Below are 72,089 nucleotides of genomic sequence, written 5' to 3' on the forward strand. Positions count from 1 at the left end.
CCGTCCCGACTGCCGTCGAGCTCCATCTCGCGCCCGACATCCCACCGTCGGCCTGTGGTTCACTGAGGTGAGCCCCCTCTCTTTCCTCCCCTTCTATCTCTCTCCCCCGGCCAGACCGGTCCGCCTGTGTGGTAGCCACGTGCGGCACGCCCCGACGCGGTTCCGCGCCCTGCCCGGTGTACTCGGTGTGGCCTTGTGCCCTAGCATGGCAGCTGATGCAGCGCGCGGCAGCGGCCCACAGTGGTGGCTCATCCGGCACGGTGGCGTGCGGCTAGCGCAGGGGATAGCCCGGTGCGGTGCTCGACCGTCCCTGTAGCCTAGCATGGCACGACCCCTGCTCGGCTAGCTCTGGCACGGCGGCCCATGCGGCCGAGCCCCCCCTCCCGGTTAGCTCGGCTGGGAGAGAAGGACTCATTATCTTAGTTTTAACTTTTATTTTATTTTAGGCTTGCAAAAAGGAACCCCGATGAACCACGTAAATAATTTAGGATGGTTCTGAGCCTTGGCAATCTCATTTGCTAGTCCCCATAGTCTACGTCCGTTAATTACATACTTCTTTCTACGTCATTAACCTGTTTCAGTCTGCTCCCATCGCGATAGGTTAATGATAAACTGGTAATATCATTCACATACTAGTAATATTAGATTATCGCCGCGCATGCTTTCGCTAATTATTTAATTAATTTTTGATCCAATAATTATTAAAATAGCGATCTAGCGAAACTAGTTTACAATTCTGAGCTACGCTTGGTGAGCATATGTGAGTGTAACTAGGCCATATCGAGTGTTTATATTTAAAATTTGTTAGATATAAATGTGTCATCAAGCTAGTAGTTCTTGCGAGTCGCACATGTTGTTTCACACGTCATCATGTGCCGTTTCGTGAACGATAGTTTCGCGTGATCGTAAGCGCGAGCTTTATGTCATGTGCATGTTTAACTGATTTGTTTCCTTATATGGTGTACTATTCCTTTTCTGATTTAATATGTGAATGTATGTTTGCACTCGCAAAGAGAACGGCTCGTTTGCGGAGTTCGTAGAGATCGCAGGAGAAGACCATGAGCAGCAGCTGGTTGGTCAAGGCAAGTGTCCCTTGACCCATTTATGTCCTATACATTTTATAATTCACCTTCCCGCATTTATACAATTTATACCTAAGGATTGACTAGCATTTTGTTTATCCTGTCCTTGTTCACCTATGTGGGTTGGATCATTTTGGTTTAGCTCTATGCTAGCGCTTTACTCAAATCAACAAACATGATGAGATTATTTATGATACCAAATTTATCGTTTGATTATGATAATGACTTTGTGACATTTAAGGGAGCTCGAGTGGTTTCTCGAGTGCCTCTCTGTATGGACTGGTTCGTTGGATGACCACCCAAGAAAACAGTATAGCCATGAGGGTGGTATGGGACGCCCTTAGTTGAATAATTAGAGGAACTGAGGTGTAGTTTGCTTCGCCGTCGTGCCGTCAATGGGGCTCGGTGTATGCGGCTCGCTCTGCCGAGGGTGGTTTTCCCCTTGGGGAGGAGTGCGGTACATTTAGGAAACCTAACGGGCGGTTATAGCCTCTGGGAATCTTTGTAAAGGCTACATAGTGAAACCTTGCCTATTCACCTTGGTAGTGTTTAAGGGTTTGATCGGCCCGAGGCAAAAAGGAATCATGGCTCGTGGGTAAACTGTGAAACCTCTACAGAGTGTTATGAAATTGATATATCAACCGTGCTCACGGTTATAAGCGGCCTTGGGAGCTCCATTGATTAGAGACACTTTGACCAAAGATACTATGTTTGCAGATGCTGATGAGAATGATTATGGTTTTGATAATGATGATTATGGTTATGATTTCTGGTATTCTTTCCATTTGGAAAGAGTACTTTTGGGTTAACAACTTGGGTTTAATGCTAAAACATGACTCTCTACTAGTAATAATTATCTAACCAACTAAAAGCAACTGCTTGATCTTAACCCCACATAAACTAGTCCACTACAGTCAAATGGGACAATTGTTGAGTATGTTGATGTGTACTCACCCTTGCTTTACACACCAAACCCCCTAGGTTGTCCACATTGCAACCACTGCTCAGGAGAAGATGAAGTCATGGCGGAGGATTTCCAGGAGTTCCAAGAGTACAATGTGGCACCTCAAAATCTTGTCTTGGGAATTTAGTAAAACTCTCCAACGGTTTCGAGTATATCCTTTAGAGAAGTTTCTAACCCTTAAAGTTATATCCTCTAAAATAAATAGTGTTTTAGAATAGAAGGTTTAATAAAACAATCCTTGTAGAACTTGATGAATTATGTGTTTGAACATATTCTTTAAAAGAATTAAGTTAAAAGACCTCTTGATAAAGGTTTTTAATAAAAGGTATTTCCCTATAAATAAGTGATAAAATATTGAATTTTTGAACACAATATATTCCCTTCAAATACAAATTGTTGTGTGTGCATTGCATAGTTGAAACATTTATTTGAATGAATAATAAAAAACTTTACATAAATGCCGGTACTCTATATTTGTTGAATGTGAATTGTTAAGCTCAGATTTAAAATTTAATTCAAATATTCAAATCAAGAAATAAAATAGGAAAAAAACAGAAAAAGAAAAGAAACAGGGTACCCTCGACTGGGTCGATTCTTCCCCCTCGGCCCACTACCTCACGCGCACTCGACCCACTCCACCTTGCGTCGTGGGAGTTCACTGGCGGGTGGACCCGCTTGGCCGTTCCCACCGCATCTCCACCGCGCGTACGCACTGTGTCACCGACCGTGGACCCAGCCACCAGCCCCTCATCCTGCCAACTCTCGCACGCGCGAACTCGTGATCGCTCAGTGACGCAGGGGCCCCAGTAGTCAGACCTTCCTCCCTCCCTTCGTAAGCTCACGCACATCAAGCCATAACCACCTTCGTTTCTTCGGGATTCTACTGCAACAAACCTGGGCACGATCACCGACCTCTTCCACCTGCCCGTATCTTCTCCATGTCTACATATATGGTGTCGGTGCGACCCCCCCCTTGAACGATTGTGAGCGCTACCGCTCGCATGATGATCGGAGTTGGGGGTTCGGAGCCGCCACTACCACTGTTGGCATGTGCCGATGGAGGGGCCCCATGGCATGAACCGGGGGAACCCTCAAGGTGCCCAGTTCAGGTATAGGGTGGTCTTCGGGCTTGGGTGGCTGGGGTGGTGCGGCGATTTCTCGCCGGTGTGGAGCCTCCACCGCCGAGTCGCCATGCTCCATCACGTTAAGCCTCGGCTACATAATCGTCGGTATATAGTTGTCTATTGTCTTCACCGTTCTTCCAGCCTTGCGTGGGGCCTTACGGTGTTATGATCGGGCCACCGGGGCGCTGGAACGGTCGCCTTCGACGGGGCCTCCGCCGTAGGTCTGGGTGGCGCCGCTGGGCTCAGACGACGTGATGTAGGGGACCAGCTTGCGCCGTTGGATCCTAAGCAGGCATGTGAGATCTGGGGCAATTACACCGTTTCGGCTCATTAAAATAGGACCACCAGATTGGAATCCAAGGGCATAGGTTAGATCGCGCGGGGGCGGCGTCGATCTTTGATTGCGCGGTCAGTATGGCATACCGGTTCGATGTGGGGAAGATTTAATCAGGGTCGTAGATAGAGGATCGGGTGGATAGGATCACCTGATAACCCTTCGTTGTGGTAGATTTATAAAAGAGACCTTGGGATACAGGAGATTCAGCCCGCAGTACGTGTTTGGGTATAAAACGTTACAGGTGGGTCCTGAAATTTATACAGGGCACCCTGAACTTCTCTTAAATGGTGCCCCAGCCCAGAATTTCGGATAAAAGCAGAACTAAATATAGGAGATGATTTATAACATAAAAATAAATCCAGAAACTTAGAAAATTCATAGCTAATCCATTTTAACCATGTTTTAGTCTGTTTCAGTTGCGTTAGCTTTGTAATAAAATTTACTACTTAGTAACAACATTAATTATACGATATCACATACTTTTATAATTAGATAACTAAGGTGATTAATTCGTGGTTGTTGGACTAGTTTTTGTTCTAATTTAACCAATATAATGTTCTATAATTATAATTTGACTTAGATATGAGCTCCAATCAAGTGATAACTTAGATTTGAAGTTGAACACAGTTAGTTATATATTATATTACATGACTTGCTTTAATAAAATATAGTTTTGTTGTTTAATCACCTATAACTTTAGAAAACCATAACTCCTTAACCATAGCTTCCAATTTTGTGGTTCTCGAACCCACGATCTCGTTATGATGTGTAGAATATCATTAGGCAGTTTGAGCTTATGTTTTGTGTGATGTTAATTTTTCCTATACCATGTTTGTTTGTATTGCTACGAATATCAGTGAGGTCATGAGAATCTGAAGATCATCCTGATACCTGGAATCTCGAGTCCCAGACAAGTTGTGCCCTTGATCACTACTTTTTTACCTAATATTGTTCCTATTAATCACTGTGACATGCTCAAGTTAATTTGATGGGACCCAATAGGTTTCCCTAGCATTGTTTTTCCTCACCTTGCAAACAGATGAATTATTGGGTAGTTTTGCTATTGCTCTACTTGGTTTTGGGAAACTAATGTTTTATAATGATCATGTTCCAATTATGTTGTTGTTTAATTATTGTTCATGATAAGATCATATTGTTAATTAGAACATGGAGCGACCACCCGAGAAAACAGTGCTACCACAATGGTGGTAAGGGACGACCTTGGCTAACTAATTAGGAAAGCTAGTGGAGGACTACCTTACCCGAAAGGGGCAAGGGTAGTAGGGGAGTGGTCGGTATAGGGAGGTTCTCGGGCTGATTTTGCTGTGATGGTTTTTCAGACAGGGGATTCCTATACTGCACTTCCTAGAAACTATAGCAGGTTTTTTGAAGCTAGTGGAACTTTGTAAAGGCCTCGTAATGGTACCCTATCTCACTTCCTTGGTAGAGATGTATGGGGTCTGATCAACTCCATGGCAAATGGTTTCACGATTTGTGGGTAAAGATGCGCAACCTCTGCAGAGTGTAAAACTGGTATACCAGCCGTGCTCACGATCATGAGCGGCTCGGACCCTCACATGTATAATTTATGGAATTAAACTCAATTTGTCATTTGCATTGCATTGTCACTACAAATACGCCCCTATTGCAACACATTTATGTGTTGCTAGAAGTTGAAATAAGTGTTGCTAAGGCTTATACCAACGCATAATTATGTGTTGCCTATGCTACCATTGCTAGGGTCTACTGCAACACTTATATATGTGTTGGTAAGCCATGGCTATAAGCGTTGCTACGCGACAACAGATATTCATTCCCTACTGCAACGCTTACATGTGTTTGTACAGGCAAAGACGAGTTGACCCGTATTGGATTTATGGCAATTCATTTATGTGTTGCAATGTTGTTGAACCGTATAATAATGGAAATATTTAGATTGGATTTGTGGGAGCACATATACATGTTGCAAGAAATAAACCATTTATTCAACAAAATGAATATACAACAACATTTGCCATTAGTAAAATGAGAAATTCCAATTCATCACAGGCATAAACATAATTGCAATGGACAAACCATTTCTCATTGAAATAAAATAGTCAATATATAGAGTACCACAACTTAAAATAATCACCACCACTTGATACATGTACAAATATTTTTGGAGACACAAAAATATAAACATATGACTCATCCTAAACAATACTGAACTTCATCTTAGGTAAATTAGGAAGCTTTTTTTTGGTAGCATAGTCTTCCAATTTTGTAGAAATCTTGCAGCTCTGAAACAGAAGAGAAAATATAATCAAGTGTGGATTCATCGTGCAGCTCTGAAACTGAAATCTGGCGGCTCTAAAAAATAAATCTGGCAACTCTAAAACTGAAATCAGCTGGCAGCTCTTAAACTTCATCCTAGGTACTAAAAGTAATTGACAACAAGAAAGCATTTCAGAAAAATAATTGTGGTGGATTAATCATGTTGATGCACAAATAAGTGATAACCGTGTGTGGTAGTATCATATATACAAACATGGGTATACTTCTTTGGGGTCTAAGGGTTCAAAATAACATACCCCAAAGAGGGGATTACAATGAACTTACATCATCATCCTAGACTTAATTGAATCAAATTGCCCTTGATTTTGAAATGAGCATATGATCTATAGACTATAGTCCTCTTCAATCCGCATGGATAATCACAATACTTAAATTGATAGTAGTAGCTTGGAGTAGTAATGACTAGTTAATCAAGAGGGTAGTTCATACACAACTCGAAGGCCATGCTATAAGATTGTCACAAAATAGTATTATTTTATTCAAAACATCAGTGACTGCCATAAAATTGAGAAAACCTTTCGTGAATCATACATGTAATTTAGACCTTTTTGATGTATTATCTGGAAAAAAAAACTTGCACCTAGCTTGATGAACCGTATAATGCCATGTCAAAGGTTATAGAGTGTAATCATGAGACAGCACAGAAAAAACAACTCAATGCATGGAGAAGATATTCATTTACAAACCAGATAATATCTGGCCTAAATCCTAATAAGCCATTACAAATCAGATCCACACCTAAAATGGGTTAAAGCCACAACATACAAATCTAAACAGACACTCCATATATCATCAGACTTTAAACCGACAGAAAGTAACTGTAATATCACTTTAGCAATTCCAATCAAAACATACAAATTTGTATTCGAAACAAAAACAGGTGAAGGGTGAAAAGGATGAAGATTCCCCAAACAGGATCCTACTAAAGTAACAAGTGATCATATGATAACTGACCAAAAGCACCCTAATTAACCAAAAGAAGACCCTTGTGCATAAATAGTTTGCTGGATAGACTGGCAGGAGACTACGAAGACAAGGCAATGTATTCCAGCAGTTGGCTTTGGGTTTTCATAGCTGACAATTTCATTTCCTATGATAAAATTTATCTAACCATGCCATAGTGAGGTAATATGGACATTATTCTCATCCGTGTAAATACTATGAGATGAACAGTCGTTGTTGTAAATTTATATTATCATTTTTCAAGAAAATGCATTTAGTATGACATCAAAACTATAATAGTGCAATTCCATATTTATAAAAATGAAGCTTGTTCATACTTGCTCGATCAGAAGAATGCACATCAGAAAATACGACCAAAATAAGGCCAGTCATGCAAACTCAAATGCCAATGAACTTTCTCAACCCATACTTTGTTTTTAGTAAGATCCAAGTGAGCACAATGACACATGGAATTAACCAGCAATCTAGGAGCATCACACTGGTCTAGGATGTGTAATGATAAGCCTTCACAATTGTGTTAATAAAAGACAAGAAAACTTAGTATATAGAAAAAAAGAAAACAAAACTACAATTATGATATACAATTCCCAAATTGATTGTAGTGAAACTACGAAGACTATAGTTCAGTTCTAGTCACAGGTCAGTGCTTCATTGGTAGAGAATGAGGCTCAAAGAAATGCTCATTTTATCTGAGAACCAGACCTGCAGACGGGGACATTGTTCCAAGACCAAGAATTCCAATGTTTTCTCTAGAGGACATTATGTTGTATTTGGGATGCTTTGTTAAGGAAAATTTTCTAGGTGAGCTGACATAGTTAAAAATGGCCAACACTACTTTTTAATCACCCTGGTTAGCTGGTAGCACAGAACAAAAAATCAAATAGTGCAGATAAATTATACTTCAAGATTACTTAGTAAAGGCTGAATAGCATACTAAATAAATTATACTTCAAGGTTACTTAGTAATGGCTGAATAGCAAATGTCACCTGGTCAAGAAAACCATCATCTGGGCACATCGACTAAGGAATATCCTTCAAAGCTTCTAGAGATGTATCTAATCTCATGAGATCAAATAAAATACTAAATAAATTCATGGCCAACAACCAAAAACATTTGCCACTGCACTCACACAAAAAACAGAGTGTCTTAAAGAAGGACAAATATGTATATCATATCCATGAAATTATATTTTTCAATAATCATAACTAATCAGTATTGCCACAACACTTACAAATATACAAAATTAGTAATGACATAACAGAGAGCAGATAAAACTAGATTTGCCTCCAAAACGGCTTCATTTGGAAGATGGACAACATGAAAGTCAGAAAATGCCAGAGTTTGCTAAACCTTCAAAACTGATGCTCACGTCGTTGCAGTTCATGGCGTGGTCAGTAAATGTAAACTTAAAAGCTTTCACTCAGATGAAACTACCAAGAGTTCCTCTGGGCAAAACCACCAGCTACACCTAATGTGGCAGAACCACCCGAATTATTCCAGCTTAAGTGCCCATGTCACGCCTCAGGGGCCGTAACACCCTTAAATCGGAATAACCCGTCAGTCCTTCAGATCTAGTCTGATAGAGCCACTTAACCAGGATCAAATTCCACATTCTCACTCGAAGGTGAGTTACAGAAGAAATACAATAAAACAGGAAACCTCAAATTAAGTACGGAGTTATTACATAAATCGGAGTTTTTTGCGTAGTAAATAAAGTTCACAAAATAAAGTGCAGCGGATAATCGATGTCGTCGGTATCGAGGAATCGGGCAAGGCCTAGCCCACTACTCCTCGTGCTCCTCTCCTGTCGGAGCAACATCCCACTCGACCGTCCAACCCGGTGGCAGGGTGGTAGGCCAAGTCACACCATCAACCATTTCCTGAATGGTACCTGCAAAAATTGTGCCACAAGCAAGGCTGAGTATACTAATACTCATCTAGACTTAACCGGTGTGAGGAGTCTACTCCTCTACCTCTAGACTATGCAGCTGTTTGGCTGAGGGGTTTGGTTTGCCAAAAGCACTAGCTGTTTCTAAAAGCAAATTTTAGCTTTTCAAATTCTATCATCATTAACTTAGCTAGATTTGCTCCTTCTAAGCATTCATGGTAACAATCAATTAGTTCAATCAACAAGTTATCTCATGTAACCACATTTCACTTCTTACTCGATGCAGTACAAGGGATCAAGCAGTCTCATTAGCTGCGAGAAGCAGACGATTCGAATCGAGTTTTAACCTTGCAAGGTAAACCTAAACACACGGCATGTCAGGGTACTCCGACCCCACACATGACAACCGTCCCCATCGATTCCCCGTTCGCGTCCAGGCCTCACCGCCTTGGCATACAATGCTCCACTGACCCTGGCTGCCGCCGTGCAGTAACCGCACTTGTACCCACCATAGCTAGCATGGGAGACCCAGTCTCAGGTCGCATGAGGGATAAAGTCCGCGCCCGGCTTTAATCAGGTACTAGGTTTACCGGTTACCATTTTTCCCGGCATGTGCTTAGTACGTTCAAAAGCTTGACTCAGGTATCCACACATTAATCCTTAATTCCTTTTCTCGTCTCATGGACAAGGCATCCTCCCTGGATCCAAGTCCATAGACCAAGATAGTTCTCGTTATCAAGACGAATACAATCAATTCCTGACCTCGCGCGTGTGCTAGAAAAATCACTCGACTTCTACCGAGATCCTGATTAGCAAGCAACTACTCGACCTAGCATACTAGTATTCATCTCAAAAAGGAATCCTAAGTTCATGCAACTAGAGGTTTCAAGCAACTCCTACACTTAAGTGCACATTGCCATCCTACAGGCATTAAGTGTAGTAAAATAGCATAATTAACAGGTTATGCATAAAACCGGGGCTTGCCTTCAATTGCTGGGACTGCGGGGAGATCCTCAATAGCAGCCTCTGAAGCCTGCTCCTGGTCCTCCTCTTGGACAGGTCCTTGCTCGGGGATGAGCACGTACTCTCCGTCGGCAAGATTACAATCTAATGAATGCAATGCGTAAGATATATGCATGATATGATATGTGCTTTTAGAAATCACAACTTCAAAGGTGTATGATCTTTCTTGAGTTAAACAAGGTTAACTTTACTTATGTAAGACCCTTTAGTGGTATACTTGGTAATTCGGGTTAAACTTAGCTAAGGTAAGTGGTAGATTAAATTTTTGGGGTTCCACTGAATTCCTTTTAAGTCCTAGGGAGAATTGACAAGTTCTCAAGTTAGACTTATTGGGGTGAGGTTTATTTCTTCTTCCCTTTTCTTTTATTCTCTTTAATGTTTTGGAGTAGGTTTGAACTACAAGTTGCTTTTATAAAATTCTAAAAATTCTGCAAAAATTACAGTGGCTGGGTACTGGCGTATGATTCTCTGTCTCAAAATTTGGGGATCAGAAAGTGAATAGTTTTCTCTGGACAAAATTACCAAATTTTAGGGCAGAAGGGGTGCTTTGAACTACAACTATTATTTAACAGTAGGTAATTCTCTAAAACTCATTTTTGCTGGCTTTTAGGTGTTATATCATGACTTGATACAAATTTCTAGTCATTAATACCTTTTAATTATTTTTCTATGGTTTTCCCAAGTTTCTAGCCAAATGGGTGCTTTCTACTACCACTATATTTGAAAACATCAAACAACAGAGTTCTTATTTTTCTTGGTTATTATTTTGTGCAAGAGCAATCATTCTGAAGTTTGGCATCTTTTTGCTTAATGGAAGGGGTGGTATGCATTATTTGAATTAAGTGGCCTTTCTCATAAATCTCTAGCAATAGGTGTGAATTTGCTTCTTTTTCATGGGTTTGCATTTTTCTCTGGTAGTTTATCTCATCATGGACTTAGCTAATTTTTGGTTGCCCATTATCACATTAATAGGGGTTGTTCATGATTTATTTGGAAAATGCCTTATTATCACTTTGTATTTATTTTCCTTACTTAAAAAGTTGGGCTGAGGTGCTCTTTATTTTTGTAGTGGGGCTCTGGGGGTTGTAAGTCCACTGGATTTTTATTATTCATTTTGGTTATAGTTTTGCTACTCTAATAATTGATTTTCAGTCCCAATAATGCTGAATAAAACATTTTAATTTAAAACTGGTCCAAATTAATGGTCTCTGTATTTTTCCTAGGTTCTCTGTTACATAAGCAAACTAGGAAAAATAACTTTACTCATTGTTCATTACTTTCTAATGCCTTTCTGATTTTCTCTAAGTTTTGGGCAAAATAGCTTTAAATGAATAACTACATCATAATTTCTAATGCTGGGGTCCCTACTATTTTTAAACAGTGTCTAAATGAGGTTTCATCATCTACAAATTTTCTTAAGTTCAGCACAGAAGAAAAACTAATTTTCCTTAATTAAACTAGGTTTGGTGGGTTTCTGTTTTTAATTGTAAACTTTAAAATTTAGAACAGAAAGCATAGGGTTTACCATTTTTAAATGATAGTTCATAATATTCATGAGCTAGCAAAATTAGTTTGACAACTTTTTATGAAGAATTGATCAAGTTATGGGTTTTCTAAGTTCTCTGGTCATTTTAAAAAGAATAACAGAATTGGTTTAATGGAAAATCCACTTTGCACTGGGGTCCCTGGCGGGTTTTTAAGTTTTCCTCGCGAATCAGTCCTTAAGCTACTATTCACATGAGTCACTGACGTTACAGAAAACCCCTCGGGTTCTACAAATCCTAACCCGAGGTCCTTCTTCTATCTTAAACAGTAACCGCGGCGGAAGAAAGGGCGGAGGGGCTTACCGGCGGCGAGATTGCTCCGGTGAAGTGGTCGAGGACGTAGGGGAGGTCTTGGGGATCACAACGGTGTGCAGGTCGCCGTCGGAGATGGTCGGAGTCGGTCGGTCCACGCGCGCAGGCGGGGATGCTCGTCGGCGGCGAGGAGTCTGGCCTGGTCACGGCGAGATAGAGCAATTGGATGGGTCAGAGAGGTTCACGGGATGCCAGAGAAGATATGGGTGCAAGGAATTGGTCGGAGACTCACTGGATAGCTCGGTCCACGCGCGGCGGCGGAAGACCGAAGTCCGGTGAGGTCGATCTGGGGCCTCCGGTGAAGTCCGGCCGGGACCGAGGGCTTGGCAAGCTTCACGGGCCACTGGCGGAGCTAGCCGAAGCACTGGCTCGACACAGGGTGGCTGGAGTGGGCTGGCCACGGTGGCCGATGCTCTGGCGGCAATGGCGGGCGGAATTAAGCTCGCCAGAGCTAAGGGAAAGTGGCTGGCCGGTGAGGGTGAGCGCGGGGCGAAGTGGGGCGCGCCTGGGAAGGCTTTATAGGCACGGCGCGGTGCACGGGCGGTCGTGGACCGGCGAGCGCGCGCGGGCGTGCACTGGGAGGCGCGGTGCGCGAACGGGCGTGAATCGGGGGTGTCAGCCACGGTCGAACACGTGTTCCCGTTGCCTCTGCCCATGTTCAAGCGCCGATTGGGTGCAAATCTTCGCGAATTTGGGCAAGATCGCTGTGAAGGATTTGTTCACCTGACCAAGATTTGTCTTTTGTGTATGGACGTCACGCGGTTTTAGGCTAGGGACAGGGAGTTGTAGCGTCACCAAGGTGCCAGTGTCAGAATGCCTGGTCCCGAGGTCAAACTGCGCCAAAACCGTGTCAAATGAATTTGGTTTGAGTTCAAACTTTTCCAGGATGTGTTCAAGGGAATTTGGCACAACTTTGATATTTGGATCTCCTGGCTTTGAGTTTCGAAAAACAGAGAACGCAGATTATCTTTGGGAAGAGGTCTGAAATTCAGAAATTCAGAAATCTGAATTTCTCCAAGGGTTCATAGTTCAAGGGCTGATTTGGGGATTTATTTGAGTTGTTTTGGCTAAGCTTTCTCAACATTTCTTGCTGCTTATTAAACATACTTCAATTTTTATAATTGGCTCAAGTCATAATTTTAAATTTTTCTTACCCTTTTCCTTATTTTCTGGAATTTTGCTCATAGGGCTCACTTAGGGTTTTTATTAGGGTTGCACATTCTTACCCTTTTTAAAAGACTCAATTGTTTGATCATGATACTTTTGAGTATATACTTGGTGAATTCTTTATTACTTAAGTTAATTTGATGCTCATGCTTACTTTGGTTCACATGAAATAATGGTTCTTGGTTTGGCATTTGAGAGAAACCCTAGGTGACACTGGGGTGTCACAACCTTCCCCCCTTAAAGGAATCTCGTCCCGAGATTCGGGCCAGAGTCCTCCCAGGGTGAAGCGAAGGGTGAGACTTATAAGAAATGGGTGAGTGTTGCTATTATTAGGGTAAAACTGCTCTTCGAATGTCATTCTCTTTGCAACTTCAGAAGGAAGTCCTTTTAAGTTTTACTTCACAGTTACTTCATTCTGAATTAAGATCATATTTTTGGAAATTAGATTCGAAGGGCAGGAGGAGGGGTTGGGGGTGATTACGTACCAGCTTCCTTAGGTAGGCAATCGGGGAAGTTGGATCTCAAGAATTCCTCGGTTTCCTAAGTAGCTTCCTCCTCTGAGTTATTACTCCACTGGACCTTGTACATCTTGATCGATTTAGCCCGAGTTGATCTTTCTTTGCAATCCAGAATCTTGGAGGGGTACTCTTGGTACAATAGATCTGGCTCTATCTCCAATTCTGGCTCTGCTATGATCTCGGTCGGCAATCGAACACACTTCTTCAGCTGAGATACATGGAATACACTGTGAATGGCAGACATCTTTGAAGGTAACTTCAGCTTGTATGCCACGGGTCCACATGCTTCTATGATCTCATAAGGTCCGATGTAACGAGGGGCTAGCTTGCCTTTGATCCCAAACCTCTGCACTCCCTTGGTGGGTGATACCTTAAGGTATACAAAACTTCCCACCTCGAACTGGAGAGGTTTCCTTCTTTTATCATGATAGCTCTTCTGCCTGGCCTGAGCAGCTTCTAGATTCTTTCTGATTAGTTTGACCTTCCTTTCGGCTTCAGTCACTAAGTCAGGTCCAAAAACTTCTCTTTCACCAGGTTGAGACCAATTGAGTGGTGTCCTGCACCTTCTTCCATAGAGAGCATCAAAAGGTGCCATCTTTAGGCTGGATTGATAACTATTGTTATAAGCAAACTCTGCCAAGGAGAGGTGCTTATCCCAGTTCTTGCCACAATCGATCGCACAAGCTCTCAGCATATCCTCCAGAATTTGGTTTACCCTTTCCGTCTGACCATCAGTCTGTGGGTGGTAAGCTGAAATCCTGATTAGCTTGGTTCCTAGAGACCCTTGCATATGTTCCCAAAATCTGGCAACAAATTGGGCTCCTCGGTCAGAAACAATGGTCCGAGGTAATCCGTGCAAACACACGATCCGGTCAATATACAATTCTGCATATTTCTGAGCCTTATTAGTGGTGTGCACAGGAAGAAAATGTGCCACTTTCGTCAATCGGTCCACAATAACCCAAATTGAATCATAATGACGAGAGGTGCTGGGTAGACCCACAATGAAATCCATGCTGATGTCATCCCACTTCCACGAAGGTACGGACAGTGGTTGCAAAGCTCCAGCTGACTTCAAGTGGCTTGCCTTTATCCTCTGACAGGTGTCACATTCTGATACATACTGGGCTATCTCCCTCTTCATTCTGGTCCACCAGTACAAAGGCTTCAGATCATGGTACATCTTGGTGCTTCCCGGATGCATAGAGAATTTGGAGAGATGAGCCTCATCCAAAATTTTCCTCTTGAGGTCCTGATCCTTAGGAATCACCAATCTGCTTTTGAACCATAGCACACCTTTCTCAACCTGGCGGAAACAACTATACTTCTCAACCTTCTGATGGAAATTCTTCTTGATAATCTGCACTCCCTTGTCACTGAGCTGGGCCATGATAATCTGGTCTTGCAAAGCTGGCTCAACAGAAATGTGAGACAAAGAACCAGAAGGAATCACTTCAATTTGCATCTTGCTCAACTCATCACACAAGGTGTTAATGCGAGAATCCATCAGAATACAATTGCATTGCAACTTCCGACTCAAGGCATCTGCTACCACATTAGCTTTTCCTGGGTGATAATGTACCTCCAGGTCATAATCCTTTATCAGCTCTAGCCATCTTCTTTGCCTCATGTTGAGATCAGCCTGAGTAAAAATGTACTTAAGGCTCTTATGATCAGTGAAGATGTTGCAGTGGGTTCCCATTAGATAGTGCCTCCACATCTTCAATGCATGAACCACTGCTGCTAACTCGAGGTCATGAGTGGGATAGTTTTGCTCATGAGGCCTGAGTGCTCTTGAGGCATAAGCAATGACTCGGTTGTCTTGCATCAAGACACAACCTAGCCCGGTGCCAGAGGCATCGCAGTATACATCAAAAGGCTTGCTGCTGTCGGGTTGCGCCAATACCGGTGCTGTGGTCAGATGCTGCCTTAATGCATGGAAGGCATCTTCGCACTTCTGACTCCACACAAATTAAACTTGACTTCTTTCTTTAGCAACTCAGTAATAGGCTTCGCAATTCGAGAGAAGTCCGGAATAAATCTTCGGTAATAACCGGCTAATCCCAGAAAACTCCGAATCTGGCGAACAGTTGTTGGTGGCCTCCAGTTCATCACCTCTTGCACTTTATCAGGGTCAACAGCTATTCCAGCCTGAGAGATAGTGACCCAAGAATTTGATTTCCTTTAGCCAAAAATCACACTTGGATAACTTGGCATAAAGGTGGTGCTCTCGCAGACGTTGAAGCACTACATGCAAATGCCCGGCATGTTCTTCTTCGTTCTTTGAGTACACCAAAATGTCATCAATGAAAACCACCACGAACTTGTCCAATTCCGGCATGAAAACAGAATTCATCAGATACATGAAATATGCTGGTGCATTTGTCAGCCCGAATGACATCACCAAGAATTCATATAGCCCATATCTGGTTGAGAATGTCGTCTTCGGAATATCACTTGCTCGTATTTTGATCTGATGGTAGCCAGAGCGAAGGTCTATCTTGGAAAATACCTTGGCCCCGACCAACTGGTCAAAAAGAACATCAATACGAGGCAAAGGATACTTGTTCTTGATAGTTACCGCATTAAGAGGGCGGTAATCTATACACAGCCTCAAGCTTTCATCCTTCTTCTTCACAAATAGTGCTGGACACCCCCAAGGCGAAGTGCTAGGGCGAATAAATCCCTTATCCAGCAACTCTTGCAATTGCTTCTTCAATTCTGCCAACTCGGCGGGTGGCATTCGGTAGGGCCTCTTGGAAATTGGGGTCATTCCCGGTTGCAACTCGATGGCGAATTCAATATCCCGGTCTGGTGGCATTCCTGGAAATCACATGACTGAGAAAGCACTGGCATTCCTGGAAATTCCCGGTCTGGTGGCATACCTCTTGGAAATCAGGGAAGACATCTGCATACTCACAGACCACTGGGATCTTCTTCAGAGGTAACTCCGTCATAGAGAAAGCACATGACTGAGAAGAACCCTGACTAGGCAGAATTAAAGTGAAATTCCCACAGAATGGAGAATTAACTTCCATGGTACGGCTGGCTACATCAAGCACAACTTGGTGCAAGGTCATCCAATTTGCTCCTAGAATAATGTCCACATTTTCCAATCCCAACACAAGAAGAATGGTTTTGACAATGTGGCTTCCCAGTTGAATAGGCACACTTTGGTTTAATTGATTAGTTGAAATTTTACCCCCAGGTGTGACTATCATGAATGACCCTTTTGAGTGAGAGAATGGCAGTTTGCATTTAGCACTGAACTTTTGGCTAATGAAACTATGAGATGCACCAGAATCAAACAGAATTAAAGCAGGTTGATTATAAACTGAAAAGGTACCGGTCATGATAGGAGCTCCTTCAGGTACTTCCTCCAGAGTAGTGAAGTTGAGCTTCCCTTGCCTGACTTGCACCTTCTGCTTTCTTCCCTTGTCTTGATTTGGTGCTGGCATCTGCCTCTGCTGGTTCCTGTGACAATTCTTGGCATAGTGGCCCACATTGCCACAAGTGAAGCACTTGTTCCCATTGCCCTGGCGGAACTGCTGCTGCTGCGGAGGCTGATTGTTCCTTGGGGCGGGAGCTGGGTAGCGATTGGGTGCCTGCTGCTGCTGCTGAGGTGGCCTGATCACCCATCTGCCTGCCTGCTGTTGAAAACCCCTGCTCTGATTGTGAGAAACAATCCGGAACCTCTGAGCCTGAGCGGATGGTGCTGCCATTGGTGCCTTCTTCTTCTTCTCTGCCCGGTGAGCAACAACGCAATCCTCCTGGGAGATGGCCATGTTGACCAACTCATTGAAGCTATCATCCCGGACAGTGTTGAGTCGTTCCCGCAGCTTGGTATTGAGACCCCTGCGGAAGCGATCCCTCTTCTTTTCATCAGAATCGGCATGATACCCTGCATACTGGCATAAGTTGTTGAAGGCTTGCGCATACTGCAGTACCGTGCGGGTTCCTTGATTAAGGGCCAGAAATTCATTCAACTTCCGATCAAGAATGCCAGCTGGGATGTGGTGTCCTCTGAAGGCAGTCTTGAATTCCTCCCAAGATACCTCACGATCAGCGGGGAGCATAGCACGGAAGTGGTCCCACCAAGTCCGAGCAGGGCCACGAAGCTGCTGTGCGGCGAAGCGAGCCTTGGCTTCATCAGGGCAGTCTCCCGTGAGGAGGGGAAACTTGGACTCGACGACGCGAAGCCATACGTCGGCGTCCAACAGATCCTCTGCCTTGGTGAACAAGGGCGGCTGCGTGCTCAGAAACTCCTGGTAAGTTGCCATAGCCGGAGGTCGCTGGTGCTGGCCTCCACCATGCTGCTGAGGGTGGGGCTGGCGCTGCAAGAGCTATCGCAGAATCTCATTCTGCTGGGCCATCAGCTCCTGCACTGTGGGAGCTGGAGGAGGTGGCGAGGGAACCTGCTCGTTCTGCCCGCGACGCTGCCTAGCTGCCATCTGAAAACAGAGATTGCCGCCATTGTTATCCCAACTCACAGTTTCGAACGACGAGATATCATCTCATATGGAAGGAAAAATGCCATAATCATAATATTAGGTTCAAAATGAAGATAACATGGTGACAAATATCCCACAGATTTCAAAAGTTTACAGGGTTACATCAATCAGGGGAAAGTACCATAAGCCTAGTCCAAAATGTGATTTTTCTAAGCTCGCATAGGTTTCTATCCGCCTAAAAGTGTCAAAGTGACTACTTAACCCTGAGTTGTGGAAGCGACACTGGATACGGGTGAAGGAGGCATCGCGGAGGTAGTCCCATTGGCACCAGGGGCTGGTCCTAGCTCCTTGGGAGCCTCTTCTCCCTCGCTTCCGGCTTCATTGGCCTCCATCTCCAGGTGGTGCATGTCCAAGTGGTCGTTCGCTTCTTCGAGTTCCCTCTGCACATCGTGAAGCTGGTTCTCCAAGACATCAATAGTGTTGTCTCGGATCTCCACTTGCTGCTCCAGGGTGGCAATGCGCTGGCTCATCCTCTCCACCTGCAGATCCTTCTCCACCAACTCTGTGGATAGGTCGACCACAAAATCATCCTGACTATCGAGAGTGAGCTTGGCAGTTTGAGCGGTGTTAGCAAGAAGTGCCATAGCATCGCTCTGAAGGGCCTGAAGGCGGTACAGCGCACTCATGCACTGAACAGTGACCCTCCCAACCAAGTCAGGATACATCGCCCACACATCCTTTACATGGCTCACGCGGTTACACCACATGGGATCATCCTTCTTCTCAGCAGGGAAGAGTCCCAAGGGGTGCATCACCATCTCCAGGGGATGGTAGCCACAAAAAGTCGTCAGAGTCTTCATGGCTGCTGCCTCAACGGTGTCGTCCGTCCTGAGTCCAATCGTCTCAGAATCAAGAGAACGCCAACCCGGCTGAAGAGGATGAGCCTCCAAAGTCAGCCAGACCCGACAACGAAGTACCCGATGCTCCTCATACAACTGCACCGTGTACAAAGGGGGCGTAGGGTAACCGGCGGAGTTAAGCACTTCCCACAATATGGAAGGAAAGCCATCGCGAGAAAGGAAGTCAGAACTGAAACGAGAGTCTCCTCCACTGGCGGGGGTGGGTGAATTCATCTGCGGAAGGGAATCAAAGATAAAGATTATGGTGGAAGGAAAAAGAAAAAGAGAGCCCAGATGGTTTTAAAGAAAGGGGGTTAGCTCAAAATTTTAATTCCTCTTTATGTTTTATAATGCATGCATGCTGGAAGAAACGTTGCCTCTCAAAAGAAAATAGGGTGCTTTTTAGGGCATCCTTAAAAATATAAGTACTGGCCCACGAGGCCTAATTAATTAGCCACCTATTTCTCCCTCTATGCCTAAGGCCTTTCGTCCTAGGTCTAGCGGTCTAGTCCTGACGATCCATAGCAGTTTCTAGGCAAGTTTTAGATTTTGAAAATTGGTATTCATGGTTTATTGTCCTCATCTGTGGTGGAATTTGCTCCGATACCAGCTGTGGCAGAACCACCCGAATTATTCCAGCTTAAGTGCCCATGTCACGCCTCAGGGGCCGTAACACCCTTAAATCGGAATAACCCGTCAGTCCTTCAGATCTAGTCTGATAGAGCCACTTAACCAGGATCAAATTCCACATTCTCACTCGAAGGTGAGTCACAGAAGAAATACAATAAAACAGGAAACCTCAAATTAAGTACGGAGTTATTACATAAATCGGAGTTTTTTGCGTAGTAAATAAAGTTCACAAAATAAAGTGCAGCGGATAATCGATGTCGTCGGTATCGAGGAATCGGGCAAGGCTTAGCCCACTACTCCTCGTGCTCCTCTCCTGCCGGAGCAACATCCCACTCGACCGTCCAACCCGGTGGCAGGGTGGTAGGCCAAGTCACACCATCAACCATTTCCTGAATGGTACCTGCAAAAATTGTGCCACAAGCAAGGCTGAGTATACTAATACTCAGCTAGACTTAACCGGTGTGAGGAGTCTACTCCTCTACCTCTAGACTATGCAGCTGTTTGGCTGAGGGGTTTGGTTTGACAAAAGCACTAGCTGTTTCTAAAAGCAAATTTTAGCTTTTCAAATTCTATCATCATTAACTTAGCTAGATTTTCTCCTTCTAAGCATTCATGGTAACAATCAATTAGTTCAATCAACAAGTTATTTCATGTAACCACATTTCACTTCTTACTCGATGCAGTACAAGGGATCAAGCAGTCTCATTAGCTGCGAGAAGCAGACGATTCGAATCGAGTTTTAACCTTGCAAGGTAAACCTAAACACACGACATGTCAGGGTACTCCGTGTTGGATTACGGGGAGGCTACACTAGTGCAAAACAAAATTTTCAACCCCATAATACCAAGAACTACTGCGGTTATAGGTCATGGAGTTACCACTAGACGCGCAGAGCAGCGGAAGACGTCTCGATGTAGACGAACGCGTCGAGCAGTGCCGTGCAGTCGTCGGCGTCCTTCACGTCCTCGCACGGTTCGTCCCAGTGCTCCAAATGCAGCACCTCCGAGGTATCCACACGTACAGGGAGGAAGCGCCGCGTACCGAACTGCTAGGTTCGCGACGGCGGCTTGGCGAGGGCGAGAGGCGAGCGGCGACTGCTGGTTTGCAGGTGGCGAATTAGGTTATCTCTTAACCGCGCCCCCGCCCCTCATTATATAGGCGTTATGGTGGGCTTCTGACGCCGAGGCCCATCATTAACCCTAAAGCCCAGTCTAATCTCGGATCTAATCTGAATTAGGCTTCCTTCCCCTTAAGTGTGTGACCCTATAGGTTCACATACAAATAGACATAGCCCGAGTACTCTTACTTGGCCCAATAATTGATAGCGGCCTCTAGCAAGACATGTCAACTCCTATGTGCACGTAAAGATCATATCAGACGAACCATTGCGACATTACGTACATGCTGTTCCCTTTGTCTCACGATATTTGGTCTGGCTCTAAGCTGACCTCTCTTTCTCGATACTGTGAATTAGAATCCTTTCAATGGTTAACTCTTAACCCTAGCACGGCCATGCATTTCTTGATCCAATCACTCGAGGGGCCCAGAGATATCTCTCTCACAAAGAGAGGGACAAATTCCATCTTGACTGACCATGCCTCACAGCATGCTTCCTGACAAACCCAAAACTACCTTTATAACTACCCAGTTACGAGATAGCATTTGATAGTCCCTAAGTAAGTCAATTCACATCTTGAGAACATGCGACAATCTCAGGTCTAAGGATACAGTATTCATGTTGCAAGAAGAGAACTATATTACAATATCTCACGTTGGGTCGGTCCAGCCTCATGTCATACATGCGCCCACATTATTAGTTTAACATCTCCATGTTCATGACTTGTGAAATGTAGTCATCAACTAATACATGTGCTAGTCATCGACTCTGACTAGGGACATCATTTAGAATAACCATATAAGTAAAGAATCTCACAAACAATTCACATAATTGCTAATCAATACAAGGTGCCTTCCATGGATATTCAATTAAGCAATATATATATCATGGATACAAAGAAATATGCTCATCTCTATGATTATCTCTAGGGCATATTTCTAACAGTCTCCCACTTGCACTAGAGTTAATCTAGAAGATATCTAATACCCATAGATCTCACGTGTGCCTCATGCTTAGGTTGTGGAAGAGGTTTTTTCAAAGGATCAGCAACATTCAAATCCGTATGTATTTTGCATATCTTTATCTCACCCCGCCTAATGAATTCCCGTATGAGGTGAAACTTCCGCAGTACGTGTTTGTTTTTCTGGTGGTTCCTTGGCTCCTTAGCTTGCGCAATAGCCCCATTGTTGTCACAGTAGAGGTTCAATGGGCTAGATGCATTAGGAAACACACCAAGCTCGATGAGGAACTTTCTTATCCAAACACCTTCCTTCACAGATTCAGAAGCTGCAATGTACTCGGCTTCTGTTGTAGAATCAGTCACAGTCTCCTGTTTGGAACTCTTCCAACTAACAGCACCACCATTTATTGTGAACACAAAACCTGATTGCGATTTTAACTCGTCTGGGTCAGTTTGGAAGCTAGCATCGGTGTAACCAGTTACAACGAGCTCCTCCTTACCCCCATATACCAGGAACATATCTTTAGTCCTTCTTAAGTACTTAAGAATGCCTTTTACCGCTGTCCAGTGATCCTCACCTGGATCAGCCTGGTACCTACTCGTAGCACTTATAGCGTATGAAACATCTGGGCGTGTACTTATCATGGCATACATGATTGATCCAATCGCTGAGGCGTATGGTACCTTACTCATGCGCTCCCGCTCATTAGCCGTCGCAGGACATTGCATCTGGCTAAGGTGTTTACCATGTGACATAGGTATGAAACCTTTCTTGGACTGTTCCATGTTGAACCGTTTCAAAACCTTGTCAATGCACGTATCTTGACTTAATCCTATAAGCCTCTTCGACCTATCTCTATAGATCCTTATGCCCAAAATATATGCTGCTTCCCCTAAGTCCTTCATAGAAAAACTCTTTTTCAGTGAAGCCTTGACGGACTCCAGCATAGGAATGTCATTCCCAATCAATAATATGTCATCCACATACAAGATCAGAAATACAACAGCGCTCCCACTTTACTTCTTGTAAACACAAGCTTCTTCTTCATTCTGATGAAAACCAAGCCCTTTGATCACTTCATCAAAACGAATGTTCGAACTCCGAGATGCTTGCTTCAACCCATAAATGGATTTCTGAAGTTTGCATATCTTTCCAGCATTGATCGGATCGACAAAACCCTCGGGTTGTATCATATACACGTCCTCATCTAGGTTTCCATTAAGGAAAGCTGTTTTGACATCCATCTGCCAAATCTCATAATCGAAATATGCGGCAATAGCTAGAATGATCCGAATAGATTTAAGCATCGCTACTGGCGAGAATGTCTCGTCATAGTCAACTCCTTGAACTTGTCGAAAACCCTTTGCAACAAGTCGAGCCTTATAGATGTGAACATTTCCATCCATGTCTTTCTTCTTCTTATAGATCCATTTACATTCTATAGGTCTAACACCATCAGGCGGGTCAACCAAGTTCCAAACTTGATTTTCTCCCATGGAATCTATCTCGGATCTCATGGCGACATGCCATTTCTCGGAATCTGGGTCCATCATCGCTTCTGAATATGTTGCAGGTTCGTCGTTGTCTAACAACAACACTTCCCCATTGCCCAACAATAGCACTTCTCCTCGTGCCTCGCGAAGCCTTGCTGACCTTCGTGGTTGTGGTGGTGATTCTCTTGCCATAGATGTCTCAACTTGTTCTGCTACATTAGCATCACTTGTTGAATCTTGTCCCACTGGCTCATCCTGAACTTCTTCAAGATACACCTTTTGTTTACTTTTCTCTCTTTTGAGAAACTCTTTCTCTAAGAACACACCGTTCCAGGCGACAAACACTTTTCCCTCTGACAGGTGGTAAAAGTAATATCCTAAAGTTTCCTTTGGATATCCCACGAACATGCACTTGTCCGATTTTGGAGTGAGTTTATCCGACTGTAGTCGCTTGACGTAAACCTCACAACCCCAAATCTTCAGAAAAGTCAAACTGGGAGTCTTCCCAGTCCACATCTCATATGGTGTCTTAACTACGGACTTAGACGGTACCCTATTTAGTGTGAAAGCTGCTGTTTCTAGAGCGTATCCCCAAAACGACAAAGGTAGGTCCGACTGGCTCATCATTGATCGAACCATATCCAATAAAGTCCGATTACGTCGCTCAGACACGCCATTCCTCTGAGGCATTCCAGGCGGCGTAAGCTGTGGAACAATTCCACAACTCTTTAGATGATTGGTAAACTCATGACTCAAATATTCACCACCACGATCTGATCGCAGTGCTTTAATTTTCTTGCCACGCTGATTTTCTACTTCATTCTGAAACTCTTTGAACTTTTCTAAGGATTCAGACTTGTGTTTCATTAAGTAGACATACCCATATCTACTAAAATCATCAGTGAAGGTTATGAAGTATTGGAATCCTCCCCTAGCTGTCGTACTCATTGGTCCGCACACATCAGTATGTATGAGTTCCAATAAATCTAATGTCCTCTCCGGTAAACCCGTGAAAGGCGCCTTGGTCATCTTACCAAGTAAGCAAGCTTCACATGTCTCATATGATTCAAAATCAAACGAAGTTAAAAGCCCATCAGAATGAAGCTTCTTCATGCGATTCTCACTTATATGACCCAAACGACAGTGCCACATGTAGGTAGGACTTAAATCATTAGGCCGAGGCCTTTTAGCACTAATATTACAGATAGGTGCATCATCAAGATTTAAAATGAATAACCCATTCATAATGGATGCAAAAGCCACAAACATGCCATTCTTAGAGATCACACAACCATTGTTTTCACTCGCAAATGAATAACCATCCTTCATCAAACATGAAGGAGACATAATGTTTCGACTCATACTAGGAACTAGATAACAATTATTTAACTCCAAAATAAATCCTGATGGGAGGTGGAGTTGCATCGTCCCGACGGTCAATGCAGCAACTCTTGCATTATTGCCTACCCGGAAATCAACTTCTCCTCTTTTCACGCTTCTACTTCTTATCATTCCCTGCATCGAATTGCAAATATGGGCAACCGATCCGGTATCAAATACCCAAGAATTAATATAAGAATCAGCAAGAAAAATTTCTGTAATGTGAATAGCAAGTGTACCTGCTGCGGCTGTACCCTTACCGCCGCGACCCTTAATAGAGGCCAAGTACTGCTTGCAATTCCTTTTCCAGTGACCAAGTTCTTTGCAATAAAAGCACTCTGCATCTGCAGCTGGTCTAGCCTTGGGCTTTTGATTTGGCTTGGATACTGTATCCTTTGCCTTGCCCTTCTTCTTTTGAGTTTTACCCTTCTTCTTAAAGTTGGGTTTGTTTTGGACCGCCATCACATGGCCGCTGCTGCCAGCGCTTTTCTTTATGTCCCCCGCTACAGTTTTCAGCATGCCACATAGTTCATTGAGGCCCCTCTCCGCCCCATGCATATGGTAGTTCGTGATGAAGTTTCCATAGCTGGGCGGAAGAGATGCCAAAATGAAATCAGTGGCCAACTCTTGGCTTATTGGGAAGCCTAGCTTCTCCAACCTCTGACTGTAACCAACCATTTTGATTACGTGTGGCCCAACTGCTGCGCCTTCTGCTAGCTTGCATTCCAGAAAGGCTTTGGACACATTGAACCTTTCAGTCCTAGCCTGAGTCTGGAACATATCCTTGAGCGCCACGATCATATCGTGCACCTCATGGTTTGTCTCAAACTGCATCTGCAGCTCAGGCTCCATGCAAGCAAGCATTAGGCAACTCACTTCAAGATTAGTATCCATTGCTTTCTTGTAAGCGGTTTTAGCTGCAGCAGTTGCATTTTCACCAGGATCCTCTGGTAGTGGGGTGTCTAGAACGTCTTCCTTTTTTCAGCCCTGAGAACAATTCTCAGGTTACGGATCCAATCCGTATAGTTTGTTCCATTTAACTTATCCTTTTCAAGAATTGATCGCAAAGTAAACGTTGGTGTGCTAGGTGCCATTTATCTACAACAAAATAATGCAAAATACTAAGACAAAAATATCCATGACAGAGTAAATCATATTAAACATTTAATAGTCTACTCCCACTAAAATCAATATCCCTCTATTGATACTTAGTGATTCAGAACCCACAACTAACAAGTCTACTAGTGAGCTTTAGCATCACCGCTAGAAGACAAGGTAGATCGGTAAGCAACTCCTTGCTAATCATATCATATATATGACTCCTGTTGTTGGGTGACATCTCTATGTCTCGGCTCCCAACCTTATGCCTCAAAGTCCTTAACCATTAAGCTGACTTTGTTTAAGTTAACCAACCCTTTCTGCAGTTCGTATCCGATACAAACCTATCTAGTCAAGGAAAACTGGTGGCACCCTAATTTCATAGACCCACCACCAATTGTACAAGACTTATGATAGTGCAAGGTTTGAAGAGGCATTAAAGCTTAAACATTTATGAGGGATCGTCCTACTTATAACATCGCACGCAAGGACATATATGCAATATAAACAAGTAGAACAATAAGAATGGCATTCACACAACAGTTGTGATTCGGTATGGCTTGCTGTCACATGGTGATCCCCATCTCCAATAATCTGTCCATCACGATGATCTCCATCTCCATGATGTAGGTATGCCATCCTCCAGGTGATGAGTCCTTCAAGACCTATCTAACGTATGCTGGTAAACAAATTACATATACGCTTTGGATCATCACATGTTGACACGCAGGTCATTACATTAAATTTGGACAATACATGTGGCTCCAGCCGTATTGCCCTGGTCACGACACGCAGGTCATGAATAATTTATTAACATGCATCATATACACAATAGCCATACCGATCACAAGATGTCCTGCAAAAACAGGTTAGACAAACACGTTTCTATACGTTCGCCACTTCAGCAGAGAAGGACGAACTGATCTCTCTAGTCATATCCGATGTAATCTACTTCAACCCTTTACTACCAATTGATCTAATCAAACCGTGCATCAAGTAGATCCATCTCATGAACCTAGATCCAGACCTAAAACTACGCAGAACCTGGCTCTGATACCACTGTTGGATTACGGGGAGGCTACACTAGCGCAAAACAAAATTTTCAACCCCATAATACCAAGAACTACTGCGGTTATAGGTCATGGAGTTACCACTAGACGCGCAGAGCAGCGGAAGACGTCTCGATGTAGACGAACGCGTCGAGCAGTGCCGTGCAGTCGTCGGCGTCCTTTACGTCCTCGCACGGTTCGTCCCAGTGCTCCAAATGCAGCACCTCCGAGGTATCCACACGTACAGGGAGGAAGCGCCGCGTACCGAACTGCTAGGTTCGCGACGGCGGCTTGGCGAGGGTGAGAGGCGAGCGGCGGCTGCTGGTTTCCAGGTGGCGAATTAGGTTATCTCTTAATCGCGCCCCCGTCCCTCATTATATAGGCGTTATGGTGGGCTTCTGACGTCGAGGCCCATCATTAACCCTAAAGCCCAGTCTAATCTCGGATCTAATCCGAATTAGGCTTCCTTCCCCTTAAGTGTGTGACCCTATAGGTTCACGTACAAATAGACATAGCCCGAGTACTCTTACTTGGCCCAATAATTGACAGCGGCCTCTAGCAAGACATGTCAACTCCTATGTGCACGTAAAGATCATATCAGACGAACCATTGCGACATTACGTACATGCTGTTCCCTTTGTCTCACGATATTTGGTCTGGCTCTAAGCTGACCTCTCTTTCTCGATACTGTGAACTGGAATCCTTTCAATGGTTAACTCTTAACCCTAGCACGGCCATGCATTTCTTGATCCAATCACTCGAGGGGCCCAGAGATATCTCTCTCACAAAGAGAGGGACAAATTCCATCTTGACTGACCATGCCTCACAGCATGCTTCCTGACAAACCCAAAACTACCTTTATAACTACCCAGTTACGAGATAGCGTTTGATAGTCCCTAAGTAATTCAATTCACATCTTGAGAACATGCGACAATCTCAGGTCTAAGGATACAGTATTCATGTTGCAAGAAGAGAACTATATTACAATATCTCACGTTGGGTCGGTCCAGCCTCATGTCATACATGCGCCCACATTATTAGTTTAACATCTCCATGTTCATGACTTGTGAAATGTAGTCATCAACTAATACATGTGCTAGTCATCGACTCTGACTAGGGACATCATTTAGAATAACCATATAAGTAAAGAATCTCACAAACAATTCACATAATTGCTAATCAATACAAGGTGCCTTCCATGGATATTCAATTAAGCAATATATATATCATGGATACAAAGAAATATGCTCATCTCTATGATTATCTCTAGGGCATATTTCTAACACTCCGACCCCACACATGACAACCGTCCCCATCGATTCCCCGTTCGCGTCCAGGCCTCACCGCCTTGGCATACAATGCTCCACTGACCCCGGCTGCCGCCGTGCAGTGACCGCACTTGTACCCACCATAGCTAGCATGGGAGACCCAGTCTCAGGTCGCATGAGGGATAAAGTCTGCGCCCGGCTTCAATCAGGTACTAGGTTTACCGGTTACCATTTTTCCCGGCATGTGCTTAGTACGTTCAAAAGCTTGACTCAGGTATCCACACATTAATCCTTAATTCCTTTTCCCGTCTCATGGACAAGGCATCCTCCCTGGATCCAAGTCCATAGACCAACATAGATCCCGTTATCAAGATGAATACAATCAATTCCTGACCTCGCGCGAGTGCTAGAAAAATCACTCGACTTCTACCGAGATCCTGATTAGCAAGCAGCTACTCGACCTAGCATACTAGTATTCATCTCAAAAAGGAATCCTAAGTTCATGCAACTAGAGGTTTCAAGCAACTCCTACACTTAAGTGCACATTGCAATCCTACAGGCATTAAGTGTAGTAAAATAGCATAATTAACAGGTTATGCATAAAACCGGGGCTTGCCTTCAATTGCTGGGGCTGCGGGGAGATCCTCAATAGCAGCCTCTGAAGCCTGCTCCTGGTCCTCCTCTTGGACAGGTCCTTGCTCGGGGATGAGCACGTACTCTCCGTCGGCAAGATTACAATCTAATGAATGCAATGCGTAAGATATATGCATGATATGATATGTGCTTTTAGAAATCACAACTTTAAAGGTGTATGATCTTTCTTGAGTTAAACAAGGTTAACTTTACTTATGTAAGACCCTTTAGTGGTATACTTGGTAATTCAGGTTAAACTTAGCTAAGGTAAGTGGTAGATTAAATTTTTGGGGTTCCACTGAATTCCTTTTAAGTCCTAGGGAGAATTGATAAGTTCTCAAGTTAGACTTATTGGGGTGAGGTTTATTTCTTCTTCCCTTTTCTTTTATTCTCTTTAATGTTTTGGAGTAGGTTTGAACTACAAGTTGCTTTTATAAAATTCTAAAAATTCTGCAAAAATTACATTGGCTGGGTACTGGTGTATGATTCTCTGTCTCAAAATTTGGGGATCCGAAAGTGAATAGTTTTCGCTGGACAAAATTACCAAATTTTAGGGCAGAAGGGGTGCTTTGAACTACAACTATTATTTAACAGTGGGTAATTCTCTAAAACTCATTTTTTCTGGCTTTTATGTGTTATAACATGACTTGATACAAATTTCTAGTCATTAATACTTTTAATTATTTTTCTATGGTTTTCCCAAGTTTCTAGCCAAATGGGTGCTTTCTACTACCACTATATTTGAAAAACATCAAACAACAGAGTTCTTATTTTTCTTGGTTATTATTTTGTGCAAGAGCAATCATTCTGAAGTTTGGCATCTTTTTGCTTAATGGAAGGGGTGGTATGCATTATTTGAATTAAGTGGCCTTTCTCATAAATCTCTAGCAATAGGTGTGAATTTGCTTCTTTTTCATGGGTTTGCATTTTTCTCTGGTAGTTTATCTCATCATGAACTTAGCTAATTTTTGGTTGCCCATTATCACATTAATAGGGGTTGTTCATGATTTATTTGGAAAATGCCTTATTATCACTTTGTATTTATTTTCCTTACTTAAAAAGTTGGGCTGAGGTGCTCTTTATTTTTGTAGTGGGGCTCTGGGGGTTGTAAGTCCACTGGATTTTTATTATTCATTTTGGTTATAGTTTTGCTACTCTAATAATTGATTTTCAGTCCCAATAAGGCTGAATAAAACATTTTAATTTAAAACTGGTCCAAATTAATGGTCTCTGTATTTTTCCTAGATTCTCTGTTACATAAGCAAACTAGGAAAAATAATTTTACTCACTGTTCATTACTTTCTAATGCCTTTCTGATTTTCTCTAAGTTTTGGGCAAAATAGCTTTAAATGAATAACTACATCATAATTTCTAATGTTGGGGTCCCTACTATTTTTAAACAGTGTCTAAATGAGGTTTCATCATCTACAAATTTTCTTAAGTTCAGCACAGAAGAAAAACTAATTTTCCTTAATTAAACTAGGTTTGGTGGATTTCTGTTTTTAATTGTAAACTTTAAAATTTAGAACAACAAGCATAGGGTTTACCATTTTTAAATGATAGTTCATAATATTCAGGAGCTAGCAAAATTAGTTTGACAACTTTTTATGAAGAATTCATCAAGTTATGGGTTTTCTAAGTTCTCTGGTCATTTTAAAAAGAATAACAGAATTGGTTTAATGGAAAATCCACTTTGCACTGGGGTCCTTGACGGGTTTTTAAGTTTTCCTCGCGAATCAGTCCTTAAGCTACTATTCACATGAGTCACTGACGTTACAGAAAACCCCTCGGGTTCTACAAATCCTAACCCGAGGTCCTTCTTCTATCTTAAACAGTAACCGCAGCGGAAGAAAGGGCGGAGGGGCTTACCGGCGGCGAGATTGCTCCGGTGAAGTGGTCGAGGACGTAGGGGAGGTCTCGGGGATCACAACGGTGTGCGGGTCGCCGTCGGAGATGGCCGTAGTCGGTCGGTCCACGCGAGCAGGCGGGGATGCTCGTCGGTGGCGAGGAGTCCGGCCTGGTCACGGCGAGATAGAGCAATTGGATGGGTCAGAGAGGTTCACGGGATGCCAGAGAAGATATGGGTGCAAGAAATTGGTCGGAGACTCACTGGATAGCTCGGTCCACGCGCGGCGGCGGAAGACCGAAGTCCGATGAGGTCGATCTCGGGCCTCCGGTGAAGTCCGGCTGGGTCCGAGGGCTTGGCAAGCTTCACGGGCCACTGGCGGAGCTAGCCGAAGCACTAGCTCGACACGAGGGTGGCTGGAGTGGGCTGGCCACGGTGGCCGAAGCTCTAGCGGCAATGGCGGGCGGAATTAAGCTTGCCAGAGCTAAGGGAAAGTGGCTGGCCGGTGAGGGTGAGCGCGGGGCGAAGTGGGCCGCGCCTGGGAAGGCTTTATAGGCACGGCGCGGTGCACGGGCGGTCGTGGACCGGCGAGCGCGCGCGGGCGTGCACTGGGAGGCGCGGTGCGCGAACGGGCGTGAACCGGGGGTGTCAGCCACGGTCGAACACTTGTTCCCGTTGCCTCTGCCCATGTTCAAGCGCCGATTGGGTGCAAATCTTCGCGAATTTGGGCAAGATCACTGTGAAGGATTTGTTCACCTGACCAAGCTTTGTCTTTTGTGTATGGACGTCGCGCGGTTTTAGGCTAGGGACAGGGAGTTGTAGCGTCACCAAGGTGCCAGTGTCAGAATGCCTGGTCCCGAGGTCAAACTGCGCCAAAACCGTGTCAAATGAATTTGGTTTGAGTTCAAACTTTTCCAGGATGTGTTCAAGGGAATTTGGCACAACTTTGATATTTGGATCTCCTGGCTTTGAGTTTCGAAAAATAGAGAACGCAGATGATCTTTGGGAAGAGGTCTGAAATTCAGAAATTCAGAAATCTGAATTTCTCCAAGGGTTCATAGTTCAAGGGCTGATTTGGGGATTTATTTGAGTTATTTTGGCTAAGCTTTCTCAACATTTCTTGCTGCTTATTAAACATACTTCAATTTTTATAGTTGGCTCAAGTCATAATTTTAAATTTTTCTTACCCTTTTCCTTATTTTCTGGAATTTTGCTCATAGGGCTCACTTAGGGTTTTATTAGGGTTGCACATTCTTACCCTTTTTAAAAGACTTAATTGTTTGATCATGAAACTTTTGAGTATATACTTGGTGAATTCTTTATTACTTAAGTTAATTTGATGCTCATGCTTACTTTGGTTCACATGAAATAATGGTTCTTGGTTTGGCATTTGAGAGAAACCCTAGGTGACACTGGGGTGTCACACCTAAAACTACAACCTATAACTATAAGTAAATCAACATCTCTTCTTGCTTGCTTTTGGCCGGCTCTTGGACGAGCTTGCAAAAAGGTAGATAAACAAACCAACAAACGAGATGACAGACACAAGTGACAAGTATTTCACCACAAGGCTCTACACATGGATAACATTTGTTTGTTAGTGTATAGCTCAAATCAATGTTGTAATCTACCTTACCAGATTATTTAGATGTACTAGGATAATTGGAGTATATCATGACAAATAAGTAAATGCATGAACAGCTAGTGTTGTGTACTAAGGTGAATTACTAAATACCACAGCTATCACCAAGTCAGGCTTACAAAGTTGTCTGTGCGTACCAACTAATTATGTATTGGTGCCATTCACGGCCATACGATAATAATGTAACCAAAAAATAACACATTACTTCTAATGGGCTAATGAAAACGGAGTTAAGATCAACACATACCCTAAGCCTGCTGTTGTTGAACCTCTGTAGTTTGAACTAAACAAACGAATACAACAAGCATCTAACAGCTATAAAAACTCAGTTTATGTACCATCAAGAAAATAGATCATAATGTCCTACAAAACCAGAAATCAATGGGACTTCGATTATACTTAACGATTTACTGAATTGCAGTCAAATGTAGCATGGATTAAATAGAAAGCAAGTGAAACAATGGTGGTACAAACAATGGCGGTACAGTGGGTGGGGTTATGGAGGCGAGGGGGTGGAAGGACAACAGGAAGATTTGGGGGAATGGCCAAGGTTTACCACATCGATTCAAAGAACGAGGATGGAGTGGAGCGATTCCTTTGCGGCTTGGGGGAAGACGACACTGCAGTGCATGAAGATCTACTGCGTCGTTGCTTCTCCAGGATGGGGAAACAAACCTCGTCGACGCCGGTGGAGTAGATCTGTGACCTCCACTCACCAGGGTCCATAGATCGACGATGGTCGCTGCCGAGGCTTGTAGGGGAAGTATAGGAGTCTTTAGAACAACTCCTTTCGTGTGGGGGAGCACTCGGTGCCATTGGCAGAGGAGCGGTAGTGTCCCCCTTGTCCTAGGGTGAGAGAGAAGACAACGCGATCGACGTGGAGGAGGAAGGGGGATGCGTTGTGCGGGAAGGGGGCGAACTGTAGCCCTAGAAACGCTACAGTAATAGGGGAGAGGGAAGAGCTAGAGCACCCGTTGAAGAGAGTCTAATAAAAATATTGTATCATAATCATATTTTATTATTTTGATTATAGGGGTAATCGTATCAAACTAATAAAATATATTAGAACTAATCTGTGTTCTAATATTAAATGTTACTAACAACACATATTACTTATTGCCACATCCTAGTTAAGTAATACATTCCACTAGCAACGCATATTTAGTGTTGTCACACCCTACTTAAACATCGGATGGTGCTTGCAACACATACTAAATGTTGCCACCACTCTAATAACTTAACGGATGATGCTTGCAACGCATATTGAACGTTGCTCACTAATTTCTTACAACACATAAAACCATGTGTTGTTGCGGATGTGTTACTATAGGGGGTTTGTGTTGTTGTGTGTGGGTGTTGTTATTAATATTGATCACTTATTTAATTGGGTTGGTATCTACTTACACTTAGTAACTGCTAATAAAATTTTGACCAACTTTAAAAGCAATGCTCAACTTTAACCATCTCCTTTGGTAAGCCTGTAACACCCTAAAAAAATAAACCATTTTTATAATCTAAATATGGTATGTCCTACGGATGATCGGAGGCCATAGATGTATTGATCTCATCAAGATGATTCCGATCAATCACTAGTTTGCCTTGTTTGGAGTCCGGATGAGTCTTTTGAGTGTCGGTTGATCTGAGCCATTGGATATTAGGATTGTGGAAGTTTTATTCTATTTATACCTCCCTAACCCTAGAAGCCACGTCCTCCCACCCCTAGCAGTCGTCACCCTTTTGTGCCTTGCCCCAAGAGAAGAGAGGAAGAAAAAGGAAGAGAAGAGAGGGGAGATAAGGGCATACCGTCGCCCATCATCGTCGTTCCTCTCCAAGAATTGGTGGCTACACTCCGGATCATGCCTAGTACATCTTTCTTCTTCGATGAAGGCAAGTGAATGTAGCAGGGGTTGCTACCGTTTTGACTGTTGTTTTTTTATCGCCTACGCTCTAATATTCAGAATTATGGAATTCTTTCATAATTGAACACTATGGTGATGCTTTACTTGCTTGTATTATACTGATGCTCAATCATATATTGATGATGATTATGGTTCAAGTATGACCCATGAGATTAATTTACACCCCTGAAGGCAGATAAAGTATTATTTGAGGTTTGTATTGTATCTGAAGGCAGATGAAGTATTATTTGAGGTTTGTTTTGTATCTGAAGGAAGTGAAGTATATTGATAAATGCACCATGCCATATGCATTACATTATTCATTTGCATCTGAAGTTTGGTCGTGACCTATGGTCCGACCGTACCGGTACAACTTAGCATCGTACGTTGCCCGAGAAGGGGTACGATGCGGCTTCATACCCTTAGAGGTATGAAGGCAGTGGACATATGCATTGCATTTATATGCATTCATTGAAGTGATATTAGCAGATGATGTGGTTTTATAGTCTCAGAGGTATGAGGGCAGATGACCTACACATTGCATTCCTATGCATACATTGAAGTGATATCTGCAGGTATTGTTGACGCAGGGAAGGGTTATACAACCTATTGTGGTTGTTCGAGGAAATGAGATGGTATTGGTTATATTGGGACTATTGAGTTCTATATCTACAAGTATTTCTGATCTCAATTGGGATTCCTTTAAAATGTTGTTTAATTCAATTTGTGGTTTAAATATCTCGTCAAAATAATTTGCTTGCTGAGATGTATCATCTCACTCTTGCATTACTCAATGCAGGTATTTGATTCATGTTGGGAATGAGGGAAGTAGCAGCACGTCCACCTTCACTATTATAATAACGCTGCCCAGCTGTAGCCATGATTTAATTAGAAACTCGATGTCAAATGATGTTTGTTTTTTTCTAGTCGTGTGCACTGGTTAATTCAGTTCATGTTGTTATGTTTAACTTTCCTTTGCTAGCATATTAATAATGCTTAGTATGTTTTTTTGTCATGATATATGTTTTTACACTATTGCCGCTCGTTTATGCAATCTTTCAAAGGAGATGCTGCCGAAATTTTATATATGGATGTCAGATGTGTAGTTCAGTAGCATTCCGGGGTGTTTGTGGACTCTGGGGTGTTACAGTTGGTATCAAAGCATAGGCTTTAGATTCTTGGCAATTTGAAGATAAATTTGATACACTTGCACATATAGGAAGGGTATGGGTTCAAATATATTTGATATATATTAGTGTCTTTGAAGTGCAGATGACAATAATTTCACCCCTCCCTATTCCTTTATGGTGATGTGGTAAGTTGTTTATGACTTAATGCCTAATATGTTTTATCTCTGAATCTTTATATTGTTTTATTAATGCGATTGATATCGCTGGTCTTTGGTAAGATCGAAGTTGTTATTATGCTTGTGATATACAAGTATGCCTATGTTGTTTTCATCATGTTTTTTGTGGTTGAGTTTTATTGCAATAATATTGTTATATATGCTTGATTGTGGATGTTCCTAAGAGGAGTGTGAATTGCGTGTTTTGGGTTACAAGGTAACCATCAATTTGAATTTAAGTTGTTGAGTGGTTGGTGGATAGTTCCAACTATTTTTGCAAAGAATGATTGTTTATGTCGAGAAACCAGTTCTGAAAGAAATGAATATTGATACTTTTATATGAATTTTGGGGAAGTCTTTACATAGCCAGAATGGCTTACATGTCTCTCTTCTATTGTGTGTTTTAGTAGCCACAAAGCCTAGAGGTGGTTTAAAGTGGTTGCATGTTAGTCATGCTAGTTGTAGAATAAATCTCTGTTTTTCATGATCCATTGATTATGTATTAATACGTTGAGGATCAGATGGTTCTCTCCCCGATGCATGCTGGTGGAGCCATTGTTGGACCACCTATCTATTGGTTTGAATGAAGTCATTGCCTAGCCTAGAGTTGGTTGTGTGTGGTTAGTCACCTATTCCTAAATGATGTGGTTTTTACAACAACTTGAGATGTTTGTCAAATGTGTGAAGGATTACGGGGTTATTATTGACCTCGTATATCTGGTACTTTGAGTGCATCATATGATAGAATGAAATGTAAGTTTCTGAACTACAGTAGATGAAGACTTATATTATTTGTAGGTTAACCTTACTAGTTTGGTTATTTTTCTTAGTTGAGTTGTTGGATGAAGTATAGCGACATTGGTTAAGCAAGTATTGTGTTGTTGTGCTATCAATGCTCTTTGTGGAGTTTTTGGCATTTCTTCGATGAAATGTGTCGCGCAGAATGTTATGGGCTTCTTGTCGGCTTTATTGCTCCATTAGTTCTGTAGACTTTCTCCCTTTTGTGGGGTGCAAAGAATGTTAGATTACATGATTATCTTTTCATGATGGCAAGAACGGGGTTTAGGAAGATTAGGAGTTTTGTTTCAATAGAACTACTTGTTTTTGTGGTGCTGTGAAGTGAGGTGTTTGATCTTCATATACGTTCATCTGGTGTGGATGTTTTACCATTGAATTAAAATGAATTGTTGAAGTTGGTAAGGGTTGTGCTTAGTGCATATTACCCCTTCATAAAAGAGTGTCGTTTTAAGACATTGATGCTGATGTATGGCTGCATCCAAATTCGATGTTGTGAAATCATAGTGTTGATCGCATCTATGACTTGCTTTGAGCTTCATTGCAGGTTGTTTCATGCTTATTGTCAGGTTGTGTAGCTTCCTTATACCATTAGTCCGAGGTAGAAGTTCTTGTGTTGATTAATACCAATAATGGACTCATGTTTTGAATGGTGGTGCTATTTGGGGTACCTTGGATGTTTTGCTTGGAGTGGTCGAATTCGAGGACGAATTCTTTTTCAGGGGGGTAGAATGTAACACCCTAAAAAAATAAACCATTTTTATAATCTAAATATGGTATGTCCTACGGATGATCGGAGGCCATAGATGTATTGATCTCATCAAGATGATTCCGATCAATCACTAGTTTGCCTTGTTTGGAGTCCGGATGAGTCTTTTGAGTGTCGGTTGATCTGAGCCATTGGATATTAGGATTGTGGAAGTTTTATTCTATTTATACCTCCCTAACCCTAGAAGCCACGTCCTCCCACCCCTAGCAGTCGTCACCCTTTTGTGCCTTGCCCCAAGAGAAGAGAGGAAGAAAAAAGAAGAGAAGAGAGGGGAGATAAGGGCATACCGTCGCCCATCATCGTCGTTCCTCTCCAAGAATTGGTGGCTACACTCCGGATCATGCCTAGTACATCTTTCTTCTTCGATGAAGGCAAGTGAATGTAGCAGGGGTTGCTACCGTTTTGACTGTTGTTTTTTTATCGCCTACGCTCTAATATTCAGAATTATGGAATTCTTTCATAATTGAACACTATGGTGATGCTTTACTTGCTTGTATTATACTGATGCTCAATCATATATTGATGATGATTATGGTTCAAGTATGACCCATGAGATTAATTTACACCCCTGAAGGCAGATAAAGTATTATTTGAGGTTTGTATTGTATCTGAAGGCAGATGAAGTATTATTTGAGGTTTGTTTTGTATCTGAAGGAAGTGAAGTATATTGATAAATGCACCATGCCATATGCATTACATTATTCATTTGCATCTGAAGTTTGGTCGTGACCTATGGTCCGACCGTACCGGTACAACTTAGCATCGTACGTTGCCCGAGAAGGGGTACGATGCGGCTTCATACCCTTAGAGGTATGAAGGCAGTGGACATATGCATTGCATTTATATGCATTCATTGAAGTGATATTAGCAGATGATGTGGTTTTATAGTCTCAGAGGTATGAGGGCAGATGACCTACACATTGCATTCCTATGCATACATTGAAGTGATATCTGCAGGTATTGTTGACGCAGGGAAGGGTTATACAACCTATTGTGGTTGTTCGAGGAAATGAGATGGTATTGGTTATATTGGGACTATTGAGTTCTATATCTACAAGTATTTCTGATCTCAATTGGGATTCCTTTAAAATGTTGTTTAATTCAATTTGTGGTTTAAATATCTCGTCAAAATAATTTGCTTGCTGAGATGTATCATCTCACTCTTGCATTACTCAATGCAGGTATTTGATTCATGTTGGGAATGAGGGAAGTAGCAGCACGTCCACCTTCACTATTATAATAACGCTGCCCAGCTGTAGCCATGATTTAATTAGAAACTCGATGTCAAATGATGTTTGTTTTTTTCTAGTCGTGTGCACTGGTTAATTCAGTTCATGTTGTTATGTTTAACTTTCCTTTGCTAGCATATTAATAATGCTTAGTATGTTTTTTTGTCATGATATATGTTTTTACACTATTGCCGCTCGTTTATGCAATCTTTCAAAGGAGATGCTGCCGAAATTTTATATATGGATGTCAGATGTGTAGTTCAGTAGCATTCCGGGGTGTTTGAGTATTTCTGATCTCAATTGGGATTCCTTTAAAATGTTGTTTAATTCAATTTGTGGTTTAAATATCTCGTCAAAATAATTTGCTTGCTGAGATGTATCATCTCACTCTTGCATTACTCAATGCAGGTATTTGATTCATGTTGGGAATGAGGGAAGTAGCAGCACGTCCACCTTCACTATTATAATAACGCTGCCCAGCTGTAGCCATGATTTAATTAGAAACTCGATGTCAAATGATGTTTGTTTTTTTCTAGTCGTGTGCACTGGTTAATTCAGTTCATGTTGTTATGTTTAACTTTCCTTTGCTAGCATATTAATAATGCTTAGTATGTTTTTTTGTCATGATATATGTTTTTACACTATTGCCGCTCGTTTATGCAATCTTTCAAAGGAGATGCTGCCGAAATTTTATATATGGATGTCAGATGTGTAGTTCAGTAGCATTCCGGGGTGTTTGTGGACTCTGGGGTGTTACAAAGCCTTACACTTCAAATGAGCTCCCACCTTTGGTGAGTTCATGCACATTATTCCCAACAACTTGTTGAGGGATGAACGTATGTGAGCTCACCCTTGTTGTACTCACATCCTCCTAGGTCAAGGATAGGTACCACAGGATGAGGCAAATGAAGGATGTTGTGACGAGTTCATGAGTGGTATAGGCCGTCGTCTCCTAGTCAACTTTGGGTTGCTGGATCGTTGTCTTCGTATGATGTAATTATTTAATTATTTTGTACAGAACTCCGTTATATATTAATGATGTGACATTCATTTATGTGCCATGAGTCATCATATGTGTGAGACTTGATCCCAGGATACCTGGTGATTATTTCACACCCGGGTTTTGGTGCCCCTAAAATCCGGGTGTGACAAAAGTGGTATCAGAGGGATGTTGACTTTAGGACGAAACCTAGATATAACTGCACAAAACCCTTATCTACTTACCTTTGCTACACTGTTTCTTTCTAAACATTTCATATTTTTTCTCATCTATTGCTGCTTCACTCTAATTATTCTTACCTTTTCTCGTCTAAAGACAAAAGTGGATTTCACACTTTGAAATCATGTACCGAAAGTGACCTTTAAGAATAGGAGACTTACTCTTAGGAACAAAAACAAAACTATTTTTGTAGGTATCTATACGCTTGAGTGTTTGTTCTTATGAAAACTGCTTGATTCGGTTCTTTGATTGAGTGTGATGGGTTGTGGAGTAATGTCCACAATTGCATTTGCATATACATATAGGCATAAAAATGTGTTTATAGGATAACTCGACAACCTAGATTATCCCCCATTAAAATATATCTAGCTTAATAGATCTATCTCATCTTAAAATAATTCTATACTCATAGATCGATCATATCTTAAAAGATTCTAACTTATCCTAATAAGATTCATCTTACCCTAATAGATCCATCTAATCTATACTAGTCTAATCTAGACCCAATCTAAATTAATGTGATCTAATCTAAGATGGTTAATCTGGCCTAATCTAAAGTGGGTCACTTAATAGGTTGGCTAACCCCGATGAAATAGATTAGACCCTGCTCCTATAGATATGTTTTAAGCTAAATAGATGACTTGGACCATCTCGGGCATGCACAACTACCTGGTAGGTTAACTATTACAACTAATCCCAACCTAAAAGCGAAGTAGACCCTGTTGACCTAACCGCAACTACCTCAACTATGTCCCTAACTCTGACAATTAACACTAGACACCAAAACCCGATAAGGAAGGACAAGAGTCAACCCTAATCTTCAGATTAGTCAAAATCCACTATTTGTGAGGGAGTATTTTTCTTGCTATAATCTTTCTTACCTCAACCTATCCTTACTCTAACCATCTCTCATGTTGCCTAATTGTGTGTCTAAACATAAAAGATACCCATGCATTTTTAATCACCTGCTAATTAGTATTAAAGACTTAAAAAAGAGAGACTCTTCATTTTTGAACCAATTAGAAAGTATAATCTCAATTACAAACCAATCTTTGTATGACCTTTTTTCTTATTACTAATCTCGAGGACGAGATTATTTTTAAGGGGGTAGAATTTGTGGCACCTCAAAATCTTGTCTTGGGAATTTAGTAAAACTATCAAACAGTTTTGAGTATATCCTTTAGAGAAGAAGTTTCCAACCCTTAAAGTTATATCCTCTAAAATAAAGTGTTTTAGAATAGAAGGTTTAATAAAACATTCCTTGTAGAACTTGATGAATTATGTGTTTGAACATATACTTTAAAAGAATTAATTTAAAAGACCTCTTGATAAAGGTTTTTAATAAAAGTTATTTCCCTTTAAATAAGTGATAAAATATTGAATTTTTGAATACACTATATTCCCTTCAAATACAAATTGTTGTGTGTGCATTGCATATTGAATCATTTATTTGAATGAATAATAAAATACTTTACATACATGCTGGTACTCTATATTTGTTGAATGTGAATTGTTAAGCTCAGATTTAAAATTTAATTTGAATATTCAAAACAGGAAATAAAATAGGAAAATAAAAAACAGAAAAAGGAAAGAAAAATGGCAGCCTCGACTGGGCCGAATCTTCCCCCTCGGCCCACTACCGCGGGCGCACTCGACCCACTCCACCTTGCATTGCGGGTGTTCACTGGTGGGTGGACCCGCTTGGCCGCTCCCACCGCATCTCCACCGCACCCGCGCACTGTGTCATCGACCGTGGACCCAGTCGCCAGCCCCACATCCCGCCAACTCTCGCACGCGGCAGCTCGCGATCGCTCACTGACGCAGGGGCCCCAGTAGTCAGACCTTCCTCCCTCCCTTCGTAAGCTCATGCACACCGAGCCATAACTACCTCTGTTTCTCCGGGATTCTACTGCAACAAACCTGGGCACGATCACCGGACCTCTGCCACCTGCCCGTATCTTCTCTGTGTCTACATATATGGTGTCGGCGCGACCCCCACCCCCTTGAACGATTGTGAGAGCTCGCTCGCATGATGATGGGAGTTGGGGGTGGGAGCCGCCACTACCGTTGTTGGCCTATGCCGATGGAGGGGCCCCATGGCATGATCCAGAGGAACCCTCAAGGTGCCCTGATCAGGTCTAGGGTGGTCTTCGGGCTTGGGTGGCTGGGGTGGTGCGGTGATTTCTCGCCGGTGTGGAGCCTCCACCGCCAAGTCGCCATGCTCCATCACATTAAGCCTCGGCTACATAATCGCCGGTATATAGTTGTCTATTGTCTTCACCGTTCTTTCATACTTGCGTGGGGCCTTATGATGTTATGATCGGGCCACCGGGGCGCTGGAATGGTCGCCTCTAGCGGGCCTCCACCGTGGGTCTGGGTGGCGCCACCGGGCTCAGACGGCGTGAGGTAGGGGATCAGCTTGCGCCGCTGGATCCTAAGCGGGCGCGTGAGATCAGGGGCGATTACACTGTTTCGGCTCATTTCTATTATATTAAAGCTGGTTCAAAACGTGGATGGAGATAGTGTCCACGTCAGTCTTTATTTTTTCAGCTGCTGGATCTGCAATCAAAGAATACGGTTTTCCAGCCTCCTCCACAAGGGGACGCGATGTTTCCAGATAGCGCTCCTTCCTTCGGTCCTATCGCTCCTAGGGCAATGGCTTCCACGAGAAAATTATCGGCGACGGCGACGCTGACCTCACCCGTCTTCCCACGCCCTAGCTGGTAACAACCTTCCTTCTCCACAACATCCTCTTCCAGTTTGTGGCTTCCAATCGTCTCTTCCCCTTCCTTTGCGAGTTTCATACCCATTGACCTGCATGCCGCCAGGCACCACTAGCTTAACCCCCCTGCTGCGCCAGCTACTTCCCCCTCCTAGTCACCCGCCGCTCCACAACGAGACCATCGTCACTTCCCGTCAACCTGCACTCTGCCATGCGTTGCTCCCTTCACCCTCCCCCTCTTCCTCAAATGTCATCGGACTACTAGAACAGAGGTAGTATCTAATTTCAAAATTACTTCATTTAAGTATATGCTTCCATACTCGCTATGTGGTATGCATGTCTTGAAGGAATATTACTGGAAATGGTAAAACCACACCTAAAGAAATGTAATTCATTGCATCGTGGCCTCTGAGGAGCTCAACAAGGCTTAAGCCAAGTAGCCAACTGTGCAATGGTAAAATCTCTTTTCTTTTCTTTCCTTTTTGTTATTTTGCGGAGTGAAGAAGAAAGCTTCCTGTTAAGAAGGAATAAAGTGGAAATAGGTGACGTACACTATGGCTGATCCGTGTGAGGAAATGCTTTTTTCACTTTTTTCTATCGAGGTTTCCAATATCGCCAGTCTTATAATTGTTGACATTTGATGTATCATTTACAGATTGTTCTGCATGTTGTTATCTTTCAAGGGCACAACAACTTAAACAAACCCAAGTCGAATATAGTTTTGTATTCTCTCTTGTTGTTCTATATTAGATTACTTCATAGTTGTTGAATGATATTTTGATGGTATTCTGGCACTATACAATACCAAGTTTTTATTACCTTGCAAAGAAATAGCTAAATGTTGCTGGCAAATTTCCCATCACAGTCTCTTTTTATCCCTTTTCCCTTTCTTTGATTGTGTGCCTGAAGAAGTGCCATATTTCACCATTAGGCTTTACATTTTCTAATGGTGGCAAACTAAAATTCCATCCCAGGCCAGTGTCATCATTATCTACGCAATGTCATCATGTTAGAATCTGTTTAAATTCTAAAATTTCATTGACTTTACATGACATATAACTTAACAAAAAAATGTTAAGTAGCAACTTCAGGAAGAAAGTCTATTTGATTTTTCTAAAATCTGTTTTTTTCTCGTACATGTTCTTGTTGACCAAATTGCAACGCACCTCCCCTCCATACACCTCTCAAATGGCGTTGTGATGCCAATCCACACCATATTTTTCCTTCGCATATTTGTTCACATAGTTTGTTGATCACTATATTTTTTCCATCGCATATTTATTTATATACTTTGCTGGTCGTTTATTGGCCTAATTTATAATTGATTCTACAAGTCGACATTTCATGTAGAGCCAAGACATCTCTCATTCCCAGATTTCCAATTCTGATCACTATAGGTACATTTAATCACCCTGTCCAACCTCCCTAAATTTTAATTACAGCCCATCAATTCAAGTTTATATTACCTTATTTTCCTGCACAGTTTTTCCACATTCCATGTGTAAATACTTAACACGACATATGCACATATGAAAGTACTTTGGTACTCTTGTTTAAGTAAAAATATGCTTTACACTTTGACAGGAGAAGAGGAATATATATAGGATAAGTAGCATAAGCAAGCTACATTGCAGTGATCTAGCAAAGCTATAAATAGTTGAGGGAATACCATCACGAGGATCTTGCTTCCTTCGTGCGCATTATCAGCTTTCAACAAGGTTGTTTGTTCATTCTTTTATTGTATCATCTAAATTGTTGTTTATTTTTCCTTTTCCCCTCTGTACATGGAGCATAGAAAAACACCAAGCTGAGGATCGCAACCTTTGTCCACATATATTTCAGACGACTTGGGAAACCAGGACTTCCCTGCACCATCTACCATGCTTGTAGATTACTCTGCTGCTACCTTCCTGGTTGAGCAAGAAAATCTATACCATGGACAAGTAATTGTTGTCGCCATTGGCCCACTTACCAACCTTGCTCTGGTATGCTCCCCTCGACCTTTGTGGTTTGGTTAACCACATCCACGTCCCCTTTTTTCTATTAGCCATCAGAAGCCATTTTTTCCACTCTACGCCCTATACTGTGTATTGGGATAAAGAAACCAAACAACAACCTGGATGCCCTCCTTCGCCTCTAACCTCCATTGCAAATTGGATCAATTAATAGGGTTCTGGTGTGCCTCTCCAACCATATGTGAGGGCAAGTAAGTTCATGCAAGGAAATGTCATAGCCCAAAAGAGGTCTTGGATGGATACGACGAACTAGGTTGCCGACGGTGGTTGGTGGGAAGCACTCTCCAAAGCACCAGTCCGACAGTCCCGTGTACCATCCGTCTTGATTTTTTTGGTTCTACTAGATGTAAGTTGTTCCTCGGTTCTTAGATTCATTTGTTTCATCATAATCATGGAGTTATGTCAAAAATGAAATCTTGCATGATGCATTTCATTGTTGTACTCATGTCATTCAAGTTTTTACTCGGTAACACAATCCTACTGAATTCACATGTTAATGAAATCCTATAAGGAAAGGATTAACTGTGTTGTGCATTCAGATCATGTAGTTTTTGTAAAATTGGTTCCAGAGTTAGTATGTTCAACTCAATCCTTGCTTATTTCATTTTACTCCATTTGTTTTGCCTAAGGTCAAATCCTTCGGCAGGGAACAAATAGATTTCCTATGATGACAACTTAGTATTCCTTCTCTTTGTTACGCTTCCATCCTATTTCTTGAACGATCAATTTCAGACTTTCATAGTAGGAAGAAGTTTGTGGAGCAAAAAAATCGTGCAAGCTGCGGAAATAAGGTTATTTGCAAATTGCAAGGGTATATTTTGGTACGGTGATATTTCTTTTTTTGGAAATGGTCATGTTAAACCTTTACAACCTGTTTATGTTAAAAACTCTTACATGCCTACATGAACCAGGTAAGTGAATTGCTTGGGTCCTTTGGTGACAATGAACTAACTCCTAGGTATCTGCATGGTGCCCAATGATTCTTGAAGCCTAATGTGATTTCCATTGCTTCATTGTATTGGCCCTTTTCTCATGCATATATTTTTCTTAATTCCTGATGTCAAAAATATGTTAAATATCATTTGATTGTCGGCTTATGTTTCTTGCAGATACACCAGCTTCATCCAACAAATAACAACATAAAAATGTGTGACAACGTAAGTTTCTACGAATTATAGTTACAGCATGTGGCTTTTCTTTATAAACATGAGTGACTTGATCTCTGCAGATCAAAGCACACAAAGATATTGCACATTTTGAAATTGCATATGTTGTCAAACTACACCGCATAGCGACACTTACACCTCCACATTAGGTGAGAGATCAGATCGGTTGTGTGTGCTTCATCGGTTCTGATCAAATAACAGTTTGACACATTGCCATATTTATGCCACGAAATTCAGTGATCACCTTTACTTTACATGTGTAGGTATTTATTTTCCATCCAAATTTCTCACCAAATGCTAGCAACCAAAGGTATACCAAGTTGCAATTTGAAATGCTGCATAATATACGTAGCCATCAATCATAGTAACATCGACATGTAGCACATGGTGCCAAGGCATCATTCTGGTTTTCATTCACAGGATTTAGGAGTAGCAAATTTATTTTCCTGAATGCAGTTTTGGCAATATTTTTGGTGTACATATGTTTAGACCACTCCCCTAATTTTAAATTTCTGATTTTAGTTCAACAACTGATTGAAGTATTTGTTTTCTGGCAGAGTCGTAAAACGCTAACTTCGCGCGCAGGGCGCGCGTTAAGACACTAGTTAAAATAGGACCACCAGATTGGAATCCAAGGGCATAGGTTAGATCGTGGGGGCGTCGATCTTTGATCGCGCGGTCAGTATGGCATACCGGTTCGATGTGGAGAAGATCTAATCTGGGCCGTAGATAGAGGATCGGGCGGATAAGATCACCTAATAACCCTTCGCAGTGGTAGATTTATAAAAGAGACCCTGGGATACAGGAGAATCGGCCCGCAGTTCGGGTTTGGGTATAAAACATTACGGGTGGGTCCTAAAATTTATATAGGTCACCCTGAACTTCTCCTAAATGGTGCCACAACCCAGAATTTCGGATAAAAGCAGAATTAAATATAGGAGATGATTTATAACATAAAAAGAAATCCAGAAACTTAGCAAATTCATAGCTAATCCATTTTAACCCCGTTTTAGTCCGTTCCAGTTGCGTTGGCTTTGTAATAAAATTTACTACTTAGTAACAACATTAATTATGCAACATCACGTACTTTTATAATTAGATAACTAAGGTGATTAATTCATGGTTATTGGACTAGTTTTTGTTCTAATATAACCAATATAATGTTCTATAATTTTAATTTGACTGAGATATGAGCTCCAATCAAGTGATAACTTTGATTAGAAGTTGAACACAGTTAGTTATATATTTTATTACATGACTTGCTTTAATAAAATATAGTTTTGTTGTTTAATCACCTATAACTTTAGAAAACCAGAACTCCTTAACCATAGCTCCGAATTTAGTGGTTCTCGAACCCACGATCTCGTTACGACGCGTAGAGTATTATTATGCAGTTTGTGCTTATGTTTAGTGTGACGTTAATTTTGCCTATACCATATTTGTTTGTATTGCTACGAATACCAGTCAGGTCACGAGAATATGAAGATCATCCTGATACTTGGAATCTCGAGTCCGAGGCAAGTTGTGCACTTGATCACTTCTTTTTTACCTAATAATGTTCCTATTAATCACTATGACATGCTTACGTTAATTTGATGGGACCCAATAGGTTTCCCTAGCATTGTTTTTCCTCACCTTGCAAACATATAAATTATTACGTAGTTTTGCTATTGCTCAACTTGGTTTTGGGAAACTAATGTTTTATAATGATCATGTTCCAATTATGTTGTTGTTTAATTATTGTTCATGATAAGATCATATTGTTAATTGGAACATGGAGTGACCACCCAGGAAAACAGTTCTACCACAAGGGTGGTATGGGACGCCCTTGGCTGACTAATTAGGAAAGCTAGTGGAGGACTACCTTAACCGAAAGGGGCAAGGGTAGTAGGGGAGTGGTCGGTATAGGGAGGTTCTCGGCGTGATTTTGCTGCGATGGCTTTTCAGACAGGGGATTCCTATACTGCGCTTCCTAGAAACTGTAGCGAGTTTTCTGAAGCTAGTGGAACTTTGTAAAGGCCTTGTAGTGGTACCTTGCCTCGCTTCCTTGGTAGAGGTGTATGGGGTCTGATCAACTCCGTGGCAAATGGGTAACACGGCTTGTGGATAAAGATGCGCAACCTCTGTAGAGTGTAAACGGGTATATTAGTTGTGCTCACGGTCATGAGCGGCTCGGACCCTCACATGATTAATTTATGGAATTAAACTCAATTTGTCATTTGCATTGCATTGTGGGTGTTGTTATTAATATTGATCTCTTATTTAATTGGGTTGGTATCTACTTAGACTTAGTAACTGCTAATAAAATTTTGACCAACTTTAAAAGCAATGCTTAGCTTTAACCATCTCCTTTGGTAAGCCTTACACTTCAAATGAGCTCCCACCTTTGGTGAATTCATGCACATTATTCCCCACAACTTGTTGAGCGATGAACGTATGTGAGCTCGCCCTTGTTGTACTCACATCCCCCAGGTCAAGGACAGGTACCACAGGATGAGGAGCATGAAGGATGTTGTGACGAGTACATGAGTGGTCTAGGTCGTCGTCTCCCATTCAACTTTGGGTTGCTGGATGGTTGTCTTCGTATGATGTAATTATTTTGTACAGAACTATGTTATATATTAATGATGTGGCATTTGTTTCTGTACCATGAGTCATCATATGTGTGAGACTTGATCCCAGCACACTTGGTGATTATTTCACGCCCGGGTTTTGGTGCCCCTAAAATCTGGGTGTGACATATGATGAGTTCTAGATGTGGGTTAGCGGCAAACCACTAGTCGGCTGCCTATGAAGGCCGTGTTTAGCTACGTTTCGTTTTCGCACTTCGATATATGTTAATGACTATGTGGATGTCTCGGACATCATGGTGTAATCAACTATTAGCTCTTTTATGTTATTATTTGAGCACTGTGTGATGATGTCCGGTTATGTAACTGTTGTGTACGTGAATTGCTGGTCCTGGCACATACATGGTTCGCATTTGGTTTGCCTTCTAAAACCGGGTGTCACAAAAGGCCATGAGAAAAACACAAATATGGACTCGGGACAAGATACATTGATACTGGAATGCAGTGGAAGCCGCTTCTTTGTCCAAGTCCACCTTTCCTTTCAATCCATCTTTGAGACTAAATCAAAATTACTCAAACAACCACATTAGTCTCAAAGGGTCAAGTTGTAGGATATCCTCCCCCTAAACATGTGCATCATTTGCATAAGGACTTGTGAGGTTCGGGGATGACTTATACAACTTGAGCACCAAAAATAAGCAAGTATGGAAAGTAGTGCTTAAAGAGATATGATCAAAGGCATAAAACACATGTATGATATAGATCAATCCAAGTTTCACGAATCTAAGACATTTAGCTCACTACGTAACCTGCAAAACCTTTTCTCGTCTAAAGGCCTGGTGAAGATATCGGCTAGCTGGTTTTCGGTGCTAATGTGGCAAACATCTATATCTCCCCTTTGTTGGTGGTCTCTCAAAAAGTGATGCCAGATGTTTATGTGCTTAGTGTGGTTGTATTCAACAGGATTATCCACCAAGAGAATTGCACTCTCATTATCACATAGGAGTGGGACTTTGCTTAAATTGTAGCCAAAGTCCCGGAGGGTTTGCCTCATCCAGAGTAATTGCGCGCAACACTAGCCTACGGCAATATACTCGGCCTCAGCGGTGGATAGGGCAATAGATGTTTGTTTCTTAGAGCTCCAAGACACCATGGACCTTCCCAGAAACTGACAAGTCCCTGATGTGCTCTTTCTATCAACCTTGCACCCGGCATAGTCAGAATCTGAATATCTGATTGAGTCAAAGGTAGACCCCTTTGGATACCAGATCACGAAGTAAGGCATATGAACTAAATATCTAAGAATCCGCTTCACGGCCACAAGATGACATTCCTTAGAGTCGAATTGAAATCTAGCACACATGCATACGTAAGCATTATATCCGGTCTACTAGCACAAAGACAAAGTAAATAACCTATCATAGACCAATATGCCTTTTGATCAATAGACTTACCTCCTTTGTTGAGGTCCAAGTGTCCGTCAGTTCCCATTGGCGTCTTAGCGGGCTTTGCGTCCTTCATCCCAAACCTTTTAAGTAAGTCTTGGGTATACTTTGTTTGGAAGATGAAGGTTCCTTCCCTGATTTGCTTCACTTGAAATCCAAGGAAGTAGTTAAGCTCGCCCATCATTGTCATTTCAAATTTCTGCATCATTACCCTACAAACTCTTCACAAGACTTTTGATTAGTAGAACCAAATATTATGTCATCGAAATATATTTGGCACACAAACAAATCATCATTACAAGTCCTAGTAAAAAGAGTAGGATCAGCTTTCCAAACCTTGAAAGCATTAGAAATGAGAAAATCTCTAAGGCACTCATACCATGCTCTTGGAGCTTGCTTAAGTCCATAGAGCGCCTTAGAGAGCTTGTAGACATGGTCGGGATACCTGTCATCCTCAAAGCCAGGGGGTTGTTCCACGTACACCTTCTCCTTGATTGGTCCGTTGAGAAAGGCGCTCTTCATGTCCATTTGAAACAACTTAAAAGAGTGGTGAGCAGCATAGGCCAATAATATGCAGATTGAGTCGAGCCTTGCTACAAGAGCAAAAGTCTCCCCAAAATCCAAACCTACGACTTGGGCATAACCTTTTGCCACAAGTCGAGCCTTGTTTCTTGTCACCACCCCGTGCTCATCTTGCTTGTTGTGAAAAACACACTTGGTTCTTACAACATTTTGCTTTGGACGTGGCACTAGGCTCCATACGTCATTTCTCTTGAAACTATTGAGCTCTTCCTGCATGGCCAACACCCAGTCCGGATCCTACAAGGCTTCTTCTACCCTGAAAGGCTCAATAGAAGAAACAAAAGAGTAATGTTCACAAAAATTAGCTAAACATGAACGGGTGGTCACCCAGAATCTGATCCACTTGATGATTCCTTTGGATGATGGCTCGGACTTGAGTTGGAGGTGCATGTTGTACTTCTTCCTCTTTATCCTTTTCTTCATGTACCCCCCTTGATTCATGCTTGCATCTTGAGGTACCTGTTCCTCATCTTGAGTGGGGGTTGCACCAATGTTGAGGAAGATGGTTGATCTTGATCTTATTGTTCCTGTGGTCGTACATCATCTATTGTCATAGTTCTCATTGCGGCCATTGGAACTTCATCCTCATCTACATCATCAAGATTAACTTGCTCCCTTGGAGAGCCATTAATCTCATAAAAAACATCACTAGAGACTTCAACCAAATCCGAAGATTTGTTAAAGTCCCTATATGCCTTTGTGTTTGAATCATAACCTAATAAAACCTTTTTACAGCTTTGGGAGCAAACTTTGAATGCCTACCTTTCTTAACTAAGGTGTAACATTTGCTCCCAAATACACGAAAGTATGAAACATTAGGTTTGTTATCGGTTAGGAGCTCGTAAGACGTCTTCTTGAGGAGGCGATGAAGATAGAGCCAATTTATGGCATGGCAGGCTGTATTTACAGCTTCCGACCAAAACCCGCTCAGGCGTATTGTACTCTCCAAGCATTGTTCTTTCCATGTCAATGAGCATCATGTTCTTCCTCTCTACTACACCATTTTGCTGTGGCATGTAGGGAGCGGAGAACTCATGCTTGATGCCTTCCTCCTCAAGAAACTCTTCCACTTGAAGATTCTTGAATTCAGATCCATTGTCGCTCCTGATTTTCTTCACCTTGAGCTCAAACTCATTTTAAGCTCTCCTTAGGAAGCGCTTTAGAGTACCTTGGGTTTCTATTTTATCCTGCAAAAAGAATGCCCATGTGAAGCGGGAAAAATCATCAACAATAACAAGACCATAATTACTTCCTCCGATGCTAAGATAAGCAATGGGCCCAAAGAGATCCATGTGGAGGAGTTCTAGTGGTCTTGACGTTGTCATCACAATTTTCCCTGGATGAGTAGTTCCCACCTGCTTCCTTGCCTGGCACGCTGCACAAGGTCTGTCTTTCTCAAAACAGAAATCAGTTAGTCCTAACACATGTTCTCCCTTTATAAGCTTATGAACATTCTTGATTCCAACATGTGCTAGACGGCGGTGCCAGAGCCAGCCCATATTAGTCTTAGCTATTAAACATGCATCTAGATCGGCATTTTCTTTAGAAAAATCAACTAAATAGAGCTTGTCGTCTAATACACCTTTAAAAGCTAATGAACCATCACTTCTTCTCAAGACAGATACATCAATATTTGTAAATAAACAATTATAGCCCATGTGACATAATTGACTTACATAGACTAAATTGTAACCAAGCGATTCTACTAAGAACACATTAGAAATTGAATGATCGGTTGTGATGGCTATTTTACCCAAACCTTTTACCTTGCCATGATTCCCATCTCCAAAGATGATCGTGTCTTAGGAATCCTTGTTCTTGACATAGGAGGTGAACATTTTCTTCTCCCCCATCATGTGGTTTGTGCATCCGCTGTCAATAATCTAGTTTGTGCCCCCGGATGCATAAACCTGCAAGGTGATTTAAGCTTGGGATTTAGGTACCGAACTCTTGTTGGGTCCTACAAAGTTAGTCACATAAGACTTTGGAATCCAAATGCAAGTCTTGCCTCTCATGCACTTAGGCCCCACATTTCTAGCAATAACTTTATCATTTTTACACATAAGAACAAATGAAGCATCATAAGTATGATAAAGCATAGTTGGACCTTTGGATACATTCCTAGGCGCATGGGAAACAACATGATGAGCATGACGCCTAGGAAGCAAACATGGCATGAGAATCAAAAACAACATCATGACAAGTGGGTCAAATAGCATGATCATGATGAACAACACTAGAAGAATTCTTAACATGAGCAATTAGATAGTCATGGTTCTTTTTGTCATGTGAAGAATGAGAGCTACTAGCCATAGGAGCCTTTTCTTTCTCCTTGATGAGATTGGAAGTCCTTTGGCTTGTTAAGTTCTTGACTTCCTTTTGGAAACCAAGTCCATCTTTAATGGAGGGATGTCTACCGATGGTGTAGGCTTCCCTTGCAAACTTTATTTTATCATTTTCATTTTTGCAAGTCTTAAGTTGAGCATTAAGATTTGCAATATCATTATTCATCTTAAGAATAGTGGAAGCATGCGTATTGAAACCATCAATATCAACATCTTCACGCCTATTACAAATCAACACATGCTTCATAAAGGAACTATCAATACTTAGATTTTGTATTGTAGCACTTAGATCAGCATTTAACTTTTAAGGCTAGACATAGATTCATTACAAGAAGATAATTCAGAAGAAAGAACTTCATTTCTCTTAACTTCTAAAGCAAGAGATTTTTTAGCATTAACAAGTTTATCATGTTCTTCATAAAGAATATCTTCTTGTTTTTCTAACAACCTATATTTCTCATTAAGGGCATCAATTAATTCATTGATTTTATCTTCTTTAGATCTATCTAAACCCTTAAAGAGATCACTATAGTCTATATCATCATCAGATTCCTGAGAGCACCTAGAGGGGGGGTGAATAGGTGATCCTGTAAAAATCAAATACTTGTAGCCACAAAACTTGGTTAAGTGTTAGCACAATGGAATTAAGTGGCTAAGGACTGAGCTCTTGTAAAACACAATAGTCACAAAGAAAACAAGCACAAGAGACTCGGTGATTTTATCCCATGGTACGGCCAAGTATAACACTTGCCTACTCCACGTTGTGGCGTCCCAATGGACGAGGGTTGCACTCAACCCCTCTCAAGTGATCCAATGATCGACTTGAATACCACGATATTTTTCTTTCTTATACTCCCTCCCGTTTGCAAGGAATCTCCACAACTTGGAGCCTCTCGCCCTTACAATTGATGATCACAAAAAAGCACGGAACTAAGGGTGGGAAGAGCAACACACACAAGACTCAAAGCACAAGCACAATCACGCACACAAAGCCACAACATGAGCTCACAACACAACACGAGGAGTTCTCTACTCAAATGGTGCTCAAGTGACTATCTCAAAGAATCAAATGCGCGAGAATGGAGTCTTGGTGCTTAGAGATGATCAAAGAATGCTTGGGTTCTTCCTCCATGTGCCTAGGGGCCTCTTTTATAGCCCCAAGGTAGCTAGGAGCCTTTGGAGGCAATCTGGGAAGGCAATTCTTGCCTTCTGTCGGGTGGCGCACCGGACAGTCCGGTGCAGATCGCCTTCCTAAAATGGCACAGCCGACCGTTGCAGAGTTGTAGCCGTTGGCGCACCGAACACTGTCCAGTGCACACCGGACAGTCCGGTGCACCCTACCGACCGTTGGAGCGGGCCACGCGTCGCCCGCAGATTTGGCGGCCGACCGTTGCGCTGGCGGCCATTGGCTCACCGGACAGTCTGGTGCACCATCGGACTGTCCGGTGAATTATAGTCGTACGCCGCCGACGAATTCCCGAGAGTGGCCAGTTCGCCAGAGCCCAGCCTGGTGCATCGGACACTGTCCGGTGCACCACCGGACAGTCCGGTGCACCTAGACTGAGCAGCAGTTGGCTGTACACAGCCAACTCTTTTCCAATCCTTTTCTTTTCCTGATTCTAGCACTTAGACAAATATATTAGTACATAAAAGCCAATGTACTAAGTCTAGAACCATACCTTCTTGTCGATTTGCACTTCATACATCATTTGGCATATAATTACTCACTCAATATGTGTTGGGCACTTAATCACCAAAATATACTAGAAAATGGCCCAAGGGCACATTTCCCTTTCAATCTCCCCCTTTTTGGTGATTTATGCTAACACATCAAAAAGCAACAAATAGAAGTGCAACATCAATGCAATTGAGAACAAAATTTGTCTCTTACAAGTTTTGACATATTTGGATCGTTCTTTGCCACCACTTGGTTTGTTTTTACAAATCAAATTCATTTTCCTATCTCTTAAGTTAAACACACATGTTTAGACACAAAGAGAGATAATCCAAGAGTAAGAATGATTAAGAGCCAAAAACTCCCCCTTTTTCCCATAATCAAACATTCTCCCCACAAGAGACCAAATTTTGATAGTAAGAGTTATTTTGACAAATCAAAAGTTCTACTCTACTCTTTTTCAAAAATTTCACAAGTGGTAGCTGATCCATTTGCTTTGGCCTTATTTTCTCCCCCTTTGGCATCAAGCACCAAAACGGGATCAATCTTGGCCCTTTAACCCCATTGCCTCACCAAAATTGTCAACTAAGAGCAAAAAGGCAATATGAGTATGGAGATGAAATTGGAGTAAATTACCCTCTCATCGGAGTGCAGTGGAAGTCTTGCATGGTCCAAGTTCACTTTTCCCTTTCAATCCACCTTTGAGACTAAATTGAGTAAACTCAAGCACACGGTTAGTCTCAAAGGGTCAAGTTGTAGCACATCTCCCCCTAAATATGTGCATCACACACACATGGAGTTTTGAGGTCCGGGGATTGCTTGCACAACTTGAGCACCAGAAATAAACAACAAAATGCATAAAGGAACCTGATCAAAGACATAACACACATGTATGCTATAGATCAATCCAAGTTATGCGAATCTAAGACATTTAGCTCACTACGTAGCCTGCAAAAGGTCTTCTCATCTAAAGGCTTGGTAAAGATATCGGCTAGCTGGTTCTCGGTGCTAACATAAAACACTTCGATATCTCCCTTTTGCTGGTGATCTCTCAAAAAGTGATGCCGGATGTCTATATGCTTAGTGCGGCTGTATTCAACAGGATTATCCGCCATGCGGATTGCACTCTCATTGTCACATAGGAGTGGGACTTTGCTCAGATTGTAGCCAAAGTCCCGGAGGGTTTGCCTCATCCAAAGTAGTTGCGCGTAGCACTGTCCTGCAGCAACGTACTCGGCCTCAGCGGTGGATAGGGCAACAGAAGTTTGTTTCTTAGAACTCCAAGACACCAGGGACCTTCCTAGGAATTGGCATGTCCCTGATGTACTCTTCCTATCAACCTTGCATCCAGCATAATCGGAGTCTGAATATCCAATCAAGTCAAAGGTTGACCCCTTTGGATACCAGATCCCGAAGCAAGGCGTAGCAACTAAATATCTAAGTATTCGCTTAACGGCCACAAGGTGACACTCCCTTGGGTCGGATTGAAATCTAGCACACATACATACGCTTAGCATAATATCCGGTCTACTAGCACATAAATAAAGCAAAGAACTTATCATAGACCGGTATGCCTTTTGATCAACGGACTTACCTCCTTTGTTGAGGTCGACATGTCCGTCGGTTCCCATGGGTGTCTTTGCGGGCTTGGCATCCTTCATCCCGAACCAGTTGAGCAAGTCTTGTGTGTACTTCATTTGTGAGATGAAGGTGCCATCGTTGAGTTGCTTCACTTGGAACTCAAGGAAGTAGTTTAACTCGCCCATCATCGACATCTCAAATTTCTGTGTCATCACCCTACTAAACTCCTCACAAGACTTTTGGTTAGTAGAACCAAATATTATGTCATCGACATAAATTTGGCACACAAATAGGTCACCATCACAAGTCTTAGTGAAAAGAGTTGGATCGGCTTTTCCAACCTTGAAAGCATTAGCAATTAGAAAATCTCTAAGGCATTCATACCATGCTCTTGGAGCTTGCTTAAGTCCATAGAGCGCCTTAGAGAGCTTACACACATGGTCGGGGTACCGTTCATCCTCAAAGTCAGGGGGTTGTTCCACATACACCTCCTCCTTGATTGGCCCATTGAGGAAAGCGCTCTTCACGTCCATTTGAAACAACCTGAAAGAATGGTGAGCGACATAGGCTAATAGAATGCGAATAGACACTAGCCTAGCCACAAGAGCAAAAGTCTCCTCGAAATCCAAACCTGCGACTTAGGCATAACCTTTTGCCACAAGTCGAGCCTTGTTCCTTGTCACCACTCCGTGCTCGTCTTGCTTGTTGCGAAACACCCACTTGGTTCCCACAACGTTTTGCTTTGGACGTGGCACCAGGGTCCAAACTTCATTTCGCTTGAAGTTATTGAGCTCTTCCTGCATAGCCAACACCTAGTCCGGATCTAGCAAGGCCTCTTCTACCCTAAAAGGCTCAATAGAAGAGACAAACGAGTAACGCTCACAAAAATTAGCTAATCTAGAGCGAGTAGTTACTCCCTTGCTTATATCACCCAAAATCTGGTCAACGGGATGATTCCTTTGAATCGTCACTCGGATTTGAGTGGGAGGGACCTGTGGTGCTTCTTCTTCCACAACTTGGTCTTTGTGTGCTCCCTTTGATCACACGTCTCATCTTTGAGGAACCTGTTCATCATCTTGAGTTGGGGGGTGCACCGTTGTTGAGGAAGAAGGTTGATCTTGCTCTTTGTGTTCCTGTGGTCGCAAATTTCCAATCGCCATGGTGCGAATTGCGTCCGTTGGAACATCATCTTCATCTACACCATCAAGATCAACTTGCTCTCTTGGAGAGCCATTAGTTTCATCAAATACAACGTCGCTAGAGACTTCAACCAAACCCGATGATTTGTTGAAGACTCTATACGCCTTTGTATTTGAGTCATAACCTAACAAAAACCCTTCTACATCTTTGGGAGCAAATTTGGAATTCCTACCTTTCTTCACAAGAATGTAACATTTGCTCCCAAATACACAAAAATATGAAACATTGTGTTTGTTACCAGTTAGAAGTTCGTACGACGTCTTCTTGAGGAGGCGATGAAGGTAGACCCGGTTTATGGCGTGGCAAGCTGTGTTCACAGCTTCCGACCAAAACTGCTCGGGCGTCTTGAATTCTCCAAGCATCGTTCTTGCCATGTCTATAAGCGTCCTGTTATTCCTCTCTACCACACCGTTTTGCTGTGGTGTGTAGGGAGCAGAGAACTCGTGCTTGATTCCTTCCTCCTCAAGGTACTCCTCCACTTGAAGATTCTTGAACTCGGACCCGTTGTCGCTCCTTATCTTTTTCACCTTGAGCTCAAATTCATTTTGAGCTCTCCTTAAAAAGCGCTTTAGGGTCCCTTGGGTTTCTGTTTTATCCTGCAAAAAGAATACCCAAGTGAAGCGGGGAAAATCATCAATAATAACCAGACCATACTTACTTCCCCTGATGCTAAGGTAGGCGACGGGTCCGAAGAGGTCCATATGAAGTAGCTCTAAAGGTCTTGTCGTGGTCATCACGTTCTTGCTGTGATGAGTACTTCCCACCTGTTTACCTGCTTGACAAGCTGCACAAGGTCTATCTTTTTCGAAAGAAACATTGGTTAGACCTAACACATGTTCTCCCTTTAGAAGTTTATGAAGGTTCTTCATCCCAACATGTGCTAGATGGCGATGCCACAACCAGCCCATGCTAGTATTAGCAATTAAGCATGCATCTAGATCAGCCTCCTCCTTCGAAAAATCAACTAAATAGAGTTTGTCGTCTAGTACACCCTTAAAAGCTAGTGAACCATCAATCCTTCTAAAGACAGACACATCTACATTGGTAAATAAGCAATTGTAACCCATATTACATAGTTGACTGACGGACAACAAGTTATACCCGAGCGATTCAACTAAGAACACATTAGATATGGAATGCTCGGAAGAAATAGCTATCTTTCCTAGACCTTTAACCTTGCCTTGGTTCCCATCTCCAAAGATGATCGAATCTTGGGAATCTTTGCTCTTGACGTAGGAAGTGAACATCTTCTTCTCCCCCGTCATGTGGTTTGTGCATCCGCTGTCGATAATCCAGCTTGAGCCCCCAGATGCACAAACCTACAAGGCAAATTAGGCTTGGGTCTTAGGTACCGAACTCTTGTTGGGTCCTACAAGGTTAGTTACAATATCCTTTGGGACCCAAATGCAAGTCTTGTCTCCCTTGCATTTGGCCCCCAACTTCCTAGCAACCACTTTCTTATTTTTACATGAAAGTACAAAATCAGTGTTGTAGGCATGAAAAACAGTAGCAGATTCATTATGCATTTTCTTAGGCACATGATGAATAACATTTCCCTTCCTAGGCCTACTTCTACCATGCACAAAAGTAGAACTTGAAGCAATCATAGCATGTGAATCAAAAACATTATAACTCCTATTATAATGACAATTTCTAGAATATTTTTTATCATGGTACATGAAAGCATGATTCTTTTGACTACTACTAGCCATTGGGGCCTTCCCTTTTTCCTTGTTGAAAATGGGAGCCCTTTGGCTTGTTAAGTTCTTGGCTTCCTTCTTAAAGCCAAGCCCATCCTTAATTGAGAGGTGTCTACCAACAGTGTAGGCATTCCTAGCAAATTTTAATTTATCAAAATCACTTTGGCAAGTCTTAAGTTGAGCATTAAGACTTGCTAATTCATCATTTAATTTAGAAATAGAAATTACATGTTCATCACAAGCATCAACATTAAAATCCTTGCACCTATTGCAAATTACAACATTCTCTACACAAGAACTAGATTTGTTAACTACTTCTAGCTTGGCATTTAAATCATTATTAATACTCTTCAAGCTAGCCACAGTTTCATTGCAAGTAGATAACTCAGAAGATAGTAATTCATTTCTCTTTATTTCTAAGGCAAGAGACAAACACTAATATATTTGTCATGTTCTTCATACAAAATGTCCTCTTGTCTCTCTAGCAGTCTATCTTTTTCATTCAAGGCATCAATCAACTCATTAATCTTTTCTACTTTAGCTCTATCTAATCCTTTGAACAAGCTAGTGTAATCTACTTCATCATCGCTAGAGTCCTCATCACTAGAAGTAGAGTACTTGGGGAATCTCGAACACTCACCTTCTTTTCCTTGGCCATGAGGCAGGTGTGGCGTTCGTTGGGGAAGAGAAAGGACTTGTTGAAGGCTGAGGCAGCTAGTCCTTCGTCGTCGGAATCAGAAGATGAGCAGTCCGAGTCCCATTCCTTTCCGATGTGTGCCTCGCCCTTTGCCTTCCTGTAACTCTTTTGCTTCTCTTTTTTCCCGCCCTTTCCTTGTTCCTGGTCACTAGAGTTATCGGGACAATTTGCTATAAAATGACCAGTCTTACCGCACTTGAAGCAGGAGCGCTTTCCCTCTGCCTTGTTCTTGTTTGAGTACTCCTTGCGTCCTTTCAATGCGGTCTTGAAGCGCTTTATGATTAGGGCCATCTCATCCTCGTTTAGCCCGGCCTCCTGAACTTGTACTACCTTGCTAGGTAGCGCCTCCCTGCTGCTTGTTGCTTTGAGAGCAACGGTTTGAGGCTCGTAGATGGGAATTGAGCTATTCAATGCCTCATCAACGTATCTTGCTTCCTTGATCATAATACGCCCGCTTACAAACTTTTCGAGTATTTCTTCGGGCATCATCTCTGTGTACCTAGGATTCTCACGGATTGAGTTCACAAGATGAGGATCAAGAACATTGAAGGACCTGAGCATAAGTCGGACGACGTCGTGGTCCGTCCATCTAGTGCTTCTTTAGCTCCTGATTTTGTTGACCAGGGTCTTGATCCTGTTGTACGTTTGTGTTGGCTCCTCTCCCCTAATCATTGCGAACCTTCCCAGTTCTCCTTCCACCAACTCCATCTTGGTGATCATGGTGGCGTCGTTCCCCTCATGAGAAATCTTGAGGGTATCCCAAATTTGCTTGGCGTTATCCAAGCCGCTCACCTTGTGGTACTCGTCCCTGCACAACGATGCTAGCAAAACAGTGGTAGCTTGTGCATTTTTATGGATTTGCTCATTAATGAAAACAGGGTTGTCAGTACTATCAAAAAGCATTATGTTTTCAACAATCTCCCAAATACTTGGATGGAGAGAGAATAGGTGACTACGCATTTTGTGACTCCAAAATTAGTAGTCTTGTCCATCAAAGTGCGGAGGTTTCCCAAGTGGAATTGAAAGTAAATGAGCATTAGAGTTAACCGGAATACGAGAATAATCAAATGAAAAGTTTGAGTTAACCGGTTTCTTTTTCTCGTCGTCGTCGTCTCTTGGGGAATAAGAAGACTCGTCAGACTCGTCGCTGTCGTAGTAGACCATCTTCTTGATGCGCCTCTTCTTCTTCCCATCTCTTTTCTTATGACTTGAGCTAGAGTCCGAGGGCTTATCATCTCTTGGCTCGTTGACGATGGACTCCTTTGTCTTGTCGTTGACCACCATCCCCTTTCCCTTAGGATCCATCTCTTCGGGCGATTAGTCCCTTGTGTGAAGAGAACGGCTCTGATACCAATTGAGAGCACCTAGAGGGGGGTGAATAGGTGATCCTGTAAAAATCAAATACTTGTAGCCACAAAACTTGGTTAAGTGTTAGCACAATGGAATTAAGTGGCTAAGGACCGAGCTCTTGTAAAACACAATAGTCACAAAGAAAACAAGCACAAGAAACACGGTGATTTATCCCGTGGTTCGGCCAAGTATAACACTTGCCTACTCCACGTTGTGGCGTCCCAATGGACGAGGGTTGCACTCAACCCCTCTCAAGTGATCCAATGATCGACTTGAATACCACAGTATTTTTCTTTCTTATACTCTCTCCCGTTTGTGAGGAATCTCCACAACTTGGAGCCTCTCGCCCTTATAATTGATGATCACAAAGAAGCACGGAAGTAAGGGTGGGAAGAGCAACACACACAAGACTCAAAGCATGAGCACAATCATGCACACAAAGCCACAACTTGAGCTCACAACACAACTCGAGGAGTTCTCTACTCAAATGGTGCTCAAGTCACTATCTCAAAGAATCGAATGCGCGAGAATGGAGTCTTGGTGCTTAGAGATGATCAAAGAATGCTTGGGTTCTTCCTCCATGCGACTAGTGGCCTCTTTTATAGCCCCAAGGCAGCTAGGAGCCATTGGAGGCAATCTGGGAAGGCAATTCTTGCCTTCTGTCGGGTGGCGCACCGGACAGTCCGGTGCACCACCGGACAGGCACTGTTTAGTGTCCGGTGCAGATCGCCTTCCTAAAATGGCACAGCCGACCGTTGCAGAGTTGTAGCCGTTGGTGCACCGGACACTGTCCGGTGCACACCGGACAGTCCGGTGCACCCTGCTGACCGTTGGAGCGGGCCACGCGTCGCCCGCGGATTTGGCGGCTGACTGTTGCGCTCGCGGCCGTTGGCTCACCGGACAGTCCGGTGCACCACTAGACAGTCCGGTGAATTATAGCCGTACGCCGCCGACGAATTCCCGAGAGTGGCCAGTTCACCAGAGCCCAGCCTGGCGCACTGGACTCTGTCCGGTGCACCACCGGACTGTCCGGTGCACCCAGACTGAGCAGCAGTTGGCTGTACACAGCCAACTCTTTTCCAATCCTTTTCTTTTCCTGATTCTAGCACTTAGACAAATATATTAGTACATAAAAACCAATGTACTAAGTCTAGAACCATACCTTCTTGTCGATTTGCACTTCATACATCATTTGGCATATAATTACTCACTTAATATGTGTTGGGCACTTAATCACCAAAATATACTAGAAAATGGCCGAAGGGCATATTTCCCTTTCAATTCCTCATCACTAGAAGAAGTGTACTTAGGAGTATCTCGAGTACGTACCTTCTTCTCCGTAGCCATGAGGCATGTGTGATGCTCATTGGGGAAGAGGGAGGCCTTGTCGAAGGCTGAGGCAGCAAGTCCCTCATCGTCGGAGTCGGATGAAGACAGTCTGAGTCCCACTCCTTGCCAATGTGTGCCTCGCCCTTCGCCTTCCTGCAGTTCTTCTTCTTCTCCCTATTTCATTTCTTTTCTTGTCCCTGGTCATTTTCATTATTGGGACGTTATGCAATAAAATGACCGTACTTACCACATTTGAATCAGGAGCGCTTTCCCCTTGATTTGCTCTTGTTGGGATACTCCTTGCGTCCCATCAAAGCGGACTTGAAGCTCTTGATCACAAGCGCAATTTCCTCCTTGTTGAGTCCGGTAGCCTCTACTTATGCCACCTTGTTAGGTAGCGCCTCCTTGCTATTTGTTGCTTTGAGAGCAACAGGCTGCGGCTCGTAGAGAGGAAGCAGACCGTTTACAATGTCATCCACGTACCTTGCTTCCTTCACCATCATGCGCCCACTTACAAATTTTCCGAGAATTTCCTCGGGCATCATCTTGGTGTACTTGGGATTTTCACGGATGAGGTTTACAAGATGAGGATCAATAACAGTAAATGACCTTAGAATGAGTCGAAAAACATCATGATTTGTCCATCTTGTACTCCCATAGCTCTAGATCTTGTTCACTAGGGTCTTAAGCCTGTTATATGTTTCAGTTGGCTCCTCTCCCCTTTTCATGGCGAACCTTCCTAGTTCACCTTCCACCAACTGCATCGTGGTGATCATGGTGGCGTCGTTTCCCTCATGAGAAATCTTGAGGGTGTCCCATATTTGCTTGGCATTATCCAAGCCGCTGACTCCAGATTATCACTACTATCAAAATGCATCCCATTTTCCAATATTTCCTAGATACTAGGATGAAGAGAGAACAAATGACTGTGCATTTTATGACTCCAGAAAGAAAAATCTTCTCCATTGAAGTGAGGAGGTTTTTCAAGTGGAAAAGACAATAAATGTGCATTTGAATTATAAGGGATACGAGAATAATCAAAAGAATAGTTTTGATTAACTGTTTTCTTTTTCGACGAAGAGTCTTCGTCGTCGTCGTCCCTTGTTGAAGAAGAGGATGCATCACTGTTGTAGTAGATGATCTTCTTGATGCGCCTCTTCTTTCCATCTTTCCTCTTATTGTTTGAGCCTGAGTGGTGGGCTTGTCACCTTTTAGCTCATCAACATAGAGGGTCTTCTTCTCCTTCTTCTTGTCGTTAATCACAATCCCCTTTCCCTTAGGATCCATCTCTTCTGGTGGTTAGTCCCTTGATGAAGAGAACAGCTTCGATACCAATTGAGAGCACGTAGGGGGTGAATAGGTGATCCTGCAATAATCAACTCTAAACAACACAAACTTGGTTTTATAAATGTTAGTAAAATGAAAACCAAGTTACTGTGAATAGAGAGAGAGAGGGAGAGAACACTTCACTTGATTGTTCCTTTGAGATATGTATTAAACTTTGAAACAATAGTGCAAGTGAATATGTGAGAACTCTATGGAAGAAAGACAATCACACTAAGGAGATGCACAAGTGACACAGTACTTTTATCCCATGGTTCGGCCAATGCCTACTCCATGTTGTGGTGACCTTCTTTGGTCAAGGATTGCACTCAATCCCTCTCAAGTGATCCGAAGATCAAACTTGAGTACCACAGCTTTCTTCCTTTTCTCAAGTATTCCCTTTGTGAGGAATCAACACAAGTTGGAGTCTCTCACCCTTAAAAATTGATCACAAGTAAATGACAAGAGTAAGGGAGGGAATAGAAAGATATACAAGAACTAGAGTCGCAGCAACAAACATGCACACAAGTCAAGAACCAAGCACACAAAACAACGCAGCGGAGTTACAGTTCAAAGAAGTGCTCAACTCTCTTTCACAGTGAAACAAATGCATGCTTGCAAAGTTTAGGCATTGTAAGATGTTCAATGGAAGCTTGGTGTTATGCTCCATGCGCCTAGGGGTCCATTTTATAGGCCCAAATCAGCTAGGAGTCGTTGGGTTCCATTTGGAAGGCCCTGGTTGCCTTCTGTCCGTGGGCGCACCGAACAGTGGACAGTGCTAGATATCCTTCCTTCTTCGGCGAAGATGACCGTTGCCATCCACTGGCCTCGTGGCACACCGGACAGTCCGGTGCGGCCTGGTGACCATTGGCGAAGTCCACGTGTCGCCCGCTGATCGTGCGGCCGACCGTTGGTTGTGCGCTCGCTGGCACATAGGACAGTTCAGTGCACACCGGACAGTCCGGTGCACACCGGACAGTCCGGTCAATTTTAGTCGTGGCGCCCCCAACTTTTCTCGAGAGCAGCCAGTTCGTTGGGGCGCCAGCCTAGGCACCGCACACTGTTTGGTGTACACTGGATAGTCCGGTGCACTGTAGGCTGCTGCAAGTCTGACTTGTTTCAGCTAAACTTCTTTTGCTCCTTTTGGACTTGACTTAACTAAGTTCCTGGCACTTAGACAAAAATGTTTTGTACCCAAAACAATTGACTAAGTGTCTAGAACTTACCTTTATACTTGATCCATCTAGATTTGCAGTATGTCCTCTTCGGAGCTCAATTTGCTTCATATACCTTTGCTCAACATCATGTTAGTTCACACATAGTGTGTTGTGCATCTAATCACCAAAACAATATAGAAATGGCCCAAGGCCACATTTCCCTTTCAGAGTTGAGGCTGCTATTGAGCGGGAGCCTACCTCTGCGAGAGATGCTCGACGCTATGTCTAGTTTGATCAGCCTCCTCAACAGATGATTGGTGAGCTTCATAAACGAATCACTCGCTCCATGTATAAACAGATGTCCCATTTTGCTCACTCTACTTTCATTGCCTCTTTTGATCCAATATTTGGAAATCCAGAAACAAATGGTTGTTCGAGCACTCCCCTTCTATCCTGACAGACTGCATTCAGGAATGAGATGCACATGCTTATTCATAGAGCGCATGAACGCTTTAGGAACTATATACCCGCATGGCTTCGTATAGCAGTCCATCCCCCATCTTACTATTTGTGTCCCTCACAAAAAAGCTTTGTAATAACTTTTTCTTTTATTTATTCGTTCAGCAGGGTACCCTTCCCCCTCCCATTTCCTTAAAAAATAGGACAATTGATATGGCTAATTTAGATTAGAAAATTACTTAGCCAGTTTTTAGTACCCAACAGTCATGCCATACAACACATAGGAAAACTGGCTTAGCGGGTTGAGATAGATTCAGACTGATTTCTTATTTTATTTTTAGCTCAAATTTTGTTGTTATAAATATTCATTTTTTCCATCTTGATATTAACAACTAGATGTTAGAGACCACTACTCTCATTGGAATATTTTTGCTTCTGAACTCAACCGATTTTCTTTTCGATGTATGTGCGAACACAAGGTTGACTTGTCCCTTGTGGTTCGGATTGATGATGAGTGATTGTGAATAGGTAGTGTCTCGAGTTGAGTCGTGGACTGACCGAGGCGTGAGTTATATGTTGTACAACCATGTTGGTCGGCTTATGGTGTGCAAGTGTGAGCATAGGTACGGTGGTCGACTGCGAAGGTGAAGGTCATGCTGGCTCGTGACAATGGACCGGGAGTGGTGAAGGACGAGCGTTGCGACTTGACCGAGGGACCAAAGTTGCCAGATGACTAGCCGTGGTGGCTGACACCTAGGACATGCACTCGCGTGAGGACAAGGTGGACTGGGACGTGTTGTTGGTGCGGTCGAGGACTAGCGGGATACATGTACAGGACATGGGGGACGCGCATGCGGTGCGCTACTCGTGGTGGTTTGGTGGTTGATCCTCAAAAAAACCACGCAGCTCTACGGACGATGGGTTTTCGGCCGAGTTTGGCATCAAAACTTGGCGGTGATGGCTCCGGCGGGAATCCAAGGTGGCACGTGGTGTCATTGCGAAGGGTGCGTCAAGGCGAAGCAACTTTGTGTGGAGCGGGTGGCCTTCAGATCAAAATCCTTGGAGTTCGTCCATTTCACCCTCGGCTAACTGGATAGTATCTATGTGTATAGGGGTAGTTTAGAAAATTGTAATAACCCTATATAAATAGAAGGGTGGGCTGATTATTTCAACCATCTCTTTCGCTTACACATTAGTCTCTTATTTAGAAAACCCTAACTTTTATTCCCTAGTGGAGCCCGAGATCCACAGACGATTTGAACCTTCGCGTCTGTGTTTTGTAATCTTCATCGATTAATCCGAGGAAGGTGGCCGGTACCGCCCATGGCTTTGATTGGCTGTTAATCTCAGTTTTCATTCTCGTTGAAATTTTGAGTGTCTTTGCTCTTGTGTTCTTCCCTCTCCTCTATTGTAGATTTGTGAAGAACCTTTTGAGTTCTTATTCTTTTGGTGCCATTGGGGATTGATTTGTAGGGAGATAAACTCTTTGGATCACAACGTACGCTTAGTCGGTGCAATTCATGTTCGTGATCCGAGTTGATCCCATTTTGAGTTCGGATGAGAAAACCACAATAAAACCCCAACTCTGACCGTATTCTCGAATCTGCGATTGATTCATAAATCCGATTGAGCTCAAAATTTGTGGAGACCTTGAAACCACATTTGTCAAGAGGCGTGTTTGATTCAGTTTTGTCGGGGACCATAATTAGGGGTACCCTCAAGACGCCTAATTCTCAGCTGGTAACCCCCATCAGCATAAAGCTGCAAAGGCCTGATGGGCACGATTAAGTCAGGGATCAGTCCACACGAGTGACTCGATCACGCTTCACCCGAGCCTAGCCTCGGCCAAAGGCAGCCGACCTCGAGAGACTTCCGTCTCGCCCGAGGCCCCCTTTTTATGGCGGACACATCACCGGCTCGCCCAAGGCCTTGGCTTCGCTCAGAAGCAACCTTGACTAAATCACCACACCGACTGACCAAATTGCAGGGGCATTTAACGCAAAGGTGGCCTGACACCTCTATCCTGACACGCGCCCCCGGCAGAGCCGAGGTGACCGCCGTCACTCCACCGCTCCACTGGCCAGTCTGACAGGAGGACAGCGCCGCCTGCGCCACTCCGACTGCAGTGCCACTCGACAGAGTGAGTCTGACAGGCAATCAGGCCTTGCCAAAGGCGCCACGGCGAACTCCGCTCCGCCCGACCCCAGGGCTCGGACTCGGGCTAAGACCCGGAAGACGGCGAACTCCGCTCCGCCCGACCCCAGGGCTCGGACTCGGGCTAAGACCCGGAAGACGGCGAACTCCGCTCCGCCCGACCCCAGGGCTCGGACTCGGGCTAAGACCCGGAAGACGGCGAACTCCGCTCCGCCCGACCCCAGGGCTCGGACTCGGGCTAAGACCCGGAAGACGACGAAACTCCGCCTCGCCCGACCCCAGGGCTCGAACTCCGCCTCGCCCGACCCCAGGGCTCGGACTCCGCCCTGGCCTCGGCTGAACGACTTCCGCCTCGCCCGACCCCTTGGCTCGGGCTCGGCCACGGCAACAGAAGGCAGACTCAACCTCGGCTTCGGAGGAAACCCCACGTCGCCCTGCCTAGAGCACAGACCGCCACGTCAACAGGAGACGCCATCATCCCACCCCGAATCGACTCGGGTCACGGAGAACAAGACCGGCGTCTCATCCGGCCAGCTCCGCCAGAGGGGCAATGATGGCGCTCCACAAGCTCTATGACGACGGCGGCCCCCAGCTCTCTTACGGAAGCAGGACAACGTCAGCAGGGACTCGACCGCTCCAACAGCTGTCCCTCCATCAGGCTCCGCCGCACCTCCGACAGCCACGACATCACACCAGCAGGGTGCCCAGATCTCTCCGGCTGCCACATTGGCATGTACCTAGGGCGCTAGCTCTCCCTCCGCTAGACACGTAGCACTCTGCTACATCCCCATTGTACACCTGGATCCTCTCCTTACGACTATAAAAGGAAGGACCAGGGCCTTCTCAGAGAAGGTTGGCCGCGCGGGACCGAGGACGGGACAGGCGCTCTCTTGGGGCCGCTCGCTTCCCTCACCCGCGTGGACGCTTGTAACCCCCCTACTGCAAGCGCACCCGACCTGGGCGCGGGACGAACACGAAGGCCGCGGGACTTCCACCTCTCTCACGCTCGGCTCCGTCCGCCTCGCCTCTCCCCCCTTCGCGCTCGCCCACGCGCTCGACCCATCTGGGCTGGGGCACGCAGCACACTCACTCGTCGGCTTAGGGACCCCCCTGTCTCGAAACGCCGACAGTTGGCGCGCCAGGTAGGGGCCTGCTGCGTGCTAACAAACAGCTCCCCGTCAAGCTCCAGATGGGCAGTCTCCAGCAACCTCTCCGGCCCGGGACGGTGCTTTGTTTCGGGACTCTCGAGTTCATGTCCTTCGACGGTAGCTACGACATGACACTTCTTCCACCGCCGCGCGACTACGACAATGGCGGCCGACAACCCGCCCGCCGGCGGCGGAATCGACGACGTCTTCCCCGCGTGGTGGAAGAGCAATATTCGGGCTCGCTCCGTTCTCTCCCCGGCCAACGGAGGAGGAGGCGGAGCCGTCAAGGCCAGACGGGAGGCCGCGCTTCGTCGGCCGTCGAGCGAATCGACGCCCCCGACGCCCCGACGGAAGGCACGCCGGACGTCGACCTCGCGTTCAAGACGGAGGCGAGCGCCGTCCCCCCGCGGCACGCTGACCCCGAGCAAGAAGACGACGCCGGCGCGCTCGCGGAAAGCCTGCAGGACGTCGCCCTCGAACCAGAGATGACGGCGCAACCAGTCCCCGATGTGACTACGTCGCTCCTCGTCGACCAAAAGGTAACGACTAACTCCCATCTTGCGTCATTTCGACTCGGCCTCAACCCGCCAAACGACCTCGTTTTGGCGGGCGCTCTCATTGAGGCGAGTGCAACCCCACTGAGGTTCCGTATGCGGTCGCCTTGGGACCGACTGACGGACGTCTCGACCTACGGGCCCTCCGGGTCCGAGGAAGATGACGATCCCAGCATCGGTTGGGATTTCTCCGGACTTGGCAACCCCAGTGCCGTGCGGGACTTCATGACCGCATGTGACTACTGTCTATCCGACTGTTCCGACGGAAGCCGCAGCCTTGGTGACGAGAGCTGCGGCCCAAGCCGCGAATGTTTCCACATCGAGCTAGGGGATCCCGCCGAAGGCAACCATCTTGGCATGCCGGAGGATGGTGATCTCCCTAGGCCGGTGCCTCGCGCCGACATCCCACGGGAGCTAGCTGTGGTCCCCGCTCCGGCGGGGGGTTACGACCCACAACTCGAGCAAGTCCGCGAGGCGCAGGCCAGGCTCAACGAGGGAACAGGAGCGCTTGAGCCGATCCGTCGGGACGTCGGACAGGCATGGGTGGGCCAACCCCTGGCCGGAGAAATACGTCATCTGCCCCAAGGTCTCCAGCACCGCGTCGCCAACGATGTCAGGATCAGGCCGCCGCCCGCATCCAGTGGGGTCGGTCAGAACCTGGCAACCGCAGCAATGCTCATCCGCGCGATGCCGGAGCCGTCAACCACCGAGGGTCGGCGAATCCAGGGAGAACTCAAGAATCTCCTGGAAGGCGCTGCGGCCCGGCGGGCCGAGAGCACTGCATCCCGGAGGCAAGGATATCCCTCGGAACCTCATGCCGCGACTTCCCGATTCATGCGGGAAGCCTCGGTCTACACCGGGCGCACGCGCAACACCGCGCCTGCGACCCCGGGCCACCTCGGCAACGAGCACCATCGACGCGACCGTCGGGCTCACCTCGACGAAAGGGTGCGCCGAGGCTACCACCCTAGGCGTGGGGGGCGCTACGACAGCGGGGAGGATCGAAGTCCTTCGCCCGAACCACCCGGTCCGCAGACCTTCAGTCGGGCCATCCGACGGGCGCCATTCCCGACCCGGTTCCGACCCCCGACTACTATCACAAAGTACTCGGGGGAAACGAGACCGGAACTGTGGCTCGCGGACTACCGCCTTGCCTGCCAACTGGGTGGAACGGATGACGACAACCTCATCATCCGCAACCTCCCCCTGTTCCTCTCCGACACTGCTCGTGCCTGGTTGGAGCACCTGCCTCCGGGGCAGATTTCCAACTGGGACGACTTGGTCCAAGCCTTCGCTGGCAATTTCCAGGGCACATACGTGCGCCCCGGGAATTCCTGGGACCTTCGAAGCTGCCGACAACAGCCGGGGGAGTCGCTCCGGGACTACATCCGGCGATTCTCGAAGCAGCGCACCGAGCTGCCCAACATCACCGACTCGGATGTCATCGGCGCGTTCCTCGCCGGCACCACTTGCCGCGACCTGGTGAGCAAGCTGGGTCGCAAAACCCCCACCAGGGCGAGCGAGCTGATGGACATCGCCACCAAGTACGCCTCCGGCCAGGAGGCGGTCGAGGCTATCTTCCGAAAGGACAAGCAGCCCCAGGGCCGCCCATCGGAAGAAGCTCCCGAGGCGTCTGCTCCGCGCGGCGCCAAGAAGAAAGGCAAGAAGAAGTCGCAATCGAAACGCGACGCCGCAGACGCGGACCTTGTCGCCGCCGCCAAGTATAAGAACCCTCGGAAGCCCCCCGGAGGTGCAAACCTCTTCGACAAGATGTTCAAGGAGCCGTGCCCCTACCATCAGGGGCCCGTCAAGCACACCCTCGAGGAGTGCGTTATGCTTCGGCGTCACTTCCACAGGGCCGGGCCACCCGCCGAGGGTGGCAGGGCCCACGACGACGACAAGAACGAAGATCACCCAGCAGGGGGGTTCCCCGAGGTCCGCGACTGCTTCATGATCTATGGAGGGCATGCGGCGAATACCTCGGCTCGGCACCGCAAGCAAGAGCGCCGGGAGGTCTGCTCGGTGAAGGTGGCGGCGCCAGTCTACCTAGACTGGTCCGACAAGCCCATCACTTTCGACCGGGCCGACCACCCCGACCATGTGCCGAGCCCGGGGAAATACCCGCTCGTCGTCGACCCCGTTGTCGGCGACGTCAGGCTCACCAAGGTCCTGATGGACGGGGGCAGCTGCCTCAACATCATCTACGCCGAGACCCTCAAGCTTCTGCGCGTCGATCCGTCCTCCGTCCGAGCAGGCGCTGCGCCCTTCCACGGGATCATCCCTGGGAAGCGCGTCCAGCCCCTCGGGCGACTCGACCTCCCAGTCTGCTTCGGAACACCCTCCAACTTCCGAAGGGAGACCCTGACGTTCGAAGTGGTCGGGTTCCGAGGAACCTACCACGCCGTGCTAGGGAGGCCATGCTACGCGAAGTTCATGGCCGTCCCCAACTACACCTACCTAAAGCTCAAGATGCCGGGTCCCAACGGGGTCATCACTGTCGGCCCCACGTACAAACACGCGTTCGAATGCGACGTGGAGTGCGTGGAGTACGCCGAGGCCCTCGCCGAGTCCGAGGCCCTCATCGCCGACCTGGAGAACCTCTCCAAGGAGGTCCCAGACGTGAAGCGCCATGCCGGCAACTTCGAGCCAGCGGAGACGGTCAAGGCCGTCCCCCTCGACCCCAGCGGCGACACCACCAAGCAGATCCGGATCGGTTCCGGGCTCGACCCCAAATAGGAAGCAGTGCTCGTCGACTTTCTCCGCGCAAACGCCGACGTCTTTGCGTGGAGTCCCTCGGACATGCCCGGCGTACCGAGGGATGTCGCCGAGCACTCGCTGGATATTCGGGCCGGAGCCCGACCCGTCAGGCAGCCTCTGCGCCGATTCGACGAGGAGAAGCGCAGAGCGATTGGCGAAGAGATCCACAAGCTAATGGCGGCAGGGTTCATCAAAGAGGTATTCCATCCCGAATGGCTTGCCAACCCTGTGCTTGTGAGGAAGAAAGGGGGGAAATGGCGGATATGTGTAGACTACACTGGTCTCAACAAAGCATGTCCGAAGGTTCCCTACCCTCTGCCTCGCATCGACCAAATCGTGGATTCCACTGCTGGGTGCGAAGCCCTGTCCTTCCTCGATGCCTACTCGGGGTATCACCAGATCCGGATGAAAGAGTCCGACCAGCTCGCGACTTCTTTCATCACGCCGTTCGGCATGTACTGCTACGTCACCATGCCGTTCGGCTTGAGGAATGCAGGCGCGACGTACCAGCGGTGCATGAACCATGTGTTCGGCGAACACATCGGTCGCACAGTCGAGGCCTACGTCGATGACATCGTGGTCAAGACACGGAAGGCTCCCGACCTCCTCTCCGACCTTGAAGTGACATTCCGGTGTCTCAAGGCGAAAGGAGTCAAGCTTAATCCTGAGAAGTGTGTCTTCGGGGTGCCCCGAGGCATGCTCCTGGGGTTCATCGTCTCCGAGCGAGGCATCGAGGCCAACCCGGAGAAGATTGCGGCCATCACCAGCATGGGACCCATCAAGGACTTAAAAGGGGTACAGAGGGTCATGGGATGCCTCGCGGCCCTGAGCCGCTTCATCTCACGCCTCGGCGAAAGAGGTCTGCCTCTGTACCGCCTCTTAAGGAAGGCCGAATGTTTCGCTTGGACCCCTGAGGCCGAGGAAGCCCTCGGCAACCTGAAGGCGCTCCTTACAAAGGCGCCGGTCTTGGTGCCGCCGGCGGACGGAGAAACCCTCCTGGTCTACGTCGCCGCGACCACTCAGGTGGTTAGCGCCGCGATTGTGGTCGAAAGGCAGGAGGAAGGGCATACATTGCCCATTCAGAGGCCGGTCTACTTCATCAGCGAAGTGCTGTCCGAGACTAAGATCCGCTACCCACAAGTTCAAAAGCTGCTGTATGCTGTGATCCTGACAAGGC

At 44.4% G+C, this 72,089-nt stretch overlaps 1 long non-coding RNA gene across 1 annotated transcript; it reads right to left on the minus strand.

The window, feature by feature from the left end:
• Nucleotides 1-7,690: 7,690 nt before the first annotated feature.
• Nucleotides 7,691-32,635, minus strand: LOC109942179 (uncharacterized). The gene is made up of 2 exons (XR_002264786.2): nucleotides 31,513-32,635; nucleotides 7,691-8,276 (listed from the first exon to the last, which is right to left on the minus strand). It is a non-coding gene; the product is annotated as an uncharacterized lncRNA (long non-coding RNA).
• Between the last annotated feature and the right edge of the window lie 39,454 nt (nucleotides 32,636-72,089).

The sequence above is a fragment of the Zea mays genome, chromosome 9 (assembly GCF_902167145.1).
Source record: "Zea mays cultivar B73 chromosome 9, Zm-B73-REFERENCE-NAM-5.0, whole genome shotgun sequence".
Lineage (NCBI taxonomy): Eukaryota > Viridiplantae > Streptophyta > Magnoliopsida > Poales > Poaceae > Zea > Zea mays.